The sequence below is a fragment of the Lathyrus oleraceus genome, chromosome 4, assembly GCF_024323335.1.
Source record: "Lathyrus oleraceus cultivar Zhongwan6 chromosome 4, CAAS_Psat_ZW6_1.0, whole genome shotgun sequence".
Classification (NCBI taxonomy): domain Eukaryota; kingdom Viridiplantae; phylum Streptophyta; class Magnoliopsida; order Fabales; family Fabaceae; genus Lathyrus; species Lathyrus oleraceus.
The window spans coordinates 278,499,436-278,571,524 of NC_066582.1; the positions used below are offsets into that span (position 1 = coordinate 278,499,436).

Below are 72,089 nucleotides of genomic sequence, written 5' to 3' on the forward strand. Positions count from 1 at the left end.
TCATATGCCGATATGTTGTGCCAAGTAAGATCGTTATTGATAATAGATCGAACTTGAATAACAACATGATGGAAGACTTCAAAATAGCACATCATAATTCTTCTCCCTACAGACTCAAGATGAATAGGGTTGTTGAAGCTGCGAATAAGAATACTAAGATTATCCAAAAGATGGTTGTGACGTACAAAGATTGGAATGAGATGCTCCTGTTTGCTTTTCTTGGGTATCGTACATCCGTCCACACTTCGACAGGAGAAACCCCTTTCTCTCTTGTTTATGGCATGGAAGTTATGCTCCCCGTGGAGGTTGAGATCCCATCAAGGCGTGTATTGATGGAAGCCAAGTTGATCGAAGCTGAATGGTGTTAGACCAGGTTTGATCAACTCAATTTAATTGAAGAAAAGAGATTGACTACCATGTGTCATGGTCAGTTATATCAGCAGCTAATGAAGAAAGTTTTTGATAAGAAAGTCAAACCTCATGTGTTCCGAGAAGGTGACCTCATGCTCAAGAAGATCTTATCTTTCAAACCTGATTCTAGGGGCAAGTGGACTCCTAATTATGAAGGTCCATATTTTATCAAGAGAGCCTTCTTAGGCGGTGCATTGATTCTTACAAATATGCATGGTGAAGAGTTCACTCGTCCTATGAATGCTGATGCAGTCAAGAAATACTTCGCCTAAAAAATATTTAAAAAAAGAATAGCTCGCTAAGTTGAAAACCCGAAAGGGCGGCTTAGGAAAAAATGAGCGTCTCGGTGGATTGAAAACCCAAAATGGAGGTCTAGGAAAAAATTAGAGACAAAAACCGAAGAATCATCCAGGTAGATTGAGTACCCTACCTTGGGGCAATCTAGGCTAAAATTAGGGATAATGGCAAATAACTGCATCCAGCTAGACCTGATCGTTGAAGCAACATTGCCAGTCATTTGGTTATGATTCATCATTCTCAACCAAGGACAAAGTCAGTAAGGAGAGTGGTGGGCATTGTATTCATTATAGCTTTTTCCATGTATATTACCATTTTCAAAGTTTGTAAAGATCCATGGAGTCCTGCCCTTTGCGGACTACCATTCTATTAAATAAAGTTGAGCCTTTATCCAATTTGTTGGTATTCTTATTTGTTTCTAGTTATTAAAATTCAATTTTATGATGATAATTTTTTAAATTAACAAATCAATGAATAACCATTTTTTCTGAAATGATATGGCATTTACTTTAAGAACATTGAATTTGAAAAGGGAATGTCAGCAGTAATCTGAGAACGGTAAGTCTTGAGGTGTGAAGCATTGTTGCCTTCCCCAAGCAGTGTTTGGAGGTGTTTTCTCCCCAAACAGTTTATTGTTTATCCCTAGTAGAGTTGATCTATTGTTCTCCTTATAGTTCATCATCTTTTTCCAGTTGAGAGCCTTTGTGGATTTTCATCCTCGATTTGCATATTTTGTTATTTAACCATGGATCTCCGATAAAACCTTTATTTGGGTTTCAGATCACCCTCACACCTTTATTTGGTTGTTACATAGCCTTTGCATTGTTTATCCCTTAGTGAGTTCCTTCCAGTACTGGTTGATATTTATTACCTTGGAATTGGTTTATTTCTCAATCCCCAAGAAGAGTCTTATGACTGATTGTTTTCCTTTTTAAGGAATCTGTTTGCATCCTCGTGAGGCATATAATTTGTTCTAACGGATTTTAATCCCCAGTGAAATCCCCACATAGTTGATCTTGATTGATGAAACATTCAGTTGGAGTTTGTCTTCTCACCAGTTCCCCACTCAGAGTTTTACCTTTTGTTGTGACGTGGATTCCCCGCAGAGTTTCCTCTTTGATGAAAGATCTCCCCATTTAGACAATATTTGATTCTGAGCAGTATTGATGAGGTCATCCCCTGTAGGGTTGTCTCCCATTTGATATGGTATTGACCTAAAATCCCCCGCAACATTGACTTGTTGCTATGAAGTATATATATATCCCTCGGCTTGAGATGTGGATTCTAAACAAATCTCTCTTATCCTCAGCATGTTAGTTGATATCCTCAGTAATGCTTTCATCTCATGCTAATTCCCAAGCTGTATTTTCTCCTCTCCTAGAGAGTTTGAGCTTTAAGCAAGATCTTTGTCAATCATTGCTTATCCCCTATAAGTTATCCCTTCTCTTCTGAGAGTCGAGTATTAAAGTCGGATTTATTTTAATCCCCGTGACTACTACTGATATATATATATATATATATATATATATATATATATATATATATATATATATATATATATATATATATATATTAATCTCAACAAGATGGGTACACCAACTGGAGAACCTGCTAGGGATGAAAATGAATCCTCGGAGATATAAATCCTATCTTCCAATATTCAATTCCCTGGGGATAGTACACAACCATGTACTCAAGGAAGGATGGGGATATCACAATCCAAATCAATGCATAAGTCTGGTTGGGGAAAGACATGAAGACATGGGGATATTCTTCATTTCCTCTAAGTGATGAGTCTTCAGCAGTTTTTGGTCGGATGCATGTTCTTCATGTCTTTCCCCATCCAGAGTTGAACATTGATTTGGATTGTGATATCCCCATCATTCCTTGAGTACATGGTTGTGTACTATCCCCGTGGAATTGAATATTTATATATAGGATTTATATCCCCGAGGATTCATTTTCATCTCTAGCAGGTTCTCTAATTGGTGTTCCCATCTTGATGAGATTAGCCGAGTATCTAGTTGTGAGGATTAGATCTTCATGTTTGTATCCTTTGTGCTCATTTGTCAGCATTATCATATACATACTCATGCATATACATGCATAAGCATAGCATCAAATATTTCATTGTTCATTTTTATGTATTGACCTGATTTTTATGATCCCCTACTTTGGTGATATCATTTCCTCATGTAGATGTGGTGTGTTTGTTCTCCTTCAATGTAGAGTGTCATCCCCTTAAGCCGAAAGAGTTTATCCTTTCTTCTTCCCCACTGAGTTATTTCCTCGAGGATGATTATCATTTATGTTTCCTCCCCAGTTAATTATCTGGATCGAACCATTCCCCTTGAGTTATATCTTCATCGGGTTGAGTCTTGTTTGACCGTTTCCTACATAGATCTTTTGGTCCTCCGAGAGTTTATTACCTAGTAACTAGTAATATTATTCTTGATGTTGAGTACTTTACCTATGTTAATTTACCTAGTAACCCGTAAAAGGTCATTTACTTCTTTGATTTCCCCAGCGAATTTACTTTCGTTTCCCCGACGGGTTATCTTTTATTTTTGCCAGCAGATTATCATTGCTCAATTACCCACTAACTGGTAATTGTTTATCCTTTTTTCCAGTTGGTCATTTTTCTGTTATCTACCCAGTAAATGGTAGTTAACAAAACTTCTCATTGAATTTTCCCCCGACAGTTTATCTTTGATATGTTACTTAGTCACTAGTAACGGATATTCTCCCTTTGGTCTTCTACCCAGTAACTGGTAGTCGTAAATCCTACTTTTTTTCGCTTTGGTCTTCTACCCAATAACTGGTAGTTGTAAATCCTTCCTTTTGGTCTTCTACCCAGTAACTGGTAGTTGTAAATCCTGATTTTGTTCTCTTTGGTCTTCTACCCAGTAACTGGTAGTTGTAAATCCTACATTTTAGTCTTCTACCCAGTAACTGGTAGTTGAAAGTCCTACTTTTGTTCTCTTTGGTCTTCTACCCAGTAACTGGTAGTTGTAAATCCCGCTTTTTGGTCTTCTACCCATTAACTGGTAGTTGTAAATACTACTTTTTGGTCTTCTACCCAGTAACTAGTAGTTGTAAATCCTACTTTTTCATTTCATCAGTAGGCTATCCTTACCCAGTAACCGGTAATGGATATTCCTCCCTTTTGAGTATATTGCCTAGTAACTAGTAATATAACTCTTTCATGTGGTTGATTACCTTTGATAAGCTGCCTAATAACTAGTAGTTGGTGATTCTTCCTCATTTTCCTTAGCGAGTCATCTTTGATATGTTGCCCAATAACTGGTAACAGATGTTCCTCTTCCCGAGTGTATTATCTTCCATTTTAAGCTACCCAGTAATAGGTAGTAGATAATATATCTCTTTTACTCTTGTGTTGAAGTTTTACTTCCCCAATTGAGTCCATATTCGTATCTCCTTATGAGATCGAACTTCCTTTCCCTAGTGGATAGTTTCCTGCTGTGTTGGTGGTATCCCAATACATGCATATTTTTCTCCAGTTCGAGTCTTTCCATTGATTTATTTTCATGGAAATCCCCTCATGTCTCCATTAGTTTTTAAGTCTTAGCCTGGCCTACCCATAGCTTATTATCCCCATAGTCTCTGTCCCCTTAGTGAGTTTTCCTTATGGAATGCATTATGCTCATGTGGACTTTCAGTTTCTTTCGTATTCTTTTCATTTGTGACAATATATTCCCCATGAAGATTATATTTTGCATTCATATCATATGCATCATGAGGTCTCTTAGGGACCAATTTTTTTTCTTGTTGTTAATATTTAAGTCCATTCTACCGCGTTGATACAAAGATATTAACCTTCACATCTTCAGATAGAATGACCTTAAATAGGGGCAGCTGTAAGACCCATATTTTGACCCCTAAGATCCCTCATGCCATCTCATAGCTTTGCATTGGCATTGAGATCACACCTTGGTATTCTCCTCACCTATCATTCATTGGGTTTGCATTGGGAGAGATCACCAAGCATATATTATTATATCATACTTTATTTTCTTTGTTTACTAACCAAACTACAAAAATATGTCTAGTATATCTTTGTTTCTTCTGTAGGTAGTGTGTATGTCCATTTGTGCCCCACCAAGCCCACAACTAGGGTTTGAGACCCTCAATATAAGAGATCAAGCAAGCAAAGGTCCACATTGGTTATAAACATAATATATGGATCCCCATGTTCGTTATTTTTCATTTTGATCAAGAGTTCATCAAGATTTTGAAGCTTGTTTGTCAAGGAAGCCCTAATTCATCTAGGTATCTTGTGTGCCTTCCTTAGTAAGTTTCTTCAACAGTTGGTCAAAGATATCAAGGGATACTTAGTTTTACATTATCATAAGCATATACGATCATCTATGAGCCCCTAAGAGGAAAGTAACTTCAAGTATTCTAGTTGATTCAAGGAAGTTGACCAAAAAAGTCAACTGGTAAAATCTAGGGTTTCCTAGACCCTATCTCCTACAATTTTTGTCATATGAAAATGATTTCAAGATCAAAGTTACACTTTATCACATTACAAAAATATTTCTTGTTGTCCTCAAGAGATAATTTTTCTTGGAAAATCATTTTTTATGGTGAAATATTATAGTTCATTTTGTATGTGCCCTAGATAGAAGGTAAACTTCCAAGAACCATAACTTCCTCATTTATTGTAATACGAATATGATCCAAGTTTCATGATTAATTTAAAGATGTCTTATTAAACTTTTCTTCTTGATAAATATAAAATTATATTTTAAAGGTCATGTACCATGAGGAAACATTATAGGTCCATTTTGATCCTCATCATTGAACAAGCAAATTTTCTCAACTTCTAAAATCCATAATTCCATCATCTAAACTCCAAATGGTGCCAAATTTGTGGTCAAATTGAAAGGAATTGAAAGAGATACAACCTTGTAGAATGAGTCAAGTTCATTTTAATCTCACATAAAAAGTTATTCAAGATGGAAAGAGAGGTCATTTTGCTTATAACTTAGAAACATTTCTAAGTATGTTTGATACCTCCACCTTCAAGGCCAACTTTCTCCATTTTCCAAGCTTCAAATTGAAATAGTCACAACATCAAAGTTGTTCATCATCATTAGAGATTTTCAAAAAGTCTAAGATCACATCATTTGGATGAGGAATAAGGGAGTTGCGCATGAGGTCTTTCCATGACTTGTTTTGGCAAGTTTTGAACTCCACACATACACAACTTTGCATGGCCTTATGTGACAACTTCAACAACTTTCTTGTACAAATTATAGTGGATTTCAATCATCAATTGGTACTGAACATGCACCCATTCACCCATGCTCCAATAATTTATCAATGTCATTCAAATTTGGAAAGGTGCATTTCTCATTTCCCTGGCCTATAAATCAAAGCACATTTGCTCAGAAGAGGAGGAGAACACTGCCCAAGCTTCGTTAGCCATTGCCATATCATCACTCCATAAAATTCTTTGAAGATTTCTTTTGAAATAGAGTTTTTGTTCAACTCAAGTTTGTGAACAGAAACTCCAAAGATTCATTCCCATTTTCATTCCATTGAGTTCCTACAAGCAAGACGAGGAGAAAGCAAGAAGAATTGCATCAAGAACCAAGCTCAGAAGCTTCTCATAGAAGGTGAATTTATCAAAACTTTCTATCTTCGAATCTCCCTCCATACTCTAGATCTGAATTGAATTTTTTGTTGGATGAAGTCCTACCAATGTAGGCAAAATGACTGAGTTATTTTGAGCTTGATTTGAAGCAACCCAGGTTGGACACCTCGGTTTTCATCTTCACTTTTCTGATTATAGAGTGAGAGATGGAAAAATGGAGGTCATATTCGTGATCCTTGTAATTTTTCCTTTAAAATGATGTATGATCCATGAATATCTGGTCAAGTTTGATCTTGACAGTCCGGTAACCCTCACCAGAGAAGATGACAGGAGCTAGGGCTCTGATGGTGGCATGGAATTATTCCCACCCTTTGATTACTCTTCAATCTTCTAATCCTTGCCCTTGCTTGTGATTACCACGTGTGTGGCACGTTGACTGAAGGCATATATGGAACACGTGTTTCTGACCATCAGATCTACCACCTAAATTTTGAGGGAGATCTGATGGCTCTGGTTTTTCCTTTTTATTTTATTTTTCTAAACTGATTTTTAAAATATCTTTTTCTTTTAAAATTCACTATAAATTCATTTTTGATCCAAAACTTATGGGACCAACACCAAAAATTCACAAATATTTTCTTCTTCCCATTTGAAATTTTGGTATCAGATATGAGATGTCGAAGGTAATGTCACGACACTAATATCTGAGTGAAACAAAGAGGATAAAGATAAAGAATAGTAATGCAAGAGACACAAGCAATTGTTAACCCAGTTCGGTTCAACTCACCTGCATCTGGGGGCTACCAAGTCAGGAAGGAAATTCACTAAAATAGAATCAGTTCAAAGACTCTCCGTACACTTCAACAAGTTACAGTCTTTCTCACCTAATCTCTACCCGTGCAATTTCTACCTAAGCACTCTTAGATATGAGAACCCATTCACTTCCCTTCAATCACACCTGTGATTTTAAACAACAATTCCTTGTGAAAAGAAAACACTTTTCAATAACACACACTTGATTTTACTTCATAGTTTCAATAAAGTAGACACACACTTGATCTTGCTTAACAACTTTGATCAAGTAGACACACACTTGATCTTGCTTAACAGCTTTATTCAAGTAGACACACACTCTTGCTTAAAAGCTTTGAGTGATAAATTACAACCCATAAATCAGACCAATTCAATCATCTATGGATGACTTGAATGGCTTACAAGTCTCACGACTAAACAAGACACAAACCCTTATATTCTCTCAACATTTCGCTCAGTATTGGTTGTGTATCAAATCAGGTTTTCCAAGTCCCTTTTTATAGAAGCTTTCAGCTGGGCTTGGACATCTTGAAAACCCTAAACTATTTTCCAATTAAATCTTCTCATGACAGCTGGTTAGATCTCCTTGGAAAATAAGTAAATCAGGTTGTAATCAATGATTGAATGCGCCTGCAAATCAGATCTTCAATCATACATAGATTGCCATTAAATGCGCAATCACAAAACACATAACAATCACCTTGAATGTTCTGTGTATAGGATGTCATCGAGTCTGACATCCTGGAACAATCCTGCATAATTCCATTTATAATTTCCAGTAGGTACATACATATCAGATGCCATGACATTGTGTATGACATCCTGATACAATCCTGCATAATTATATTTCTTAAACTCCAGCAGGTACACAATATCAGATGCCATGACAAGGTGTATGGCATTCTGAAACAATCTTGCATAATTATGTTTTTAAACTCCAGCAGGTACATAGATATCTTATGTTAAGACATCACAAACAACATCTTGTGAACACTCTTTGTTTTACCAAAAATTTTGCCAACACTTAGAACCAACAAACTCCCCCTTTGGCAAATTTTGGCTAAAACATATATTTGTCCATTTTGTTCACAAGGAAAACATATCAGTAGTTAAACAGCATAACAAAAATTTAAATAGCAGCAGAAGCAAACACAATATAACTAGCTATAGCTACTAGTAAAACACACAAATGCACAAGGGTACTTCTTCTCCCTATAACATCTCTTTGAATAATAACAGCACCTGTAACCACAACACCTGTAACAGTCAGAATATCATTTTGACATCTGCTTCAACATCACCTGTGTACCACATCAGACATCCCCTTTGACATCTGTAAACAAAACAACATTCTGTCTTACACCAAACACATCTCCTTCAATAATAGCTATTCATCTGTTCAGCTACATCAGCACATACATCTCCATATTAGCTCCACATATTTAACTGCTTCCACATCAACACTTCTCCCCCTTTTTAGTCAAAATTGACCAAAGGTGACCAATTAGACAAAATAAATGTCAATTAGCCTAGTAGAGAATGTCACAACAGATGTTATAACATTAAAAATGTTAAAACATAATTGTTAGGAGATACAAACCATCATCATACACAGTTGTGACAGCTGAGATAATGAGAAATCCATGGAACTCATTAAGAGCCCAAATATTACATAAAGGCATCAGTAAGGACTGCCACAAAATACACACATTCAACACACAAGAAAAACAGTAAAACAGCAAAATCTTCAGCATCCAAAGTAGCCAAAACAGCAGAGGGACAACACACACAATAGTCAAACCAACCCAGTCTTCATCACCACACACACAGTCTTCAAAGCAGGGAGAACCATTACCACTTACCCTGAGAAAGAGGCATCATCTTCACCTTCAGAATAAGAGCTGCCACTAGATTGAGCATTGGACCTATCACTTGAGGTATTGGCATCTAAATCCTTGGTCTCACCAGCCTTCTCCATCTCTTCCTTCCCTAAGCTAGTGATAAGAACCTCCAAAGCCTCTTTTCTTGCCTTGGAAACCCTAATACCATTATCCAGTTCTTTACAAGTTTCCTTTAGTTGATCAATTAAGCTACCTTGAGATGCAGGCTCCTTTCTTCCAGATATCATGACAACATCATTGACATGGCTTCCTTCAAACAGCTTGTAGTGAATGGATAGTGGAGGCTTTCTTCTGCTTGGAATGTCACTTGTGTTGAGAATGCCTGGTTGCTGGCTCAACATGATTCCACAGATGATAGATGGGAAGGCAATGGGAAGCTTCACTGCATTAGTGGAGGCATGTTTGACAATTTGATCAAACATAAACCTTCCAAAGTCAAAGTTTATCCTGGTTCCAATAGCATAGATGATTCTTCCAAGACCAATAGAGATGGTAGACATATGATTAGTAGGCACCCAGTTCGCTGAACCAATCTTATGTAAGATGGCATATTTGACAGTTAGCTTGCCAGCTGATAGGTGATTCCTACTAGGCCATTTCTTAACTTGGCCAGCAGTAATAGTCCTACAGACTTCATTGTCTGTAGCCTCTAAATCCACTCCTCCATCAGTTCCTCTCCCTAGGAACTTGTTGATTATGGTTGGGGAGAATCTCACACATCTACCTCTTACAAAAACTTTACAAAATTCCCTGCTACTCTTTTCAGAAATATCCTCAGGGATATTCACAACAAACTCTTTTACTAATCCCTCATAACATTAGGGCAAACCAACAACAATTTTCAACAGACCAGCATTCTTGATTAAACCCATCACTTCCTTCACCTCTACAGCCTCCTTTCCCAGCTCTCTTTCAACAGTAACCCTCCTTTGAATGACAAACTTCCATTTGGCAGCACCATCTTCTAAATGAAAGGAGATATTATCTAAGTGCACAACTGCCACTTTGCCTAGAGACTTCATAACAGCCTGCCTTTTAGCAGGGGAGATGTCTGGGACATCGTCTTCGACATCTTCATCAGAGTCAAAACTCTCTCTTTCTTACCTCTTCCTAACCTCAACTTTACTCCATGATTTGGAGGGTCCTACACCAGCAGTCTTCTTCCTAGTCCTGGCTATCATCATTTCAACCACAGTTTTCCCTTTTCTGGTCTTCAATTTCCTAGCAGCACTTGGTTTTACATGATGAACCAAGGTGTCATCCTCTTCCTCTGAACTCTCTTCCTCCAGATTAATAACATTCTCAACAGGCTCATGAGAACCATCTCCTGGTTTCTTACTAGGCAAGGTTTTACCTAGAGAGCATAATCCTTCAGCAACCCCTTCTTTCTTTGATCTAGATGAGTCATCATCTTTCTCAGCTTGGGGTTCCACCTCAGGTGAGGGGTCCTTTCTAGACAGAGGGGTAGAAACACCCTTGACTGCATGCCCTTCATTCAGAATCCTAGTAACTAGGTTCCTAATGGTACGATCAGTAAAGTGCATGTCATCTTTATGAGGAGATTTTTCCAGGGATGTTACCTTGCTTACTTCCAGCCATGGAAGAAGGGCCTGGGGCGTCACCTGGTATCACACAAAGAGGAGTAACGTCCAGCACGTCTTCATCTAGAAACTCCATGGAGGGAGTCCTTGCATGATGAGTGGGTTTCGAACCAGAGGATGAGGGATGTTGAGACATTTTGTTGAACTTTTGAGAAAACTTTCTTTGCCCTAGCAGAGGTTTTCTGAGAAGTTGGATGAAGATGGGAATGGCTGTGTTTAGGTAACGTGTGGAAATAACATAGATACTAGTTCCAATACTAGGTAAGGATTCATCATTAATGTGGTTCTTTCTTTTAAATGGGCAGACAATATTTTTATTACCTTTTCCACTCCACATTAATTGCCATAACTTCACAATAATCCAAATCCCCAATTTCCTTCTTACATATTCAAGCTGATTATCATCCAAACCCCTTGAAAATTTGTCAGCTAATTGTATTTCATGCTTTAGAGCTATGAATTTGTCTTCCACAAATTCTCTAATGGAGTGGTGACAGAAATTAATGTGCCTGATCCAACTGTGTTGAATAGGATTTTTGGACATAGTTGTAGCATTCAGGCTGTCATAGTACAATGTCATGACATCGTATGTGACATTGTATGCAATCATCAGTAGTTTCAACCAACCCTGTTGAGAACAGCTACTTCCATCTGATATATATTCAGCATAACCACCATTTTCATCTGTCAAATGTGTAGGAGCAGGTGTCCTTTCACTCTCCATCCCAATCTTCTCAACATTGTTCTTGGCACTTTTGCTTTGAGATAGACACATAGGCCCTTCTATTTGTTTGACTGGTAGCCCAAGTCCAACAAAGCTCTTTCCAACTTCAGACTGTATATGACTATCAACATGTTCAACCATCTGATCCAACTTCCTATATATTTGAGCCATCATGAGCTTTTCTCCTTTGGAAGTGATGTTAAGTTTGAGTTTCTGGTGTGACATCCTTGTCTGACATTTCCCACAGACTTTCAATTTGGGAGTTTCTCTAGCAGATATAATCATCTTCATCCCTTTCTCCTTGACTGAGGTACATTTTGAGGAGTAATTAATTTGAGAGTTCCACATATAACAGTTGTCTTTGGTTCTGACTCCTACCATGATTACTTCACTTTCTTTGTTGGTAATCAGACATTCAGTTTTAGTGAAGTTAACATTTAGACCTTGGTCACATAGTTGATTGATGCTTATTAGATTTGCAGTCAAGCCCTTGACAAGTAGGACCTTGTCAAGTTTAGGAACTCCAGGGCATTCAAGCTTTCCTATCCCCTTGATTTCACCCTTTGCTCCATCACCAAAGGTTACATAGCTTATGGCATGAGGATGAAGGCCAGTTAGCAGGTCTTTGTTTCCTGTCATGTGTCTGGAGCATCCACTATCAAAATACCAATCTTCTTTGGCTGAGACTCTGAGAGGAATGTGAGCTATTAGACTTGTAACATTAGTCTTAGAAACCCATTGCTTCTTGTTGACAGGCCTGTGCTGTTTGGGTCTGGGTTGATAGTGAGTCTGATGATGAACAGGGCTAGGATAACCATACAGCTTATAGCAAAAGGGCTTTAGGTGACCAAATTTCCCACAGTAATGGTATCTCCATCTTTGGTGTTTCCCTTTCTGCTGTTTTATCTTCTGATGTTGTGACATATGATGTGACATCACAAGTTTGCTTTTACTATGGCTGCACTTAGGTTTGGCTTTAGGTTTGCAACCAGTGTAACAGCACTCAGGCTTAGATCCATTATACCCAATGCCAGATTTGTCTCCTGTCATTTGTCCAGTTTGGAGAATCTTGTCTAGGGAGCCAGATCCATTGTTTAACATTCTTACATGCTTGGTCATCTCTTCTAGTTTAGAACTTAAGAACATAGCTTCAGTTTTTAACTTGGAGATGGTTTCCACATGGTCTGCCTTCTCATTCTCCAGTTGTACTATCTTCTAGATTTCAACTTGTTGAATTTCATCTATCTTGGCATTCAGAACCACTGCTTCTGTTTTTAATTTGGAGATGGTTTCCAAGTGTTCTACCTTCTCATTCTCAAGTTGAGTTATTACCTTCTTCTGGCTTTCAACCTGTTTACACACCTCTACACTTTTGTGACACAGTTTTCTGTAGGTAGTGGCCAACTCTTCAAAGGTTACTTCATCATCACTTGAGTCTTCATCAGAACCCCATCTTCCAGTCAAAGCAGTTACCAGATTTGCAGATTCTTCTGTTTCACTCTCATCAGACCAAGTGGCAGCAAGATTCATCTTCTGCTTCTTGAGGTAGGTTCCACATTCAGTTCTAATGTGTCCATACCCATCACATTCATAGCACTGTACTTCTTTTCCTTCTTTGGGCTTATCATCTGACCTTGCTCTTCTTCCAGCATTGTTGGATTTACTGATGTCTGATGAGATGTTCTTGACATTAGCCTTAGATCTTACATCCATCTTTTTCAACGGTCTGTTGAACTGTTTTCCCAGCATTGCTACTTCATTGGCCAAATCTTCATCAACATCCTAACTATTTTCTTCTTCTGTGTTTGACATGAAGGTCATGCTCTTGGTTTTCTTTTCAGAACCATTATTTAATCCCATCTCAAATGTTTGGAGGGAACCAATTAGCTCATCAACTCTCATGTTGGAGATGTCTTGAGACTCTTCTATGGCAGTCACCTTCATAGCAAATCTCTTAGGGAGTGACCTGAGTATTTTCCTTACCAATTTTTCATCTGACATCTTCTCTCCCAGGGCTCCTGAGGCATTAGCAATTTCAAGGATACTCATATGAAATTCATGAATATTTTCATCTTCTTTCATCCTTAAATTTTCAAACTTGGAGGTGAGCAGCTGTAGTCTAGACATCTTTACTCTAGAGGTGCCTTCATGAGTGGTCTTGAGAATGTCTCAAGCATCTTTAGCCACTTCACAGTTGTTTACAAAGCTTAAAATATTCTTGTCCACTCCATTGAATATTGCATTCAATGCTTTAGAATTTCCAAGGGCTAGATCATCCTCCTCCTTGGACCATTGTTCTTCAGGTTTCTTATCAGTTGTGGCTTCTCCTTCTTTAGTAATTACAGGATGTACCCAGCCTATTAACACAACTTTCCAAGCCTTCTTATCAAGAGATTTTAGGAAAGCTACCATTCGAGGTTTCCAATAGTCATAGTTAGATCCATCCAAAATTGGTGGCCTGTGAACAGATCCTCCATCTCTCTCCATTGTACCAGAAAGTATTGCCCCTAGATCTCACCCAGAACCAGAGAAGGATGCCTGCACTGATACCAATTGAAATTCTGGTATCATATATGAGATGTCGAAGGTAATGTCACGACACTAATATCTAAGTGAAACAAACAGGATAAAGATAAAGAATAGTAATGCAAGAGACACAAGCAATTGTTAACCCAGTTCGGTCCAACTCACCTACATCTGGGGGCTACCAAGCCAGGAAGGAAATTCACTAAAATAGAATCAGTTCAAAGACTCTCCGTACACTTCAACAAGTTACAGTCTTTCTCACCTAATCTCTACCCGTGCAATTTCTACCTAAGCACTCTTAGATATGAGAACCCACTCACTTCCCTTCAATCACACCTGTGATTTTAAACAACAATTCCTTGTGAAAAGAAAACACTTTTTAATAACACACACTTGATTTTACTTCACAGTTTCAATCAAGTAGACACACATTTGATCTTGCTTAACGACTTTGATCAAGTAGACACACACTCTTGCTTAAAAGCTTTTAGTGACAAATTACAACCCACAAATTAGACCAATTCAATCATCTATGGATGAATTGAATGGCTTACAAGTCTCACGACTAAACAAGACACAAACCCTTATATTCTCTCAATATTTCGCTCAGTATTGGTTGTGTATCAAATCAGGTTTTCCAAGTCCCTTTTTATAGAAGCTTTCAGCTGGGCTTGGACATCTTGAAAACCCTAAACTATTTTCCAATTAAATCTTCTCATGACAGCTGGTTAGATCTCCTTGGAAAATAAGTAAATCAGGTTGTAATCAATTATTGAATGCGTCTGCAAATCAGATCTTCAATCATACATAGATTGCCATTAAATGTGCAATCACAAAACACATAACAATCACCCTGAATGTTCTGTGTACAGGATGTCATGACATCGGATCTGACATCCTGGAACAATCCTGCATAATTCCATTTATAATTTCCAGCAGGTACATACATATCAGATGCCATGATATTGTGTATGACATCCTGATACAATCCTGCATAATTATATTTCTTAAACTCCAGCAGGTACATAATATCATATGCCATGACATGGTGTATGACATTCTGAAACAATCCTGCATAATTATGTTTTTAAACTCCAGCAGGTACATAGATATCTTATGTTAAGACATCACAAACAACATCTTGTGAACACTCTTTGTTTTACCAAAATTGCTGCCAACACTTAGAACGAACACCATTTATGATTTAAAATTAACTTTTGGATTAAGTTTGATAGTTTTGGTGAATTTTGTGATTTTCAACTTGTTTTAATTAGTTTTTAATTACTTTTGAATTTTGAAAAATGCCAAAAAAAACTAGTCAATGGTCCTTTGACCTTGCTTGACCTATGATAAATACCTTGGCCATTTCTTTGGTGTTTTGAAGGGGTTTTAGGTTTTTGATCTTTGATCTTTGAAAATTTATTTTCTTCCTTTTTAAAATTGTTTTAAAATAGTTTAATTGATTTAATGCTTTGATGAGCTTTTGTATTGACTTTATGTTGACCTTACTTCTGTTTGACCTTGGTCTTTGTTTAATTGGACCTTGACTTGGTCAATACCATTGGATATAGGAGGTTGATGAAGTTTAAAACTTCATCTCTCAAGATGAATGAATGGTATTGATCAATTAAGGTTCATCCCTTGACCAATTCGGGATCCACTTCATTTCATATCTCCCTTTTCATCTCATTTATTTCCCAATCATCTCTTGGCCAATGACTTCCATGGATCATTAGTTAGTTGATTCATCAATGACCTTGTGTTAGATGAATCAACATAAGATTGATTGAGATGGGCCCATCCCCTCTTGTTTTTATGTGTGGTATGCTTTAGGAGCTTGGTCTTGAATACCTTGTCTCTCACATGCATTAACACAAACATTATTATTGACCTATCTCGGATAGGTATGGCTCCTACATAAGCCTACTTACGATTGCTTAACATAGTGTTAAATTTGCCTAAAGGTACAAACTAACATACTAACTTGACAACTAACATTTAATTTTCTTGTCATTTACTTTAATGAAATTTAAATTCTTGCACTTTATCATTCCTTGTCATTTACATTCATGCAAATTGTTTATGCTCCAGTCATTTTATCTTTGCCCACTTGGGCTTATGTTTATTCTTCAGTCATTTTCATCTTTTCTCACTTGAGCCATTATATTTTGTGCCTGTGTTATATTTGTTCTTGTGATCATATTTTGTTTGTGGTCTTAGGACCTTAAAACACTTACTAAAAACAAAAACACTAAAAAACACATTGGTGGACTGTTGGATCTTTGTATGTCACTTGATTTGGACCTATGGACTTAGAGTAGGCAACATTCCTGAGATAAGGAAGAAAACTTGGCCAATGCCATTAATTTGAGACCAAAAACATGGCCAATGCCATTCATCTGACACAAGATTAAGAGACTCCCTTGGGTTTATCTGATACACTCTTTCTCTTTGCCTAAGTTGTTATTTTGATCTTATTGTTATTATTTGATGTTTTCTCTTTGAGTATGTTTCAAGGGGTTTTTCATTTGATACACATAAAGGACATTGAATATTTCTTGCTTTAGTGTGCTAGCTTGGATGTTTGGTTATCTTTATTTGATACCATTGGTTTTCTTATCAATTCCTTGTGTGATTATGGATTTTTTGTTTACTTGACAATCCAAAGGAAATGGGTTTCTATCTGACACTTTTGTCTTGTGGATGCTTCCCATGGATTAGATCTTTTCAACTCAGAACTCTTAATCTTGTTTAGGATAGCCTCTTCATCTCCACCTCCTTCTTCTTTAATTTCAAAATCTCCTTCTCATTTTTAAAAACTTCTTTGCTTATTGTTTTTTTTAACTTAAACTTGTTTTAATGAGTAGAAACCTTGGTCTTATGCCATTGATTTTCAAACTATTTTCTTAATCAAACTTGTAAAAAGACTTAATCATATTGACTTTATTTTCAACAAAAAAAAAGAGCTAATACCCTTATCTAACCATTTTGGGATTTTGGTTCCTTTCTTCCTTTTAAACTTTTCAAAAAGAAAGCATTTAGATTTGAGTTATCCTTGGTTGAGATGTAATTCTCCCATTCCATGATATGTTGAGTATGAGACTTTCCATTAACTAAGGGCTAGAGGCATACTTGTTGATTTAATCCAAGTTAGAGCCCTCCCTCTTAAATTATGTAAATCCCTCATTATCGGTGGATGTTTGGTTGAGTATTCTCTCATTGATAACAAAAGATCTTTAAGCTTTTGTTAAAATCAATCCATTCATCTTTGAAATTTTTACCATGAACTATGAGGTTTTGATCCCTCATTTATGTTGGTACGTAGGCATAAGACCAAAAGTCTTATCAAACACAAAATGTAAATAGTGAATTCTTTTCTCATCCCCTCATTCTATTTTTAAAACAATAATCTTTTTCAACCAAAACAAGTTCACATAAAAAGGGCTCCCTAGGAGTACCTAGGACACTTTGGGTGCTAATACCTTCCCTCTGTGTAATCAACCCCCTTACCTATAATCTATGACATTTTATTAGTTTTTATTTGAAAACTTCTTATATTTGGGTTTTGTTCGTACTTTCTCCCTTTTTCTTTGGAAATCATATAAGTGTGGTGGCGACTCTGGTTTTATTGGTCATGAATTTACCGCTACAATAATTCCAAAACTCCCACAGGTTATGGATTTCCACTTTGTTCACAGAGAGGTCCACTTATAATGTCATTCTGCTGGTTGTTGTCTTTATCTAACTTTCCCAAATCTTTCTCTAAGACATTGTTGCTTTTGAGCAGGTTCTTTTGGATGATACTTTCCCAACTTGAGATCATTGAACAACCAACTACCTCTTCATTTGGATATTACAAAGAATGTAGGATATTCAAGATAACTTGATTTCCATTCACCCTCATCGTGATTTCTCCTTTTTCCACATCAATCAAAGTTCTTCTCGTGGCAAGGAAGGGTCTTCCCAACAGAATGGGAGACTCTTCATCATCATTGAAATCCATGATAATAAAGCCAACAGGGAATACAAACTTGTCCACCCTGACTAGCACAACTTCAATTTTCCCTTGAGTATAACATATATAATCCTATCTGGAAGTTGAAGTGTGATTGTTATGGGCATGGCATCTCCAATTCACTGTTTCTTGAATACGGATAATGGCACGAGACTATACTTGCTCCAAGGACACAAATTCCATGCCACATAATGTCTCTCCAATTTTACATGGAATAGTTAAACTGATAGGATCCTTCAATTTGGGAGGAAGTGTTCTTAGCACAAGCATGTTGCTCTCTTGAGCTCGAGAAACAATTGCAAACTCTCCTACACTCTTTCCTTTTGTGAGGACATCTTTCATGAATTTGGAGTAATTAGGAATTTGTTGAATATAATCAATCAATGGAATATTGATATGAAGTTGTTTTAGAATATCCATGAACTTGCTAAACTTTGGTTCCTCCTTGGGTTTTCTAATTCTCCGAGGAAAGGGAGGTGGTGGTCTTTCTTGAGTAAATTTGGGAAACTTATCGACCTCTGGCATGACTGCAGGTTTCACTATAGGATTTAAAGTAGTGCCAATGGTCTTCAACATAGCTCTTTCTAGTACTAGTCTTTCTTCACTGCCTTCTTCTAAAGTCAGTTCATCATTGAAATCGACTTTCTTCTTTTTTGAATCATCATGAACTGACAATTCTTCAGTTGGCACCTCATTTCTTATAAAAGTTGATCCTTCACATTCTTTTCCACTTTTAAGCATAACGACCTTACATGTTTCAACATTCTTGACTCCAGGTGTTGTGGCTGGAGTTTCATTAGAGCTTGGGAGAGCACCCATATTTTCTTGAGCTAAAGGCGGTAACAATTTACCCCATTCGATTCTCTAGGTTCTTGATGGTAAGTCCTCGAGATTGAAATTGATTTTTGGTCTCTTGAATGAAGGATTTAAGTATGTTCTCCAACTGGTTATTCCCTTGATTAGCCATAATATAGTTTGGTGTGGAAAAACCATGTGGGACTTGTAAAGTTTGAGATGCTTGAGGTTTGGGTTGATTCTTATTTTTACTCCATGAAAAATTTGGATGGTTGCACCAACCAGGGTTGTAGGTGTTGCTGTAAGGGTTGTTATACTTGTTGTTATCAACATAGTTAATTGAAAATGGCTTAGCAGAACAATCCTCAAATAGGTGGGCACCTCGGTGGTAAACATAAGCAACTTTTGATGTGTCAGTTACCACCTTAACAAGTTCAACATCTGGCATGACATGACTAGTCATCATATTCTTCATCATATGATTAATTCGGGATATTTGAGTAGCAAACGCAGTAGTTTCAGTAACTTCATGCACTCCAACTGGCTTCTTCTAACTAGGAGTAGGGTTAACTCTTGAAATCGTCCATTGATAAGTGTTGGTAGTAATGCTTTCATTCAACTTATAACCTTCTCCATAAGTTTTTGACAATAATGTGCCACCACTTGAAGCATCAAGCATTTTCCTTGATGAAGGAACTAATCCATTATAAAAAGCCTCAAGTTGAATACAAATTGGGATTCCATGATGGGGACACTTCCTTAATAGATCTTTAAACTGTTCTGAAGCATCAAATAAAGATTCATCCTCCCTTTGCCTAAAAGAAGTGATTTCATTCCTCATTTTGGCATTCTTGACAGGGGGAAAGTATTTGGGTATAAAATTTTTCAGCCAAAGCATTCCAAGTGGCTATGGAATTAGGCTCAAGAGAGTTCAACCAACTCTTTGCTCGATCTCTCAATGAGTAAGGAAACAGCCTCAACCTGAAGGCAACATATGATATGCAAGGAATCTTAAAGTTACTAGCCACTTCCAAGAACTATCTCAAGTGCAGATGGGGATCATCATTTGTAGAACCTGAATATTGCTTAATGGGTTGCAGCATTTGAAACATCCATGGGTCTTTTAATGTCTATAATCAATTATGCATAGGGATGGCAATTTGACCTATCCCCAATGAGCGCCCGCAAAATTCACCCATAATGAGTAGGATAAAAATATGCAAAATGGGTATGAGCATGGATACATGAAATTTCCTACAAATGTTTGTTTATTTCTTAACTCAACACTGTCATCCTTGAATTTTTTTTAATGTTGTTAGAAACTTAAAAAAATGATAAATTATAATTGATATATTATTTTTTATTTGAAAGTCGGGTAAACAGGTATAGCTATGGGTGATCAGTCACCATTTATGTTATGTATTTTATCACTTATTCGACGAGAATCCAGATAATTTGTATTACTTTGTTTTAATTAATGTTTTGTTGAGTCTATTTCTTTCATTGATAGCTTATTTTACTGTTTCATCATTATTTAGTGTCATTTCTATTTTTTGTCGCAATTTAAGCTTTGGGTGTGTGCATTTTCTGCGTTTCAGGTTCAGTAGGTAATCAAGCATGATCCAATGTAAAAACCAAGGAGAAGCAAACAAAATAAAAAAAAAAGATTTCACGGTCCAGTAGGCCCACTACGGGCCGTAGCAGGAAGTCCTGATTACACAAAAGAAACCCATCAAAACAGTGGCCTACTACAACCACCCGTAGCCCCTGCTACAGGCCGTAGCAGGGGACCTGACACCAGACTTCTAAAACAATTGTCTGCTACGGCCACCCGTAGCACAAGCTACGGGCCATAGCAGACATGCGTGAAAAAAGTCCAATTTTGACTTTTCTGCATCATTTCTATGTGAGGGGCAGTTTTCTCAATTGTAAGGCAGATGTGATGGACTTTTGTGGGATCTGTTTGAAGAAAGAAGAAAATTTTCTATAAGAGGGAAAATTTTCAGAGAAGAAAGGAGCTTTTGGAAAAACAAGAATTAAAATGATTGAGCACCAGAGAGAAATCAAGGGTTTGGGAGAAACGCGATCTTTCATGAGCGAAAGGAATTGAATATGAAAGTTCATCGGAATACTTGTAATGTCCTTATTTTATATTTTTCTTTGCTTGAATATTAAGAGTAGCTAAACCCCCTAATGCTAGGGGGTGTCCCTAATTTGAATCTGTAATAACTTTGAATATACTTTGCAATGACAATATTGATTTTCAGAATGACCGTAATCTTTTGATGTGTTTAATGCTTTCTCTTTCAAAATAATTGAGATTGTTGTATGATTATTAATTAGGATGGATCGACATTGATAATGCTTTCATAATATTATTTTGTAGTAGATATCACCTAGGACTAGGGATACCCTATATGAACCAGATTATTCTCGATATATTAAGGCTTAATTTCACTGGTAATTTTTTTATTGACATAGTGATTAGGGTTGAATGATTAAAGGTTTTCTCACCAAGGCCTTGGGAGAAAATACCCTTGAGAACTGGTAGTAATTAATTGACATTTGTTGATGCAATAGTGACTCAGAGTTGTTACACGGACAAATTATACACCATCCCTAGCATGGTCCTTTACTTTGAAAACCCTTTTTACAGCATTATTTATTTTAGTTGTAATTAGTTTTATAAATTTTAATCATAAAACTCCAACATAAGTTTTTGTTTAATTGAACAACAATTCTAACTCAATATTTGTGAGTAGTCCTTGAGATCGACATTCGGGGAACTTTCCCCATAATAACTATACAGGAAAAATAGTACATTTGCTATTTTTTTGATCAAGTTCTTGGCACCGTTGTCGGGGACTGCCAAAATATAGAGTTTAAATTTAGTTCAATTGAAATTTTGTTGCTCTGCAACTAAAATTTTATTTTTGTCATTTAATTTATTTCGAATTTTACCAACTAATTTGTCTATGATATTGTATGTGAGGCAAGACCTCAGTTGAGTTTCCTTTTAATGAAGAAATCGAAATAACTTTGCGTGCAAGACTCAGACAAGCTAGATTAGCAAAGGTGGAATCAGATAAAGAACAACTAAATATTCATTCAAAGCCAGATTCAGAGCAGGAAAAGGACCCAGAAATAGAGGTTGAAACAATGGTTGAATATCCACTACCACCAGAAATACTACTAGGTGATTATGGGATGACAAATGCATCGGGTGGTGGAATAAGTATTGTAAATTAACCGGTGAATATGCCAAACATTCAGCTGCATCCCAGCACTATTAATCAACTTTAGAGGAAACCTTTTTCGGGAAAGATCAACAAAGATGCCAACAAGCATTTACAAAGGTTTCTAACTATGAGCACCACTCTCAAAATAAAGGGGCACACGGAAGAGGAAAAGAAGCTATGAATGTTCCCGTTCACCCTATTCAAAGATGCAGAAGAATGGTTCTATTCATTACCTGCTGAGAGTATTACCACCTGGGAACAAATGGAAACTGCTTTTCTAAATGAGTACTTTCCAGCTTCAGTTTTCCTCAGGAGAATATACGACACCATGAACTTCAAACAAAAAGAAGGTGAATCGCTTGGTGATTCATATAAATGATCCAAGAGGATACTTGTTACTTGTCCGACCCATAACCTAGATCAGACAGAGCAAATGCAGATGTTTGTCAGTGGTCTCCGACTGAAAAACTAAACAACTGATTGATACAACAATCGGTGGCTCATCAAACTTTTCAACAGCCACAGGTATTAAAAAGATCATTACAGCAATAGCTGCAAATGAGCACTTGGAGTTATATGATAGGTGTTCAAGCAAATCCTAAGGAACTATTGATCTGAAGCTTGAAACCAATAAAACAATAATCGAAGACATAATTATTGTAGAAGTGGAGAAGAAACTAAAGGCTACGAATATTGGTACCCAAAATGTATCTCAAATTCAGCCAGTCCAGAATGTAAATTGTGAAATTTGTGCAGGACCTCAGTTGATTGTATATTGTGTTGCAACTGCGCGACAAATTGAAGAGATCAAATTTTTGAAGAAGAACAACTCTTACTCTAACACTTATAATCCAGGGTGGAAGGACCATCCAAAATTTTCCTGGAGAGACCAACAAGGGAATGTTTCAAAGCAGGATCCCATTCAATATCAGAACTAACCACAATAGTACCGACAGCAAGAACCGTACCCGCAACAACATCAACAATATCAACAACAAGCACCTAAAAAGGGTGAATGGGAACTTTCCATTGAAAAGATGGCTGCTCAAAATTCCCAATTCCAAGAGGAAACAAGAAATGATCACAGGAACATGACCGCTTCCATCAAAAATCTTGAAGTTCAGATGGGTCAGATAGCATAACAAATATCAAGTTCTCGAACACTAGGTTCCTTACCAAGTGAAACAGTACAAAATCCAAGAAATCATGAGAATACTAATGTTGTCACGACGAGAATTAAGAAGGATGCTAAAGATGAAAAAGTTATACCACCTGGAAAGCCAACTGAAGAGAAAAATAAAAAGGAGACTAAACATGTGATTAGGTTACCATATCCTTTGAGAGCAACAAAGAAGGAACCTAGAGAAACATACTTTGAGAAATTCATGACAATGTTCAAGAAGATAGAGAGTCATATGCCTTTTTTTGAAGCACTCGAGCGAATTCCCATGTACAAAAAATTCATGGAAGAGGTAATCGCCGAAAAGAGACCAACAAGAGAGGGATCGGTAGCCTGGAAGGAGAAGTGTAGTGCAATATCACTAGGTAAGAGAATTCCAAACAAACAGAAGGATCCTGGAGCGATAACAGTCACACGCATTATAAAAGAGAGAACTTTCAAAAAGGTATTAATTGATTATGGAGCTAGCGTGAGTCTCATGCCATTATCAATCTACCACAGGTTGGGTATTAAAAATATCAGTGATACAAGGACAAATTTGACATTTGCAGGTCACTCGATAAAGAATGCATATGGGATAACAGAAGATGTGTTGGTGGGAATAGGGGAATTGAGTTTTCCTGTTGATCTTGTGATCATTGACATACCTAAAGATGAAGAGACACCTATCATTCTTGGTCGAACATTCATGCAAACAAGTTGATGCAATCTCGACATGGACCAGGGCACATTAATGTTAAAAGCTTATGATGATGAAATAACCTTGAACGTTATTGAAAACAGGAAGCTAAAGGTAGAAAAAGAACATCACTATCAAGTAGGCATGATTAGGATAGATGTGAAAAGGCAGAGTAACATACCAACATCAGAAAAAGACACAAGAATGCCTTCTCAACTACCACCACCTCCATTAGCAACTCCGAATGAAAAAATTCTTGGTTCCAGTCCAAAAGCAAAAAGAAAGAAGGAGAGGCCTTATCCTCAAGGACGAGGAATTGGCCTGGTAAAGAATGTTTATATACACGAACAGTGTGGTAAGCCGTCGAGCCATGTGACGTCAAACGAAGTGCTTCATGGGAGGAAACCCAGGCTTTTACTTACTGATGAATTTTCGTTTTCATTATTTGTTTTATTTTGTAGTTAGGTGATATACAGTCCCTCAATACAGGGAGGCAAAAGGAGATACAGGAAATTAAAAAATAATCGATACATGGAAAGGTACCCGGAATAGAAAAACCAAGCAGTGAAAAAATGAGTTCTGGAGGAAGTATCAGAGACCTACTACGAGCGCCCGTAGCAGTGGCTACGACCCGTACAAGGCAGAACAACTCCTTTGGAAATTAATTAAGAAAATAGGAACATAAACCTACTACGGGCGACCGTAGCAACGACTACGGCCCGTAGCACACAGGACCTCCAAACAACTTGGTAGAAATAAGGTCCTACTACGGGCACCCGTAGCAGAGGCTACGACCCATAGCAGGCAGCATACTGGTACTGGTGTAAAGTCAAAAAATCACTACGGGCACTCGTAGAAGCTGTTACGACCTATAGCGAGTTTGTGGTTAAAAATTCAGAATTTTTGAAACCCTCAACCTTCTCTCACCTTGGGCATACCCACCACTCATTACCCAATCCAATCCCATCATATCTTGTTATATCCCTTTAACCACCAATCATATATCATCATTACCCAAAATCATTACCTTAATCTTTTCTTTCTCATTTAAAACCTTCCATCTTCATCACTTCTCTTTCAAACTTCTCACAAAAACCCCCCTTGTTGCCATCACCAAAAGCTCTCAACTCTCTCCACAAATCAACTCAAAACCATAAACTCTCTTCATTAAACATTCATAAAATCCCATCCTAAATATTATTCCGGGTACAAACTTCTCTGCAACTCAATTTTTCAATCGATAATTTTTCAAAGATGCCTCCAAAAAGAACCAATGTTGCAAAATCATCCAGAACGAGAAAGCGCAGTGCCCACAACTTAAACCCTCACAACATTATTTTCAAGGATAAGGAACAAGCCAAACGGTACTCGATTCTCGCACAGCATAACATTATGCCCTCCATGTACATGTGTGAACGAACTCTTACTGATTTAGGGTTAAAAGTTGAGGTAGATAGAATGTTTCATGTTATTGATTTATTGGAGTTCATGTATTTTGATGCGCCGACTTTTGAGCATATAACTCTTGAATTTCTAAGTACACTGGATTTTCCAGCTGTAGAGAAAATGGCTTGAAAATGTGAGGTACTACTTTGGTACCCTCAAATTTCGCCGGATGTGCTAGATGATTTTCCTGTGAAGCATTTTTGGGTTGATATTACAGGTAATCTTGAGCACGATTTCGCAACAGCCAATGCATCAGTGATTCAGAACCCCTGTTTTCGGTACGCCTAAAAGGGCATGTCCTAGACTCTTTTTGGTCGGGGTGGTCACCCAGAGGGAGTTGTTTTTTCTGCATGCTATGGCTAATAATGAAATTCTTAATGTTCCTGCTTTGCAGCTAATTATTTGGGCAGAGTTGTTTGTGCACCCACCGGGGGAATTTTCGTGGGGGTATGATTATACAAATTGCAGAGCATCTTGGATATGCCCTCAATCTATCCTTTAACACCCCTGTTGCAGGTAAAGCGAGGATTGACATGGAATCCCTCATTCACCAAGGGATGATTGTTGTTACTCATAACAATTACTCACTGATGAGTAGAGGCCAGTTTGTCTTGGAATTACCTGCACCTAACATGGTAAGTATTGTTGATCGTTCCAACTGGTTATATGCGAGTGTCGCCCCCAATACCGAGGACGACCACAATTTGGATGATTTTGTTGTAAGTGACACAATGGAGGAAGAGGCCACCTACCAGCAACAATTTGTACCTCCAACTCAAGAGCCAACCCAATAAGGTCCTGCATCATTCTCTATGAATCCAAACTATTGGATGTGGATGCAAGCGGAGCTCGGAGATTTAAGAGTCGAGCAAACCCGACAAGGAATTGAGGAGGTTCAACAAGGAGCCATGCTGGAGGAAATGAAATCTATGATGCAAAAGTTGATGTTTCATTTTCCTCCACCTCCCCAATGAGGGCATTGTAAGTCAACCCTCTCTCTTTCTTGTACTAAAACATTGAGGTCAATGTTTAGTTCAAGTTTGGGGAAGGTTTACTAGTTTCTTTTTGTTATTGTTTTTGTTATTATTTTGATTATTTTGATTAAGTGTTGTCAGGTAATACACAGTTGCTGGAATTCAGTGCTTGAATAAGTGACGAAGGTTAGTGAAAACAGATGATTGATTACAACCAAGGAAATACCCCCAAAAATGTTGATACTATTGAAGATGATCGAACACAACTTTCTTGAGCTCGAACAATAGAGGAACCCTATACATCCCAACTTAAGAGGGAAGCTGCATCACACTAGAGGTATTAAGGAATTCGTTAGCTTTAGCAAACATGGTGAGAATTAAAAGCCAAATACAAGATTCATCATGAGAGATAATTCAGGTATGTCTCTATCACTCATAGTTTGTGTAAGTTCTCTTCGTATTTCACTGCATTAGTATACACGCTGAGGCAAGTTTTTTTCTTATAACCCTGAGCCTTTCAAGCCAACCTTATTAAGTATTACCCTTCATTCATCCAATTTGAGCATGTATCCCTTTGTTTGTATATATCACCAAATGAATGTAATTCGCGACCCAAACACTTCCTTACCCTGTTCAAAGAAAGTGTTATGTTCTTTAAGCTGTGTTTAATTTTAAGTTTGGGGTAGCCCCATAAGAAACTGAAAGTAAGGTGAGTGTGAAAGAAATAAGAAAAAAACCATCGAAAAAAAACAAAACAAAAGAAAGAGAGAAGAAAAGAAAAATTTGATGGAATGAAGAAAAGCACTCATCGAATTAGAAACACTCAGTTGGGTATAAAATCAAAAACAAAAAGAACTGAGTTACGGAGCTGAAAAAGAAAAATAAAGGTAAGTGGTATGTTAGAATAAACACAGTGAAAAGAATAATTACATTGACTCTGAACCCAAAAACCATTTCTACCCCTTTCATAGTGTAGCACCTCAAATTTGCACCTCCCATTTGTACATTCATTTCATTTTTAGGTCATTAGCATTGCATTTAACATTGCATAGTACCTTGCATTTCATCAGTCAAGACTGGTATCAAGGAGTTTCATCTGTGCAAGAGAACAAGGGTTTTTCCATGAGATAAAGGCCCTATGGTTGTTCTAGAGGGTTTGTATGAATCAAGGTTCATTTTGATGCAATTTGGCCAAATGTTGAAGGCTCAAAGTCATCAGAGCCCTTAAAAAGTCAACTGCAGGTCAACTGAGGGCTAGGAGGTGGAGAAATGGATTGAGACACTTCATTCATGTCCCAAAGAAGGTTATTCAACATGTCAAACATCTACCTTGAAGGATTTGAAGCCAGATCAAAAGTTTCCAAAAATGGAAAATGACCTGTAATTTGAAAGTTTCCAAAAATGGCAAGTTTTGGACCAACTTCAACTCAACTTTCCAACATCAAAGAAGCTTCAAATGAAATTTCGTCCAACATAAAAGTTGAATATCTTTCTCTCCCATTTCCAAAAACTCCAAGATCATGAATTAATGATGAATGGTTAAGGAGTTATGATCAAATCATGGCAAAGTGTGCTTGGAATTTCAAATGGCCATATCTTTTGAACCAAGACTCCAAATTTGGTGGTTCTTTTTGCACAATTCTCCTCATGACATGAAGTTTCCAAATCAACAATCACATTGCATAAAATTTGGACATATGATCACTTGCTTATTCATGAAGTTTTTGAAGGGAAAGTTATCAAAATCAATTTGGGTGATCATATGCATGAAATACCAATTCCAAAGTGTGCATGGGCCCTTTTTGAGTGGATTTGGGCCAGCATGGAGCACTGTTCACGCATGCATCTCATGCATGAGGTGGAAACACAAATTTGTGCACACACCTTGTAACTTGCTAATCTCATTTAGTTTTGGCTTAAGCATGATTTCAGATTCATTAACAAGGCATATATAAGGATAATCATAACTGCATTTGCCATTAACATACATTTTCAGATCTGAATCTTGAATTGATCGAATTTTTCTCTCAAAAATATTTTCCAAATTCTTCACATAAACTTCCATTTCCTTGCATAATTCTGGTTTCTGGTAAGGTTTTGAGTGAATTTGAACGTGAATTTGGAGGAGTTCGTGCCATACTCAACCATACATGAAGCTTGGAGCATTAATGGATTTTTCAAATTCAACTGGATTCACACGTGTTTGAGCTTCAATCTCTCCATCAATCATTTCAACAAGCATTGTAGAGGAGCTTTGGACCATTGCTGAGCCTTGTAGCACGCGTTTCCAACTTACTGCTCTTCAAGAGGTCAAGTTTCGATCTCACTAATTCTTAAATTCATTGTTATATTTGTGTAGATCTTGTGTTGGTGATGATTCTGAGCAAAAAATCAAGTGAAATGGTGCATTATTCATGAAGTTATGTGTATTTGAAATTTGGATGTCCAATCTTATTCTCTTCGATTTGAACGATGCATGATGTTTTAGCATGATTTGTGTTTTGATCTTTAATGTACATGAGACAAGGATTCGTTTGGTATGAATTTTTTTGATTTCTGGAATTTTTCTGGATTTTCTGAAATTTGCTCATGAAGTTCATGCAATCTTCATCTTCAACCTCATGAAGAGGATGAAGATCATCATCGTTTCCAGAATAGCCACGAATTTGCTACGAAACCTTCATCATTTGCTACGAATTCTGGATTGCTTTGACAGGCTTAGGGTTTTAACCAAAACGATGTCGTTTTGGTGAGGCGCTCATATTTGAATCTGGACCAGGTTCGATCCTGGCCGAGCGCTGTTTTCAAATTTTAATCCATTTTCACATGTTCCCTCCATTATTCCATGCTTTGTTCATTTTTAAATTCCAAATTTTCTCCCAACTTCATAAAATCATATAAAATTGAAAAATCATCCAATTCAATCCCAATTTTTTGCAAAATGCTCCTTGTTTTGTCTAGTTTTTTATGATCATAAATTGGAAAATTGTGCATGGCTGGAAATTGATTGGCTCTAGGTTGATTGAACACATGTACATTTAGGACCTTGCCTTGTTCAAATTATCATGAAATGCTTGTTCCTAATCCAGTGGACTTGAATTTTTGCATGCTGATTCTAGACACATTGATGGACATTTTGGCTTTGGTTTGAAATTTTTCCCATGCTCCATTTCTGTTGTGTACATGCTAACATGGTGTGACAATTTGTGTCACACATTTGGTTGTTCAATTTGTACAATTTGATTTCCATGCCAAATGACCTCTAATGTTTCTGATTTTTTGTATGATGGATGTTTTGAATGTGTTGAATGCTCGTGATTTTTTCCAGATTTATTTGAATCATTTCTGATTTGATTTGGAATTTTGAATCTCAATGTCCATTTGTATACCTTGAATTGGTCTTTGACTTCTCTTGTACATGAAATGAACTTTCCTATTGACTTTGCTTTGGTTCTTTTTAGGATTTACTCTTGATTGATTAAATATGATCCATGTTGAGTTTGAAGTTCTGTTTTGGATTTTTGATCCTCTTTTGACCCTAGGCTTTGACCTAGTGGTTTGGACTTACCATTTGGGTTGTGAATTTCAGGTTCAAGTCTACATTTCCATGATTGGAGTGGCTCCTTCATTTAAGCTTGGTCATTTGTTGTTATTTGCTAACCTTTGTGTGTTTTGTAGGTTGAGGATAATTCATTTGTGTTTGCCTTGTGGATTACTCATTGTTGTCTGATGATGACTTGTTGTCTGTTTGATATTGACTGTTGACCGTTGGTCTGAACTGTGTACTGATTGGTTTAGTTGTTTCCGCAGGTACCTAAGTTGCTTTAAGTTCATTTGAACTTGCTTGGCATTGCTTGTGGTTTGCATACCACTGAGGTATAATTCCTTGATCTTCATGTAGTCTGGAAGACCTACTGTTATTGGTAGGCACCTGTCTAAAGCCCTCCTTAAGAGGCAATGCTTGCGGATGTCTAATTTTGTGCCAAGCAGGTAAAGTCCTCTTATGAGGCAATTGGCAGAGAAAAGGGATGTGCAATCCATCCCCTGCTATTCAGTTGTGTCATTCACTTTGCTCACACCATGTGTTGATGCATTGTGAGTAAGAACCCAAAATCTTGTCCATAGAGTCAGTCACTTGTGGAGAAGAGTTCCTACATTCTGAACTCCCACACTTTCTATTTGAGTCAAGCTCTCCCAGGCCAGGGATAAGAGTTGTGAGGTCTTACCCTCACTTCCCATTTCATCTGCTTCACCCTAACTCTCAATGTTAGGGTTAAGAGCTAAAAACACCCCATTCCAGTTGGCTTGTTTCTACAGCTTAACCTTGTATGAGCCAATTGTTTGCATATAGTGTGTGTGCTTGCTTTATTGTGCTTATTTGCTTGATTGTGCTGTTTAGGCTAGCTTGCTTCCTGTGCAAGTTAGGATAGAAACCTCAACATAGGGATCTTATGCATGACAACTTCTAGGCTCGAGTCGTAGTCTCCCTAGTAGCTTGTTATCTTCCCTGTGTCTCTGGTTAGGTTAGAAGTTCTTTCCCTGTTAAGGGGAACTACGTCGCCCTGGTCCTCATACCAGATGAGGTACGTAGGCAGGAGATGAGCAGATCTCTCCGGGCGCCCTTTTTCTTTTGCAACCCCTTTGTGTGTGTTTGGAGTCTGACGTAAGTCCAGCGATTGGCAGTTGGTTTCCTGTGTCTTGTTTGCTTGTTGGAGTCTGACGTAAGTCCAGCGATTGGCAGTTGGTTTCCTGTGTGTGTTTGTTGGTTCGGAGTCTGATGTAAGTCCAGCGATTGGCATTCGGTTTCCATGTTTGCCTGTTTGTGTGGAGTCTGACGTAAGTCCAGCGATTGGCAGTCAGTTTCCTGTGTGGGTTTTGTTTGGCGTGCGTTAGCCGAGATACGAGTGCTCTGATTCTTCTCCGGTCAGAGAAGATACGTATGCATAAGATGCGACATCCTAGCGAGCACGTTTCCCCTGTTCCCGAACTACGTCGACTCTGATGTCTGTGTCTGACAGACTACGTAGGCCCAGGATGCGATATCCTGTCGAGTTCCGTTTCTTCCGTCTTTCTATGTTTCCTTTCAGCCTTGTGCAGTGTTTGAGCAGTCTTTTAGCAACCTTTCTTCTATTCTTTCTGAGTGTGGATCCCGTCGAGTACGACGGATGCGTAGGGGTGCTAATACCTTCCCTTCGCATAACCGACTCCCGTACCCATCCATCTCTGGTCGCGAGACCATGTCTTTTCCAGGTTTACTTCGAGCGTTTCCTTTCCCTCCTTTGGGATAAATAACGCACGGTGGCGGCTCTGTTGTTTCGTTTTCCCGCCGGTTTTTCGCGTAATGCGACACATAGCCCGCCTTAACCCAAGCCCCACTATAAACTAAAAGACCTCGAAAGTGTGTGTATTGTGCAAGTGAGATAAAAGGAAAATTTATTCAAGCTTACGAGTCGGTATTGCATACTATGAAATCATGAGTGAAAACACTATAGCCCTGAGAGTCTAGGTGAGATCAAAGTTCATCGAAATACTTATAATGTCTCTATTTTATATTTTGCTTTTCTTGAATATTATGAGTAGCTAAATCCCTCAATGCTAGGGGGTATCCATGATTTGAATCTATAATGACTTTGAGTTTACATTTGCAATGACAATATTGTTTTTCAGAATTACCGTAATTTTTTGATGTGTTTAATGTTTCTCTTTCGGAACAATTGAGATTGTTGTATGATTATCAATTAGGTTGGACCTACATTGATAATGCTTTCATATGATTAATCTGCAGTAGATATCACCTAGGACTAGGGATACCTTGTATGAACCAGATTATTCTCGATATATTAAGGCTTAATTTCACCGGTAATTTATTATGGACATAGAGATTAGGGTTGACTGATTAAAGGTTTTCTCACCAAGGCCTTGGGAGAAAATACCCTTGAGAGCTGGTAGTAAGTAATGGATATTTGTTGATGCAATAATGACTCAGAGTTGTTACAGGGACAAATTACACACCTTCCCTAGCATGTTCCTTTACCTTGAAAACCCTTTTTATAGCATTATTTATTTTAGTTGCACTTATTTTTATAAATTTTAGTCATAAATCCCCAACATAAGTTTTTGTTTAATTTAACAACAATTCTAACTCAATATTTGCGAGCAGTCCTTGAGATCGACATTCGGGAAACTTTCCCCATTGTTACTATACAAGTAAAATAGTACACTTGTTATTTTTCTGATCAATGGGTACTTAGGTACCCATAGGGTACATGTACGAGTACAAATCTTGTTTCCCACATGGGTATGGACTCGAGTACGGGGATTTTTTTAAACCGCGAATATGAAGACAAGTATTATAGTACCCTGTCCAAACTCTGCTCATTTTCATCCCTAATTATGCATATCACATAATCGATTATGTAATACAAAAAGAAAGGTTTTTAAAGGCGCTGTCCCTAATCGATTAGGAGAACTAATATTCAATTTTTAGGGTTACATAAGTGACAATTGAATTACCCTAATCGGCTAGTTGATTATGCCATGTAAAAAGCTCTTCTAACTGATTAAAACGAGTCTATAATCCATTATCTAGGCACACAAAGGTTTTTCTATTTTTTTATAAATAAAATCAAAGAGGCTTTCCAATCATTCGTAAGCGCGTGCGCGAGTGTGAGTGTGTGTGTGTGTGTGTGTGTGTGTGTGTGTGTGTGTGTGTGTGTATGTATGTTTGTGTATGTGTGTGTATGTGTGTGCGTGTACATGTGTGTGCGTGTGTGTGCATGTGTGTCTGTGTGTGTATATATATATGTGTGTGTGTATGATTGTGTATGTGTATGTATGTGTGTACGTGTACATGTGTGTGCGTGTGTGTGCATGTGTGTGTGCGTGTACGAGTTCACGCCCGCGTGTATGTGTGATTTGTCATTGTAAATTCAAGAGCCAATCTTAAATCTTTTCAGACACAGATCACTCAAAACATATACAACAAGCTTTCACACTTTTTTTCCACAACTCTAAAGATTCAGGATCCCTTGCTTAATTCAACATTGATTCATCGCTTCATATGGGACTTTAGTTCTTATATCCGATGATGCTTGATTAGTTTTCTTGAGAGGAACCATTATAAGAGAGATTGTTTGATCAAAGATGTTTACTGACTCCACCCAACACCACTTGAAATTAGGTGTTATCTTCCTGAGACGGGGTTTCACAATTTGATATTCAAGCACCACAACTTTATCATCACGTCATATGACATATTGATAAACACTTGATCATCACAATTGACAACAACTTCACCTTACAGTGTTGTCATCATAAAAATTAAACAGGTCAATAATGTTTTTCTAGTCATCATACCTGTAAACTCATAGATCCAAACATTAGTATTACAAGTCAACCATTAACTTGATTTTCTTATTTTGTAGCATTTTTTCCTTTTTTTCTTATCCACATTTGCGCAACTCCCTCGTAACATGATTCTTTTCTCGTAGCCTTCACTACTTAGTGCTACTATAAATATGTAACATGAGTAATGTGCTTAATCGTTATTTTCATCCGATTCTAACACTTCCACGATATTTTTTTGATAAATACATTTTTTTGACAATGATTAAATACATTTAACTGATAAGGGTTATATTAGTGTACTGGTTGTGGCTATTGATAAAGATTCAAAAGTCATGTGTAAAAATTCGGTTTTGATATTTTTTTAGAAATTAATTGTTACTTTGTAAAATAAATGGAAAGAATAAAAATCAAAAGTTGCATCTGCTCGTATTCAAACTAGGGATGTGTTGGCCCAAAGAGAATGGGGAAATTTAGAGAGATATTTTGTAGTTGATACAAATATTTTGCAAATTGAAAAGTACACGAAAACTAATATGTTTCAAGAGGCAAAAATTATATCTAGGTGATTTATTTAATTTTCCAGTGCACAAGAAAAAATGAAATAAGTTTATTCTGTAAATTATTGTTGATTGATATGCTTGATGTGAATGTGCGATTGATGTTAAGGTTTCCAACATATCTTGAAGGGGATTCGCCGAATTATCCATTTCATCCAATTTTCCTAAATTGACGAGGGCGATTTGAATCTAAAACTTAATATAAATACATACTTTAAAATCTATTTTCTGCAACTATCACCATGTTATTGTCGTCCTTTTCTTGTTCATATTTTGCAAGAGTCCCAAAATATAAGGGTTAACATTCTTTAGCCTCAATTGATGTATACTTTATTTATGATTAATTAAATACTCCATCTTTATAGGAGACAATAACAACTCTTTATGATCGTGAAAGATACATAACTAATTCATATATTTTTTAGAATTTATCTCATTTCAATTTAAGATTTTTTGGAATTAATTCGTAGCTGCAACTTTGATATAGAAATGAACCCTCATACTTATTTATTTCATAACCATGATGTGTACACACACATTATAAATCCATATAGAATATGTTTAAATTAATATTTATTTATTTAAAGTTTAACACGTGACATTAAATTTTTATATGTATGATTTATAAACTTATCAAGTATTTAAATTTGAGTATATATATATATTATTTATAATATATCTACCTTAATCTATGTTACATGTTAAATATTATTATTTTATGCAAATAATTTATTTTGATTAATAATTATTTTTTTGTGTAAGTTGATATTGATATTAAATATAATGAAATTTTAATGATGTGTTTAGTGAATTAAAAAATTAAAGACAAGTGGATGATAAATGTAAACTACAATATTGAAAATGCTACAAGAAAAATGCATTCATTTCTAGAGAAATAATTTAGTTTATGATGCATGCTATTTATTGGTAAACTAATTTATTAGTTACCTTAAAATAGTTTAAATAAAATTTTAAAAATATCAAATGCATGTTTTTAATGTATTGTTGTTTAAATACAACTTTATAATTACAAATTAATTATCTTATATTATACATGTTTGATAATATAAAAATATTATTTCTTGCTTATTTTGATATAAAAATAAATTGGGTATATTTAATATTATTATATGTTGACAAATGTTTATGAAGAAAAATTATAAAAATATTAATAATTTTGTTAAACAATGTTAAACATGAAGCCGACCCATATAATATGTGATGCATATGTTAGTTATGAAATGAAAATGTCTATTTTAATAGAACATAAATAAATTATATTGAAAATGTATGTGGTGTATATGACTTACACGTTTAAACTCCTTATAAAATAAAAGTTAGGCATGACAAAATTTTATTATCATGATTGTCAATTGCTATAAATATTTAATGCATCAAATATATTTTAAATATATTCAAGTGAAAGTGCAACTTCAAAGTAAAATGATTATAAATATTTAATTGACACCGGAAGAATCAATAAAATTTATGTATGTGACACAATATAATTAAATGACAATAGTGGTATGATGATAGTTTTTCAAAACTATCTAGTATATATAAAATATTCTGAATATGATACAATGTATTAAAATGACAAAAGTATCAAAGTATTGAAAGTTCTTGCAATTTTTTGACGAAATGATTGATGGAGATATGATGTCTTTTAATATAATTGAATCTAATTAATCATCGATAGTGGAAACTCAACTCACATTTGATTAACATCAAATATTTAGTTCAATGATGATACATTATTAAAGTGATTAAAGTATTTGACAACTGATACATTTCAATGTTTAAAGTACTTGCACCAAAAGAGTAAATGTAGTAGAACAAATTTTTTCTCTTAATAGATATATATCATATATTTTCTAAAATGCATAATTGTGAGTGTATTTTTAATATAGTCTATCTATATGTGAATGAAGTGGTGCCACGTTATAGAGTTAAGAGTTTGACTTTTAAATTCTCATGAAAAGGATATGAGACACAAAACCTTATTTAGTGTGTCATATTGATAATTAAATCAAAGTTTAATACATGTTTTAGTCCTTTAATTTAATTTAGTGTTTCACATTTGTCCTTTAACTAAAAAACAATATAAGTTAGTCACGTAACTTCACTTCTGTTATCCTATTTGGTCATTTCCATTAATTTATGACAAAAAAAGTTAAGTTATCGTGTCGTGGCGTGAGAGCAAGACTATTGATTTAAATCTGAGTCAGCATGTGTATCTAAAAATTTATACACGGTTTAAATTACGACGGTTTTGTTTTTGGAGGTTGAAAATAAAATTCTCATAGTTTAAACAGTTTATCGATTTTTAACTACATATATCAACTCAGATTTGTATCAATGACCTTGCAGTCACGTCACATCACTAGAATTTAACTTTTTTTGTCAGAAATTGACAGAAGGGACTAAATAGGATAACATAAGTGAAGTGAAGGGACTAACTTGTAAAGTTTTTTAGCTAAGAGACTAAAGTGAAATATTAAATTAAGTTAATGTATTTTATGATTAATTATGCCTTAAATCAATGATACCGAGATTCTATGTGTGAGTTTAAAACTTGTCTACCAATATATATTAGAAGATAAATGAAAACTTAACTTACTAAGTAATCATTCAAATCATAATATATCTTTATTTGAAACCATTACATTTATTGAATAAAGAATTTATATATATTTTAAAAAAATTGGGCGATTCTTAAGAAAGTTTTCAAAATATTTAATTCATTTAATAAAAAAATTTAATCACAAAAGGGCCGAGGTTATATTGGTGTAATGGTGGTGGCTTTGATAAATATTCCAAAGTCATAGGATTGAAACTTTGGTTTTAATAATTTTTGAAATTTATTTATTACTTTATCAAATAAATGGCAAAAAAAATCAATAGTTGTACCAACGTGAATTCATATTAGGGAGGTGTGAGTCCAAAGAGCATAATAAATGGAAAAAAAAAATTTGTTTGAACTATTCGGGGGGTTAACATGAGGGAATAACTTTATATTTTATGGGGTTTTTCTCTATGAACAACACACATTGACAGTGAGACGCCATAACTCAACAAAAATCTTAAGTTGGTAGGTGTTTGGATTCTTTCACTTATAAATACTCAAGTATCAACTTTTCTAATTAATGTGAGACTTCTCCACACTTTGTTTCTCAAAGTTCTTAACTCACACTTGTTTTTCTGAACACTCCCCCTCAAGTGTGAGTCTATCCACAATATTTTTCCTCAAGCGGAAGCTCTTTTATCCACATACACTTGTACATATGTTGACACTTTTCAACAGGACACTTCGTATGCACCACCTATGGGAGTACTTTCGATACAAGGAAGCTAGTCTCTCACTCGAACGAAAGGCTTCTGATATCATTGTTTACTCCATCAGATCTAATTTTTACCATCAAGAATTGAAAGAGAATTGAGAATATTATTGCTATCATTCATCTTGGCAGCAGACACGATTCACGAGCCCTAGAAACACGACCATCGACGTGCAGTTCTTGGATTCACGACCAATAAAAATGAATCTGAAACTCTAGATACCAATTTATTAGTGCCAATGCACTTAGGTGAGGACGTAATGAGAAAGTTAATGAAAAGTAATTGTATTAAATTTTTATGATACGAGTTATCTTCACATGTTTTTATATACAATAGATTACTTGTAACCTAAGTAGCTAGCATAACAAACAAACATGGATTATATCACAGCAAAAATCAATAGTTGCACTTGCCCGAATTCAAACTAGGGACGTGTGGACCCAAAGAGCGTGTGGACAGAAGAGCGTGTCACCCAACCAATGTAATGATTTGATGAAAATCGGAATAGAGGGGTCAACCACAAATTTCTTTATAGAGATATTTTGCAAATTGAAAATCATACAAAAGTTAACATGTTTCAAGAGACAAAAGATATATATAAGTCATTCTTATATTTTTTTAATGCACGAGAATAAATAAGAAAATTTTATTTTATACACCAGTCGATCTATATGCTTGATACGAATATACCATTTATAGTTTTTAAAATATTCTTAAAAGGATTTGCTGGATTTCTCATTTGGTTCCAATTTATCTAAATTGACGGAGTAACAAATCAATCTTAAAATTTAGTGTAACCACACACTTTAAAATTTATTTTATGCGACAATCATAATATCATTTTAATTTTTTTCTAATTCATATTTTGCCGTAGACCATCAAAATCTAACAAAATGATGAATTTGTTTGCCACAGCAATGTAAAACGTTGCAAAACAAAATGTAAGAAAAAAGCAGTGAGGACCGGGGAGGCGTGTCCAGGTGCTAGAATTGATTTTGATTAACTAAGAAAAGAATGCATGTACGTGACTTTAATGATGTACATGGACCTCCACGTGAAGAGTTCTCCTCATTCATTATTATTATTATCGAAACAATTGTGCAGCTTTTATTTACTTTAGTTTGAATTAGACATCACGAATCCTCCCACACACAAACACTTTAAACATGTTGTGATAAACTTGACCATAAGATTGAAAATACAATCTGTATAGAGAATACATAATTATTTAACCAACGTGTTGTGACATGGCTGACATAGAAAAGTGTAAGTTAGTGTTATATAATGTCAACCAATTTGAAATGGAGCATAATTTAAGGATTGCTTCATGTGATCTTCCAAATCGAAAGATTCATATTTAATCTATAAATGTATCTATTGTATAGATTTTTATCTACTCAAAATATTAATAATAGAGTTTCTATTTTTTATAAAATGAAATGAAGATGATCTAATAGTTAAGAAAGAATGGCCAAGCAATTATCATTATTGACCGTGATCTATTGCATGATTCTGCCAACAAAATGATTTTCTATTTCACCACTATGCAATCAATTATGACATGTGGGTTCATAAACACAATGGTTTTCAATCAGTAACGAGGTTGGAGAGAGGTGTGGGAATCAAATAAGTGATTTTGCCTTGTACATTATAGATATTTTGGACTAAAATAGATCAATATTAAATGAAAATATTGATAGAATAAAGAAAAAATGTCACAAATTCATCATTGTTCCAACCGACCAAATGAATACGTGACAAATCAACAAAAACTACAACAAAAACTACAACAAAAATTACAATAAGAATTTAATTGATATGTATATACAATACAATTTTTTAAAAATTAATAATGTATAGTATTTAATTTATTAAATTAATGTTGAGTAAAATCTTAATCACAAAACAATAAGTGAATAATGGAGAGACGGAGAAAATGAGAGAAATAGAGAGAATTAGGGTGAAAAATATAACATTCTAATATTAATGATCCAACATGGATATTTAATGTTAGATAATGCTTCTAGATTGAATGAATCGGGGTTGAAATCCTGAACATAATATTTTTCATATAGTATTTCAAGAGTGCTTGTTGTACAAACATCCAAATCAACGACTTGTTGTTACCCATTGAATCTAGGTTAAGGTTTGTTAACTTCATATTGGATTGCTACCATTGTCGGAACCCTTATTCAATGAGTTTCAATCTCATACCTCTCGAGGTAGTCTTTACTAAGTCTTTGGTCAGTGGCTTAGTAAATTGATCGGCTAAATTATAGCTTGTTTGTATATATGTCATTGAAATGATTTCATCCTTAATTAATTTTCTCACGAAAGAATGTCTAAGACCTATGTGCCTAGACTTTCCATTGCATACTTTACTAGATGTTTTTGCTAGGGTGGCTTGATTATCACAATGTAGCAACACTTTCTAAACATTTTCTTTAGCCAATGGAACTTCAAATAAATGCCCCTTAACCATTATGCTTCTTGACCAACAGAAGAAAGAGCCACAAACTCTGATTCCATGGTCGAAGGAGTAATGTATGTTTGTTCCTTTCTCATCCAAGAAATAGCACCTCCAACCAATGTAAATATCCACCATGTTGTAGATTTATGATCTCCAACACTCGATATCCAACTCGCATCGGTATATCCTTCTAGTATGGCAGGGGACCTACCATAATGAAGGCCAATATTTTTAGTCTTTAAGAGGTAACTGAAAATCCTAGTTATGGTCTTCCAATGTTCACCATTTGAATTGCTAGTACTCATCTTACTAACTGCAAATTCTATGTAAGGTCTGGTACATCGCATTAAATATATTAGACATCCAATTGCACTTGCATATTCCAATTGGGCCACAATTCTTCCATTGTTCTTTTGAAGTTTGACACTAGGATCAAATGGAGTGTTTACTTTCTTAAAGTGCAGGTGTTTGAACTTATCCAATATTTTCTCAATATAATGTGTTTGGATAAGTTTATAAACCCCACTATTTTGTTTTACTTTGATCCCTAAAATAGTGTCAACTAGCCCAAGATCTTTCATCTTGAATGTGGAAGTTAAAAATCTCTTTGTTTCTAAAATTTCATCCATCTCATTGCTAATGATCAACGTATCATCAACATATAGACACAAAAATATTATAATCTTTCCATGTACCTTTCTGTACAAACATTTTTCGCAAGAATTTGGAGTAAATCTATTTGAAAGTATGACAAAGTCAAACTTTTGATGTCATTGTTTTGGTGTCTGCTTTAAACCATGTAAGGGTTTGACAAGTTTGCATACATTTTGTTCATTTCCAAGAAGCACATAACCTTCTGGTTGTTTCATGTAGATTTCCTCATCGAGATCTCCATTTAAGAATATTGCTTTAACATCCATTTGATGAACAATAAGGTCATTCAGAGAAGCTAATGCAAACAATACTCTTATTATCGTCGTCCTTGCTACTGGTGCATGTGTATCAAAATAACCAACACCTTCTTTTTGTATAGACCCTTTTGATACTAATATATCATTGTAGGTGTTTAATGTACCATCACTATGATACTTCTTTCCAAACACCCCTTCACATCCAAATGAGCTTTGAACCCTTTGGAAGATCGACAAGTTCCCAAGTGTGGTTTGAGATAATTGAATCCATTTCGTCTTGGATAGAATATTTCAAAAAATAAGAGTATCTTGAAGCCACTGCTTCTTTATAGTTTTTAGGATCATCTTCTAATTAAATAATAAAAGGGATCTTATGAATATCATTCTTACAATTTCCTTCAACTAGATAAAAGGAAATAAGTTGAGAATCAATATCATTTGGTCCTAGAACTTTACCTTTTCTGGCTCTTTTGCTTATCCTAGGATCAGGTTGTGTTTCAACAATTCGTGAAATACTTTCGGGTTGCATTTCATCGATTCGTGGAGATTCTTCATTACGAGATTCTTCATTTGTGGGAATCTTAGATTCCTTATCCTTCGTGATAAGGTTTTCAAAGAACTCCACATACCGAGATTCAACAATTACATTAGACTCTAGATTTAAAAGTGTATATGCTAACTTGATCGCGACTAACGTGTTTGTCGGATAATAACTGCAAGTATACAGTTTATTGCGTAATTTTAAAAGATTTTCGAACCCACAAAGACTAATAATCAAACTAATGTTATCTATCATTGCAATGCAAAGCTAAGGCTAAAGGTTAAAAGGATACGAACGGAAATATAAACGCTAATTGCTAGAGGTTTGAAAATGATGATAAAACGAGTTCAGAATATGGATTCCGTGTTCCTAAGGGATTAGGTAGAATTTGGGTACTAATTACAATTTTATTACGTTCTGTAGAAAATATTAATTTGAAGTCCCCATCTCACACTCTCGCGCTATTGACTAAAACCACACCTCCTAACCACAGGATTTTGCTCTCGCTCGCCCGTTTTAATTAGAAAGCATACTTTGAAAACCAAAGAGATCCTAAATAATACCTAAAGCGCTCTCGCTGTTTTTAGGATCGATGCCTAGTTTCCATTATTCGGTTCCTTCCTCACACTCTCGCGCTATCGGCTAGAACCTTAGTTTGTTCTTCACTCTCGTGTCAAAACAATGAAACATACAATTGGAAACTAAAACCAAAACAGAATTTAATCATAATTTTGCGCCTATTGTTTCTATCGAGTCTCGTCGGTAACGACGATCCTCATACGCCGGACTCAGGGATATTCAACATGACATTATTTTAATTAAAAACAACACGATCAAGGCAACTAAACTTAAAAATAGTATGACATGTAATGTAGTAAAGGCAATAACAAGTATAAACAATAAAGCGGTAAAAACCTGAAATTAAAGAAACGAAGACTTTGAATTGAAATGAAAATGTCTGCATGCTTATTCTTGATCCAAGAATACAATGAAAACATAAATTAAACTAGTGTGACAATCCCTCGAGGTGAGTTATTGTCACTTTTACAGGTAAATATATGCCTAAGACTATGAAGAAAATTCGACAGAGCTTCCGCACAACTGGGATATCATTGAAACACCCAGAGGAGTCCTATTTATAGAACTCTGCACCCTTGTAACTTCCCTTGGTCGTGAAAACATAGTGGAGGGAAAAGAAGTTAGTGAAAACTGCTAGAAACTGCCCACTATTGCAGAACTGTTGTCTGCCTGAGAATGGCGAATGCCATTAGGGCAATGGCGAACGCCATTTCCTTGATCATTAAATGATGTGGCAGGCTAGGATAATGGCGAACACCATAAGCACGAGGCAAATGCCATATCAGCAGAATGGCCATAAACTTGCTCTTTTGCTCCTTTTCCAATTTGCTTTTGAATCCACACTGAAACTAGCTGACAACTGCAAAACAAATAAAAATGAACTAAAAGGTGATAAAACATATTGAAATAAAGAGTAATAACATGTGCAATAAGCCTAAAAAACACAATATGATTTCTCATTATCAAACTCCCCCACACCTAGACTGTTGCTTGTCCTCAAGCAATCAACCAACGCAAATGAAAAACAATTAAGTACAACGTCTAAGACATAGGCACGACAAAAATCTAAAAAGTAAGAGGATGCTAGGCTAGTGTTAAATAGATAGGTACTAGATATCTATAATAAGGATACCGTAATGACACATATTCGCATTACATGGACAAAAACTCCTCCTATGCAAAACCAATCTGAATAATGCCATTATAACTCAACCTACACTCTTTGTTCTTTTTCACCTCTTTTTTATTCTAGTGCAATCACATTAAGCCCATTATTTGTACACATTCATGGCAGGCGAACCTGTTAGTTACTATGGTCTCGTTTTCAAAAAAAATCGCACTTACTTAGCAAATTTGCTTAAGCATCAACTAAATTTTGAAGATTTTGTACCGTTGGGCTAAATGATCGGGTGAGGATAACCTAACTTAGAAGGGACATATCTTATCACAGATTTTTCTTTTTGTTTTAAGCCTGAGATCATACACTTATTTGCATCAGCTTCTTACTCAATATGTGTTTAAGATGGTGTTGACTGCTTAAACAAACTACTTAAGAGGATACTTCAAAAACATAGAATTTAAGGTCTTGGAATAATGGTTATTCAAATCAATGTCGCATACTTAGGGAGTTTAAGGTGTTAGGACGGTACCAATATAATTGAAACTTTCCCAAGTCTATTTAACAAAGCCTAAGAATGAGAAACAAACTATACTCTCGATGTGTCATGCCATTGAATCAGAACAATTTTTTTATTGGGGGTCAAATCTAAGGGAATTTTCCAACAAGAGAAAAGAATATCATGCAATATGACTCAACAACACATGTATGACTCGATCAAACACACAAACAGCAAATAAAAACAACTTAAGCTAAAATAAACTAACTAGAAAAATAGTAAAAAATGAAAAATAAAGCGGAAGCTCCTCCCCCACACTTGAACCAAACATTGTCCCCAATGTTTTAGTGCAAGGTGGAAAAAGGGGTAGATAAAACCGGGTAGGTGGCTCAGTGATGTTATCCAGAACCTCTGTCACGTCCAATACCGCCTCTACCGTACACAGAGTGTGGTACATGCTACATATACTCCCTCATATCTGATACTTCCATGCGCACTCCCTCCGTTCATATGCTCGGTGAGGTCACCCATGTTAAGCTCGGTCCTTTCAACAAAGTCAAGCTGATTCTCTCTGATCTGATCAATTGTGACCCTTATCTCCTCTTGCTTCCTTTGTATACTTCTAAGTAGCACGTCACACTCTATATCAATATCATTCCATGTCTAAGCTCACTAAGGATATCATCAACAAATGTCCTCATAACAGTGTAGTCGTACTCCTCGCGGGGTTGATATCCGGATAAGGTACTTGTAAAAGAGTCAGGAAAAGTATGTGTGGTGTGTGCATGGGTGCCAGTATGAGGAGCATCCTACTCCATGCGATCAGGCCTAACATTATCATCAGGGTCAGGGGCATTAGCATCAAAAATCCAGTTAGCACTCAATCACACATTAATACATGTGGCGCAAGGCAAAGTAACTCCCATCACCTCTCTGTTACTAATCATCAAATAATACTTGTCGTTGGGTTTATTCTTAATAAGGCACATGCATTGGCACTAATCAAGATCTGCAAAAGGAGTCTCTAATGGATTAAGTGTAGCCAACTTTGTGCTTAAGTCTAACGCAAGGGCTATAGATGTAATCATCCCTCCAACACAAATAGGACCTCCCATCGTAACACAAGTAGACTAAAGGTGTGTGATCGGTCACCAGTTTCACTATGTTTTTGTTGCTTACCCGACAAGAAACTAAGGATTTTGAGACACTGTGCATGCATTATGGTACATTTAAAGTCAATTTTCATTTCCATAAGATATTTGAGTATTTTTATTTATTTTTTATTTTATATTATGATTTCGCAATTTTATGCGTTGGTTGTCTGTGTTTATGTCCTCCAGGTTCAGGTAGAAGGTCTGAATGATTCTATGCGGGATAGTGAGAAGTTTTGGTGTTCAAGAAAAGATGAGTTTCCAGTTCAGGACGCCAGACACGGCCACCCGTGTCACCTAACACGGGCCGTGTCAGAAGGAAGGTCAAGAAAGTACAAGGAATTCCCAAGATAGTGGCCTGACACGCCCGCTCGTGTCAGCTGACACGACCCGTGTCAGGTCACCTGGGGTGTGTCAACAAGGCAGAGCGCTGACACGGCCGCCCGTGTCAGCCCAAAATGCTAATTTTCCAGTTTTAGGGCTTTTTCACTAGGCCTGAGCTGCAGGGACATTTTGGAGATTTCCACCTTCTGCCAAGGGATTTTCACTATATTAGGAGAGTTTCTACAAGAGAAAAAATTATCTTGAAATGAGGAGAACACAAAATTTTTAGACGAGCAAGGATTACAGAGATCAAGAAATTCGAAGACGGAATGTTTTCATGAGCGGAAGCGATTGAAGATCCAAGTCATCCAATTACTTGTAATGTGTATTTTTTATCCTGAATTTGTTTTGAACAATATGAGTAGCTAAACCCCCCAATGCTATGGGGTGTCCTTGATTTAGAATTGTAATGACTATGAGTTTACGATTACATTTATAATATTGTTTTTATGGTCGTCTTTTGATGTGTTTAATGCTTTCTCTTTAGGACCAATCGAGATTGTTGTATGGTTATCAATAAGGCTAGACCGCCATTGATAAGGTTTTCATAAGATTACTCTGCAGTAGATATCACCTAGGACTAGGGATACCCTGTATGAATCAGAGCATTCTTGATATAATAAAGCTTAACTTCACCCTAATTGCCTATGGACATAAAAATTAGGGTAGAATGATTAAAGGTTTTCTCACCAAGGACTTGGGAGAAAATACCCTTGAGAACTGGTAGTAATTGATATTTGTTGATGCAATAGTGACTCAGAGTTGTTACAGGGATAAATCATACACCTTCCCTGGTATTGTTCCTCTTACCTTGCAAACCCTTATTTTTCATTATTATTTTCCTTTGCCTTTATTTTTATAATTTTGAATTTAAAAATCCCAATTATAAATTTTGTTTACTTGAACGATGTATTGAACTCAATACTAACTTGCAGTCCTTGAGACCGACATTCGGGGAATTTCCCCTTTATTACTATAACGGGTAAAATAGTACACTTGCTATTTTTTAGATCAAGTTTTTGGCGCCTTTGCTGGGGACTGCCAAAATATAGAGTATAATTTTAAGTTCAACTAAAATTTTGTTGCTCTGTAGTAAAATTATTTTTCTATCATTTATATAATTTCATTCACTAATCTGTGTATGCGAGGAGATCCCTCATCAGAATTTCTTTTTGACGCAGAAATTGAGAGAACACTTCACCGGAGACGTAGAGACGTAAGACTGAATTCCAAAGAAGAAGTCCCCTTTGCTCACTCAGGTTCAGAAAAAGAAACTATGGCTGGAAATCCTCCGATTCCACCTCTGGAAAGACTCTTAGGTGACTATGGAGGTGCAAACGTGTCGGGTGGTAGATTGGCCATTGTCAGCCAACCGGTAAATGTGACAAATTTTCTACTGCATCCTAGCAAATCAATCAACTTGAAAGAAAACCTTTCACCAGAAAGGTTAATGAAGGTGCCAACAAGCACTTACAAAGATTTTTGACCATGAGTACTACTTTGAAAATTTATGGTCATACCGATGAAGCAAAAAAATTAAGAATGTACTCGTTCACTTTAGCTGAAGATGCGGAAGAGTGGTTCTACTTTCTCCCAGCCGGAAGTATCACATCATGGGAAGAGATGGAAACTGCATTCTTAAATGAGTATTTTCCAGCATCAGTATTCTTGAGAAAAAGGTATGAAATCCTGAACTTCAAATAGAAGGATGGTGAGTCTTTGGGAGATGCCAACAAAAGATTCAAAAGGGTCTTAGTAGCTTGTCCAACGCATAATATGGATCAAACTGAACAGATACAAATGTTTATTAACGGGTTGAAAATAAAGACAAAACAGTTGATTGATACAGCAGCTGGTGGCTCAACCAATTTCTCAACAGTCACCAGTATTAAAAGGATCATTGAAGCGATAGCCGCGAATGAGCATCTGGAACTATATGATAGGTGTACAAGCAAACCTGAAGGAGTCATTGATTTGAAACTGGAAGCTAATAAAATCTATTTGGAAGATACAATCGCTTATGAAGTAGAAAAGAAATTGAAAGCAATGAATATAGGTACTCAATAGGTAGCTCAAATTCAACCTGCTCAGACCATCACGTGTGAAATCTGTAATGGACCTCACCACATTGTGTATTACTTTGTAACTCCTCAACAAATTGAAGAGATAAAATTATTAAAGCAGAATAATCCCTACTCCAACACTTACAGTCCAGGTTGGAAAAATCATCCAAACTTCTCATGGAATGATCAGAGAGGGAATGTTCCACAACAGGGTCAAGGTCAATATCAGACTCAATATCAACAACAACAAGCTCCAAAGAAAGCATACCGGGAGATTGCCATTGAAAACATGATCTCTCAATGTCTGCAATTCCAATAAGACACTAGAAACAATTATAAAAACACCACTGCCTCTATAAAGAATCTTGAAGCTCAACTGGGTCAGATAGCACAACAACTAGCAAGTTCTCGAACACTAGGTTCCTTACCAAGTGAAACAGTTCAAAATCCAAGAAATCAGGAGAATATTAGTATTTTCACGATGAAAAAGAAAAAGGCCGCTAAAAAGGAAAAAAGCTATACCACCTGGCAGGCCAACTGAAGAGGAAACTAAAAAGGAGACTAAACCGGTGATTAAGTTGCCCTATCCTCAAAGAGTAACAAAGAAGGAACAAGGTGAGTCAGACTTTGAGAAAGTCATGACATTGTTTAAAAAGGTAGAGGGTCATATGTATTTGTTTAAAGCACTCGAGAGAATGCCCATGTACAATAAATTCATGGTAGAGGTAATGGCCGAAAAGAAACCAACAGTAGAAGAACCGATAGCCTAGAAGGAAAAGTATAGTGCAAATTCACTGGAGCAGAAAATTCCAAACAAACAGAAGGATCCTGGAACACTAACAGTGCCATGCACAATTAAAGGAAGAACCTTCAAAAGGGTACTGATAGATTCTAGAGCTAGTGTCAGTTTGACGCCATTATCAATCTATCATAGGTTCGGTATTAAAAATGTCAGTGATACAAAGACAAATCTGAAGTTTGCGGATCACTCGAGAAAGGATGCATATGGTATAGCAGAAGACGTACTGGTAACAATAGAGGATTTGAGTTTTCCTGTTGATTTTGTAATCTTAGACATACCTGAAGATAATGAGGCACCCATCATTCTGGGTCGACCTTTCATGTAGACAAGTCGATGCAATCTCGACATGGACCAGAACACGTTAACCGTGAAAATCCACGACAAAGAAATAACATTGAATTCTATTGAAGACCAGGAGCTAGAGGAAGATACAGAATCTCATTATCAAGTAGGATTGATTAGGACAGAAGCGAGAAGGCTAAGTAACATACCAACATCAGAGAAAGATACAGGGAGACCCTCTCGACTCTCACCACTTTCATTAGCAACCCTGAATGGAAAGACTCGTATCTCCATTCCAAAAGCCAAGAGAAAGAAAATGAAAAACACGGTAAGGAGATGGAGGTGGGAAAGGACTTATGGCACGAAGGAATCCAAACTTATGAAAAATATGGCTTCCTAGTTTTGGACAAGAGGTGCAACAAGGTTTGGAGGCTAAAGTACCCCCCCATAACAAGGGAAAATGAACAATCGAGCCATGCGACATAAAACGAAGTGCTTTGTGGGAGGCAACCCACGCGTTGTTATTTCTAATTATAGTTTGTGTTTGTTTGTTATTTTAGGTTTACACAGTGCCTTGCATAAAAGGGTGAAGGTACTCACATGGAAAAAGTTGGAAAAATGAGCAGAGAAGCAACCTGACATGGACCGTGTCAGGCCTGCGGATTTGAATTTTTTTTGGAAAATTTGAATTTCGTGTGGGAATGTTACACTTTCCACCCTAACCCCCTCAGTAGGACACTATGAGTCACCCTCCTTCTATCTTGTTCTAAAACATTGAGGCCAATGTTTAGTTCAAGTGTGGGGGAGGTTTTTTTTATGTTTTATGTGATTATTTTCCAATATGTACCATTTCACATTTGTTTTCTTTTGTTCGGGTATCATGTGCTGCATGTATTTCAGGTTTTTGGTGTACTGTTGGATTAGGTGACGACCATTAGTGGTAGTGGATGAAATGATCGCTCCACTTCCTATTTCTTGTTGTGAAGGATCTTCCTAGAAAGTCGATACTGCTTAAGAAAAGATCAGACGCAACTTCCAAATCTCAACTAACGTAGGTTCCTTGTGCATTCCGAGTTGAGTAAGAAGTCACACCATACTCGAAGTATTGTAGATGTCGTCAAGCTTTACCTAACATGGTGAGTGCATAAAAATCCAAACACATTTGTCATCATGAGTGATATTCAGGTATGTCTTTATCACTCTGATTTTGCGTATGTTCTTTGGGAATTTCACTGCATGTATACACACACTGAGGAACGTTGTTTGATTATAGCCCTGAGCCTTTCTAGCCATCCCGTTAATGTTATCCTTTGTTAACCCCATTTGAGCATGTATCATTTGTTTGTCTAACCACATAACACTTCCTTACCCTGTTCGGGGTCAATGTGATGTCATTAAGCTATGTTAAAATCTAAGTTTGGGGTAAACCCCATAAGTATCAAAAACCCAAGGTGAGTTCGGAAAAAAAAATAAGAAGAAGAAAAACGACCATAAAAAAATGAGAAAATGAAATGTAGTCGATGGTTCAAAAGAAGCACTCACCGAAGGAAGAGCACTCATTTGAAAAAAAAGATAGAATATCAAAGAAAAATTGGGCAAATGAGAAAGAAAAGAATAAAACACAGTGAAAAGAATATTAACATTGGCTCTGAATCCAAAGTCACTAATTTTCCCTTTTGTTTGTATTTACCACACCATAACCTAAGCCCTGTTACAACCCAAAAGACCTCAAAAAGTATGTGTTGTGTGTAGTTGATACGAAAGGAGAAACTATTCAAACTTATGAGTTGATATTGCATATTCTGAATTGGGAGTGAAAACACTTTAACCCCGAGAGACTTGGTGAGAGTGTGATATAAGCTGACAGGTGAAGCGGTACCTCGATGTGGATGTGCGACAGAAAACTCATTGGGAAAAGCAGAAACTATAAAAGGGAGAGTGAAGGCGTTGGCGAAAGATTTCAGGAGTATCATGGTAAGAATACAAATTTTGGGAAGTGACACACTGTGTCGTATAGGACATTACTTGAGGACAAGCAATGAGCTAAGTTTGGGGTTATGATCGGTCACCTTTTTCACTATGTTTTTGTTGCTTACCCGACAAGAAACAAAAGATTTTGAGACACTGTGCATGCATTATGGTACCTTTAAAGTCAATTTTCATTTCTGTAAGAAATTTGAGCATTTTTATTAATTTTAAATTTTATATTATGTTTTCTTGATTTTATGCGTTGGTTGTCTATGTTTATGTCCTCCAGGTTCAGGTAGAAGGTCTGAGGGATTCGATGCGGGACAATGAGAAGTTCTGATGTTTGAGAAAAGATGAGTTTCCAGTTCATGAGGCATGACACGGACCGTGTCAGGAGGAAGGCCAAAAAAGTACAAGGAATGCCCAAGACAGGGGCCTGACACGGTCGCCCGTGTGAGGTCACCTGGGCGTGTGAACAAGCCAGAGAGCTGACACGATCGTGTCAGCCCAAAATGCTAATTTTCTAGTTTTTGGGCTTTTTCACTAGGCTTGAGCTGTAGGGACATTTTGGATATTTCCACCTTCTACCAAGGGATTTCACTATATTATGAGAGTTTCTACAAGAGAAAAAATCATCTTGGAACGAGGCGAACACAGAATTTTCAGACGAACAAGGACTACAGAGATCAAGGAATTCTGAGATTGGAAGGTTTTCATGAGCGGAAGCAATTGAAGATCCAATTCATCCAATTACTTGTAATGTGTATTTTTATCTTGAATTTGTTTTGAACAATATGAGTAGATAAACTCCCCAATGCTAGGGGGTGTCCCTGATTTAAAATTGTAATGACTATGAGTTTATGATTGCATTTATAATATTGTTTTTACTCTAATCTTTTGATGTGTTTAATGCTTTCTCTTTCGGACCAATCGAGATTATTGTATGGTTATCAATAAGGCTGGACCGCCATTGATAAGATTTTCATAAGATTATTTTGTAGTAGATATCACCTTGAACTAGGGATACCCTATATGAATCAGAGCATTCTTGATATAATAAAGCTTAACTTCACCCTAATTGCCTATGGACATAGAAATTAGGATAAAATGATTAAAGGTTTTCTCACCAAGGACTTGGGAGAAAATACCCTTGAGAACTGGTAGTAATTAATATTTGTTGATGCAATAGTGACTCAGAGTTGTTACAGGGATAAATTATACACCTTCCCTGGCATTGTTCCTCTTACCATACAAGCCCTTATTTTTCATTATTATTTTCCTTTTCCTTTATTTTTGAAATTCTGGTATCATATATGAGATGTCGAAGGTAATGTCACGACACTAATATCTGAACTACAACTAAAATATAAACAGGAATTACAAACAAAGAAACAATTGAACAAGTGACACAAGCAATTGTTAACCCAGTTCGGTGCAAACTCACCTACGTCTGGGGGCTACCAAACCAGGAAGGAAATCCACTAAACAAAATTAGTTCAAAGACTCTCAGTAAACAACTTCAAGTTACAGTCTTTTCACCTAATCTCTACCCGTGTGACTTCTAACTAAGAACTCTTAGATATGAGAGCCTACTCACTCCCCGTCAATCACAGCAGTGATATAAAAACAAATATTACAAAGAAAGAAGACACTCTTCAAGAACACATACTTGATCTTGCTTAAAATCTTCAACCAAGTAAACACACACTCATGCTTCAAAGCTTAGAGTGGATAAATTACAACACAAAAGTCAGTCCAATTCAAACATCAATAAGATGAATGAATGGCTCACAATACACAAGCTCACACAAGACTAAAACCCTAAAACTCTCTCACTATTTCGTTCGTTTCTTGTGTGTCAAAACCAGGTTTTACATGGCCTTTAAATAGAAGCTTTTGAATGGGCCTGGGCATCATAAAACCCTAAATCTATTTTCCTTGCGTATCTTCTTATTAACGACAGCTAATCATCCCTTATTGAAAAATAGATCATTCTGGTTTTAAATCAAATTACTCCTTGAATAGCGCATTCAATCTCCACATAATCACACACAGATTTGCATGAAAAGCGCAATCTTAAGATACATAACATTCAAACTGAATATTCTGTATACACATGTCTTAACATCGGGTCTGGCATCTTAGCTAAATCCTGCACAACCATATTTAAACATCCTGCGGGAAACTGATATCACATGTCAAGATAACACGCGTGACAACTTGTGATAGCTCTAGGTTTTTCCAAAATTGATGCCAACACATAGAACCAACAAACTCCCCCTTTGGCAAATTTTGGCTAAAACATACATCAGATCATATGTTTCACAAAAATCAATCACAATATCAGTTCAGCAGCAGAAGTAAACATACACACATTACTAGCAAAAATAGCAACTAGTAAACACACATGCTCTTGTGCTCAGAACACACCACCTCCCCCTTCAGCTAGCACCAATCTGCTTTACACAGACAAAACACTTCCCCCTTTTCTCCCTCTTTGTATCAAACATCCAACATCATCTATAGCTATAGCTACTTCTCCCCCTTTTTATCCAAAAGAGACCAAAGAGACAAAATAAATGTCTATTCAGTCAAAAACCAGAATGTCAAAATTTAAGGGTTACAGAACCAAGTACATAAACAACTTTAAACAAGCTGAGATACAAACCAACAAAGTAAACATCAAAGCAACAGAACATAACTGCCAAAATCCAAAAAATCCATCAACACAGCAACAAAAATCATCACATCAATGGGGGCCAAATTCAAAGGAGCTAATCAGAGGAGCTTGAGCTTGCAGCTTCATCAGCATCAGAAACAGAATTGCCACTTGTCTCATCATTAGTTGCAGACTTCTCACTAGAGGTGTGGGCTTCAGCTTCATTAGCATGTTCAATATTCTCACCTTCAGCTTGCTCCAAGCTTGCAATCAAGGCTTCCAACGATTTCTTCCTAGCTGTTGCTACCCTTATCCCTTCACCCAGCTCTTTACACGTCTCCTTCAGCTCAACAATAAGTCCAACTTTTTAGGCTGGCTTTTTCATAGCAGATGTCATGATAATGTCTTCGACATGACTACCTTCGAACAGTTTATAGTGCACTGACAGAGCAAGTTTTCTTCTACTTGGTGGGTTATTAGTACTCAAAATCCCAGGGTGTTGACTCAGGATAATCCCACAAATCATAGAGGGAAAGGCTATAGGCAGCTTCACTGCATTAGTAGATGCATGTTTGACAATTTGTTCAAACATAAATCTACCATAGTCAAATTTTAGTTTGGTTCCAACAGCAAAGATAAATCTTCCAAGGGTATTAGAAATTGTGGAAATATGGTTGGTAGGCACCTAATTTGCATATCCTATTTTATGCAATATAGCATACTTTACAGTCAGCTTCCCAGCAGGAAAATGCTTTTTAATAGGCCACCCTTTCACCTGCCTTGCTGTAATTTCTCTACGGACCTCATTGTCTGTAGCTTCCAATTCACCTGCACCCTCTACTCTTCTTCCTAGAAAATTGTTAATGACAGTGGGAGAGAATGTGATACAATTACCTATCACAAATACTTTGCAAAATTCCTTGTTGTTCTTATCAGCAATATCTTTAGGAATGTTAACAATGAATTCCTTGACCAATCCCTCATAGCATTGAGGTAACCCAACCACAATCTTCATTAACCCAACATTCTTTATTAGGTCCATGACCTCTTTGACTTCAACAACCTCCTTTCCTAACTCCCTCTCTACAGCCACCCTTCTTTGAATCACAAATTTCCATTTGGCAGCTCCATCTTCAAGATGGAAAGAGATATTATCCAAATGCATAACAACAACTTTCACAGGGGACTTCCTCACAGTGGTCCTCTTTACAGGGGAGATGTCAGGGACATCTTCCACAACATCTTCTTCAGACTCAGAAACTTCTCTAACCTTCCTCTTCTTCACATCAACCTTTCTCCAATATTTGGAAGGACCAACACCAGCAATCTTCTTAGCTGTTTTAGCTGACATCATTTCAGCCATAGATCTTCCTTTTCTAGTCTTCATATGCTTAGCCACATTAGGCTTTAAGTGATAAAGTAAGCTATCCTCTGGATCATCATACCTATCACCCTCTAGGTCAATCATAATGTTTGCAGCATCATGCTTCTCAGAGTGGGAAGCATTGGCAGTTGTAGATGCCACAAATTTTCCTTTACCAGCCACAGTTTGCCCTAGAGAGCACAAACCTTTAGCAGCCATGTCCTTCTCAGATCTAAAGGAATCATCATCCTTCTCACTATGATATTCAACCTCAGGAGAGAGGTACATTTTAGACAGGGGAGTAGAGACTCCCTTCACAGAATGTCCTTCATTAAGGATTCTAGTGACTAGGTTTCTTATGGCACAATCAGTGTGGTGTATATCTTCCTTAGAACTAGTGGCATGAGTTGAGCTAGAAGGGATACTAGAGTTGTTACCTTGATTGGGGCATGCAGAAGCTGATGCATCCATGGGATGGTTTAAATCAAGGGCTTTGCCTGGAATAACAGGCAGAGGGACCACATCCAAAATCTCATCATCGTGAGTGTCCATGGAAGGAGTGCTATCCTTGTGAGTAAGCTTAGTAGTTTTGAACCAGATGAAGTTTGATGTTGTGACATCTTGACGTTTCTGTGGAAAAATTTCAGTTGCCCTAGCAGAGGAGTTTGAGGAAGAAGCAGGGAGTTGGAAAAGTTGGAGTAGGTAGTGAGGTTGCGTGTGAAAAGGTAATAGATGGTATTTCCAAGACTAGGTGAAAATTTACCATAAAGGGGGCACTTTATTTTAAGAAAGTAGACAATAATTTGATTACCTTTTCCACTCCATATTAATTGCTACAAATTTTCATAAATGAAAATCCCTAATTTCCCTCTTAGGAATTCAAATTGATTTTCATCCAAGGCCTTTGTAAAAATATCAGCTAACTGCATCTCAGTAGAAACATGCTCTAGGGCTACAATTTTATCCTCCACGAGTTCTCTAATAAAATGGTGACGGATATCAATATGTTTTTTCTTGCTGTGCTGAATAGGATTCTTAGAAATGTTTATAGCATTCAGGTTGTCACAGTACAATGTCATGACATCTTGCGTGACATTGTATTTAGTCAACATTTGTTTCATCCACACCAGTTGAGAACAACTACTTCCAGCTGCTATGTATTCAGCTTCAGCAGTAGACAGAGACACACAATTTTGTTTCTTACTAAACCATGATATTAAATTTTTCCCCAAGAAGAAGCATCCTCCTGATGTGCTTTTCCTATCATCAGCACTTCCAGCCCAATCAACATCACAATATCCAGACAACACATATTCAGATCCATGATTGTATAGCATCCCATAGTCACTAGTGCCATTGACATATTTCAGGATCCTTTTCACTTGGTTTATGTGACTCACCTTTGATCCAGCTTGATATCTAGCACATACACCTACAGCAAAAGTAATGTCAGGTCTGCTTGCTGTGAGATATAGCAGACTCCCTATCATGCTTCTGTAGAGACTTTGATCCACACTGACACCACTTTCATCTTTAGACACTTTCAGATGAGTAGGGGCGGGTGTCTTTTTGTGGCTTGCATTCTCCATGCCAAACTTCTTGACAATATTTTTGGCATGTTTACTTTGAGATAGAAAGATAGAATCTTCCATCTGCTTGACTTGTAGCCCAAGAAAATAGGTTAGTTCTCCAACAAGGCTTATGTCAAATTTAGACTGCATTTGTTCAACAAAATGTTGAACCATCTTACTTGACATCCCACCAAACACAATATCATCCACATATATCTGAGCCACCATGAGCTTTCCTCCTTCAGTTTTGACAAATAAATTCTTATCAATGCCTCCTTTCCTGTATCCATTGTCAATGAGAAACACTGTGAGTCTCTCATACCAACCTATAGGAGCTTGTTTCAACCCATAGAGGGCTTTCCTCAACTTATACACATGCTTTGGAAAATTTGGGTCTGTGAACCCTTTAGGTTGTTCAACATACACTTCCTCATTTAAGTAGCCATTTAAGAAGGCACTTTTCACATGCATTTGGAACAGTTTAAACTTCAGAATACATGCCACTCCGAGTAGTAATCTAATGGACTCCAGGCGAGCTACAGGAGCAAATGTTTCATCAAAGTCAACTCCTTCAACTTGAGTGTATCCTTGTGCTACCAATCTTGCTTTATTTTTAGTAACCACACCTTTTTCATCAAATTTATTCTTGTAAACCTACTTTGTTCCAATAACATTTATTCCTTCAGGTCTTGGAATCAATTCCCACTCTTGATTTCTCTTGGATTGGCCTAACTCTTCCTGCATGGCATTGATCCAAAATTCATCAATTAAGGCTTCTTTGACATTCTTGGGCTCAATCTTGGACACAAAACAGGCATGTGAGATCACTTCCCTTGATCTAGTGGTGACCCCTTCATTTGGGTCTCCTATAATAAGATCTTCCGTATGATCCTTCTGAATTCTGATAGAGGGTCCCTTGTTAATTTTATCAGCTTCGGGTTCAGCTTGAGTGGACTCACTCTCATTTATTTTGTCTAGGAGATCAGCTAGGGCATCATTCAGAGATGTTTCAACATCGTCTGTGACATCAGTCTCTTGATCATCAACAACAACATTGATAGATTCCATCATAACTTTTGTTCTGGAATTAAAAACTCTAAACGCTATGATGTTTGTTGAGTAGCCCAGAAATATTCCTTCATCACTCTTGGGGTCCATTTTCCTTCTTTGTTCACGATCAGCCAGGATATAACATTTACTACCAAACACATGGAAGTATTTGACAGTAGGTCTTCTTCCCTTCCAGACTTCATATAAAGTGGTTGGGGTCCCTTTCTTCAAGGTTAATCTGTTGTGAACATATCAGGCCGTGTTCATAGCTTTATCCTAGAAGTGGTAAGGCAACTTCTTAGCATGAATCATAGCTCTAGCAGATTCTTGGAGAGTTCTATTTTTCCTTTCTACCACACCATTTTGCTGAGGGGTAATGGGAGAGGAGAACTCATGACCAATTCCTTCAGATGAACAGAATTCAGCAAATTTACTGTTCTCAAATTCTTTCCCATGGTCACTTCTGATTCTGATAACATGACTCTCTTTTTCTCTTTGAAGTCTTAGGCAAAGATCTTTGAACACATCAAACACATCAGATTTTTCCCTTATAAAATTTACCCAGGTATATCTGGAGAAGTCGTCCTCCACAACATAAGCATACCTTTTCCCACCAAGACTTTCCACCTGCATAGGTCCCATCAAGTCCATGTGGAGAAGTTCCATCACTCTATATGTGGTGTCATGTTTGATCTTCTGATGTGACATCTTTGTCTGCTTTCCAATCTGACACTCACCACAAACTCTTCCTTCATCAATCTTTAATTTTAGGATTCCTCTGACAGCTTCAACAAATATAATCCTTTTCATTCCTTTAAGATGCAGATGACCCAGTTTTTGATTCCATAGTTTCACTTATTTTCTTTAGCTAGAGTACACATTGATGAATAACTAGTTTCTTGAGAATTCCACATATAGCAGTTGTTCTTAGACCTGACTCCTTTCATGATCACCTCATTTTTTTCATTAGTAATCAAGCATTCAGTTTTTGTGAAGTTCACATTTAGACCTTGGTCGCATGGTTGACTGATACTGATCAGGTTTCTAGTCAATCCTTTAACAAACAACACATTATCAAGGTTAGGGACTCTATGACAGTTTAGCTTTCCAATCCCCTTGATTTCACCCTTTGCTCCATCACCAAAATTTACATAGCTGGTGGCATGAGGTTGGAGGTCAATTAGTAGGTTTTTTCTTCCAATCATGTGTCTGGAGCATCCACTGTCAAAGTACCAGTCTTCTTTGACTGAAACTCTGAAGGAAGTGTGAGCTATCAAGTTAGTAGCACCATCCCTAGGAACCCACTATTTTCTGTTAACAAGGATGTGTTGTTTGGGTCTAGGTTAATGCTGAGTAGTACTAGGACAACCATACAACTTAAAGCATAATGGTTTTATTTGGCCAAATTTCCCACAGTAATGACATCTCCATCTTTGGTGTTTTCCTTTATGTTGTCTTTCCTTGTGATGTTGAGACACCTAATGTGACATCTTTGGTTTGCTGCCAGTGGGACTACACTCAAGAAAGGATTCATTGAACCCAAGGCCAGTCATGTCTCCTGCCATCTTTCCAGTCTGGAGGATTTTGTGTGTCAGATCCACTATTTAGCATTCTTACATACTTGGTTATCTCATGCAGTTTGGAATTCAGGAACACTGCTTCGATCTTCAACTTAGAAATGGTTTCTAAGTGTTCTGTCTTCTCATCCTCTAGTTGGGTTATCAATTTCTTCTGATTCTCCACTTGTTGACACACTTCTTCACTTCTGAAATATAACTTCCTGTAGGTAGTAGCTAATTCATCAAAAGTTACTTCATCATCACTGGAGTCTTCATCAGAATCCCATCTTCCAGTCAAGGCAGTCACAAGATTGACAGACTCTCCTTCTGTTTCACTTTCATCAGACCAAGTAGCATCAAGACTCTTCTTCTGTTTCTTGAGATAGGTCCCACATTCAGCTCTAATGTGTCCATACCCTTCACATTCATGGCACTGAATTCCTTTGCCATGTTTGGATTTTTCCTCAAATTTTGTTCTTCTTCCAGCACCATTGGACCTACTGATGTCAAATGAATTGTTCTTGACATTAGACTTTGACCTTACATCCATCCTCTTCAGGAGTTTGTTGAATTGTCTCCCAAGTAATGCTACATCATTTGCTAGATCTTCATCAGTATCTTGACTACTGCCTTCCTCTTTCTCTTCAGTGTTTGACATAAAGGCTATGAATTCGGAATCTTTATTTAGTAAGCACGTTAGTGGTTTGGTTATTTTAGAGAAATCTTTAATGAATCGTCGGCAGAAATCGACATGTCCTAAGAAACTGCGAATTTCTCTAACGGTTTTTGGAGGTTGAAGATTTTCTATCATTTCTATTTTTTCTTTATCCACTTCAATTCCTTGGTTGGATATAACATGTCCAAGTAAGACTCCTTGTCGGACCATGAAATGGCATTTTTCCCAGTTCAGTACGAGATTGACCTTAACGCATCTCTCAAGTACCATTTCTAGGTTCAAAAGACATCCTTCAAAACTTTGCCATCAAACAGAGAAATCGTCCATAAACACTTCCATTATGTCTTCTATAAAATCAACAAATATTGACATCATACATCTCTGAAATGTTGCAGGAGTGTTACACAGTCCAAACGACATTCGTCGATAAGCAAACGTACCATAAGGACAAATGAAGCTTGTCTTTTCTTGGTCATCAGGACTAATAGGAATTTGGAAGAATCCTTAGTACCCGTCTAAATAATAGAAATGAGAATGTTTAGCCAGTCGTTTAAGAATTTGATTGATGAAAGGCAATGGAAAGTGATCTTTATGAGTGGCTTTATTCTATTTTCTATAGTCTATGCACATCTTTCATCCGGTTTGAATTCGTTTTGCTATGGATTCTCCCTTTTCATTACTAACAACTGTAACACCTCCCTTCTTTGGTACGACATGTACTGGGCTGACCCAGTTACTGTCGGATATCGGGTACATAATTCCTGCTTCTAATAGATTTTTCACCTCCTTCTTGACTACATCGCTCAAGATAGGATTTATTCTTCTCTAATGTTCTCTAAAGGTTTACAGTCCTCCTCTATCATAATTTGATGCATACATATAGAGGGACTTATTCCTTTTAGGTCTAAGATGTTATAGCCTAAAGTTTTTAGATACTTTCTTAAGACATGAAGTAATTTTTCGGTTTCTATTTGTCCTAAGTCAGCATTGACTATTACTGGTCGTTCAAGCTCGGTGTCTAGGAATGCGTACCTTAGGTCTTTGGGTAGTGTTTTAAGTTCTACCGAAGGTTTCTTTGGGCATGGCATAAGATTAGCTGTTAGTGCTAGACATTCCCTCGGTTTGTCATCTACGTATGGCTCAAGCCAATTATCGTCTACGAATATAGGAGGCGCTGGAATCTTTAGTACTTCAGTATACTTAGATGTTTCCCTCTCCATATCTTTCACACATTCGTCGATGACGTCTAAGAGACAACATGAATCTTCTATAGCTGGCGCCTTTAAGAATTGAGCTAAAATAAATTCAATTTTTTCTTCACCAACTTCAAAAGTTAATTTTCCTTTCTTGTCATCAGTGATGGTTTTAGCTGTGGCTAAAAAGGGTCTTCCTAAAATTATAGGGATATGGGAATCCTTCTTTATATCCATTATTACAAATTCGGTGGGATTATATAATTGACATATACTAACGGGAACGTTCTCTAGCATACCTATTGGAAATTTAACAGAATGGTCCGCTAGTTGTAGAGACATCTTCGTTGGTCTTAGTTCTCCTAAATTTAGTTTCTTTCATGTGGATAAAGGAATTAAACTAACATTGGATCCTAAGTTGCACAGAGCTTTATTTTGGTTCATATGAAGGCATTTTCATAATGGCTTATGTGAATGATATAGTGGTATTAAGCTGCTTCAGAAGTTCTACGAATTTCTTAAATTGTCCTTCATTTTTAGAGTTAGCAAGTCTTTGAGGATAAGATACATGTGATTTGTATGGTGGCGGAGGCACATAAGGCGGTTCTTTATCTTATACATCTTCACTTTTGTCTTCCTTCCGATTCTCGTTTACCTTTTTAGTTACTTTACCATAGTTTTGATACATGGCTGGATTTTGGAGTCTTGGGTCGACTGGTCCATCTAATTTTGTCCCACATCACAATGAGAAAGCATTAGCATTACCTTTTGGGTTTGGTTGTGCTTGACCAGGAAATGCTCCAGTTGGGGCTGCTATTGTTGCTTGTTGTTAGACTACCTGGGAAATTTGGGTTTCTAACATTTTATTATGGGTAGCCATAGCATCAAGTTTACTTGACAAATGTTTCATCAGTTCACTCGTATGAGCATTTTGATTTGCGAAATCTTTGTTTTGTTCAGCTTGAGCATTCATAAAGTTTTCCATCATGATATCTATATTTGACTTTCTAGGTGCTTGTGGAGAAACAGACGCTCCTTTCTGATATTCCCGGTGGAACAACAGGTGTTCGGTTTGGAGGAAACAGAGCATTGTTGTTTTTATAAGAATAGTTCGGATGATTTCTCCAGCCAGGATTGTAAGTATTGGAATATGGGTTTCCTTGAGCGTAATTTACTTGGTCGGTAGGAATACCAGCCAATAACTGACAATCAACATTAGTGTGCTTGGGGGTTCCACACAATTCATAGTTTTGTGTTACTGCAACTACGGTAGTTGCTGGTGTTATGGCTAAGCTTTCGATCTTTTGAGTAAGTGCATCCATTTTAGCATTGACGCGGTTTATGCCATTAACTTCGTTAATTCCTCCTTTCGGAGTTGGTTTTTCGATAGCAGCGCGCTCACCTCCCCATTGGAAATGATTTTGAGCCATGTTCTCGATGAGTTCATAGGCTTCATCATCTGGTTTGTTCATTAAAGCACCGCCAGCTACAACGCTCAAGTTCATTTTAATGTTATACAAAAGGCCATTGTAAAAATTATAGATAATCAACCATTGCTCAATTCCATGGTGTGGACAAAGTCTCATCATGTCCTTGTATCTTTCCCAAGCGTCGAAAAGAGATTTGTTGTCTTTTTGCTTAAATATGTTGATTTACGCTCTTAGCATAGACGTCTTGCTTGGTGGGAAATATCGGGCTAAGAAGACTTTCTTCAACTCATCCCATGTGGTTATAAAGTTCGAAGGTAGAGACTGGAGCCAAGCTCTAGCACTATCTCTTTAGGAAAATGGGAAAAAAATAGTCTAATTGCTTCGGGACTGACACCATTTTCTTTCACTATGTCTGCGTACTGCACAAACACTGACAAATGTAATTTTGGATCGTCTGTAGGACTACCTGAAAATTGGTTTTGTTGAACGGATGATAACAGTGAAGGTTTCAACTCGAAATCGTTTTGTTCGATGGCAGGGGCAACAATGTTGTTATGTGGTTCCTCCTGTGAATGAACATCATAATAATTAAGAGGACAATTTTGTGGTCCTTCATCCATAACTGGTTTAGATTCTAATTTTTGTTTTGGAAAAGGAAGATTGTACTTAATTCAGAAATTATAAACTCGGCATCTTAGATTAATACAACGCTCGATATCATCAATTTGTTTCTCCAAATCTTTGCTCTAAGAGTGAGGGCTTGGCATACAATTGACGGTTTAGAAGGGTAAATAAAATAAAAGTTTCCTTAGTCTATACTGCACAACAACGGAATCACAATATTGACTAATCTAGTCCTTGACAACGGAGCCAAAAACTATCGCGACTAACGTGTCTGTCGGGTAATAACTGCAAGTATACAGTTTATCACGTAGTTTTAAAAGATTGTCGAACCCACAGAGACTAATAATCAAAATAATGTTATTTATCGTTGCAATGCAAAGCTAAGATTAAAGGTTAAAAGGATACAATGGAAGTATAAACGCTAATTGCTAGAGGTTTGAAAATGATGATAAAATGAGCCTGGAATATGGATTTCGTGTTCCTAAGGGATTAGGTAGAATTCAGGTACTAATTACGATTTTATTACATTTTGTAGAAAATATTGATATAAAGGCCTCGTCTTACACTCTCGCACTATCAGCTAGAACCTTAGTTTGTTCTTCACTCTCGTGTCAAAACAATGAAACATACAATTGGAAACTAAAACCAAAACAAAATTTAATCACAGTTTCGCGCCTATTGTTTCTACCGAGTCCCGTCGGTAACAACGGTCCTCATACTCCGGACTCAGGGATATTTAGCAAGATGTTATTTTAATTAAAAACAGCATGATCAAAGCAACTAAACTTAAAAACAGCATGGCATGTAATGTAGTAAAGGCAATAACAAGTATAAATAATAAAGTGGTAAAAACTTGAAATTAAAGAAAATAAGACTTTGAATTGAAATGAAAATGTCGGCAGGCTTGTTCTTGATCTAAGAGTACAATGAAGACATAAATTTTGTTTAGGTTTCTCAGGGATTCGATAAGAGAAACTAGAACTGGAACTTCTTACAAAAAGGGGAAGTTTATTTCCAACGGAAGATTAATCTCAGACATTCTAGTAGAGAGTGGTCTTGTTGAAGACCTTCTGGTAAATGGATTAACTGATGAGTTAGTTAAGGATGCTGGGAAAGTATTTTGGGGGAATAATTTGAAAAGCATGGGTCTTATTTCAAAAGTTGTTAAGCCAAATCACATTTTTTCAAAGGAAGATATTTATGGAACAAGGATTCTTGTTGCTAATTTCCCAATCTTCACCAAGGTTGATCCTCCAGATGTTCTGGCATACTAACTTACTAGTTGTATTGAAGAAGGAATTGATCCATTGGTTGATCCATTCAACCTTCCATACACTTACCCAGATGCTCATGGAGAGAGAAAGAAAAGCAGTACGAAGAAAGATGCTCAAGGAGAAGGAACTTCTGAACCGCAGAAGAAGAAGAAGAAGAAGGTGGAAATATTTCTGGATGAGGATGGTGTGCCTCTCGATGAGCGCCAAAAAGCTATGATTCTGAAGGATACTTATGGTGTTGCCCAACAGTCATCCAAGGCATCTGATGCACCCATTTTTGGTAAGTCTCCTATGGCCAAAACTCTTTTCATTTATGATACTAATATTTCTGATAGTGTCTTACCAACACCACCTCCATCTCCATCTCATAACATTTTTACCATTCCAAATTCAATAATTTTATCTCAACAAAAAAAAACCACAAACACCACCTCATCCACCAATTCTATCATCACCCATTCCACCACCATTTCAAGATGTGTTTGTTCCCCAACCACAAAATCCAAATGAAACACCCAAAAAATCTCCTTCGAGAGATTCTGGTGACCAAGAGTCTAAGGGCACTCCCAAAGGATTGTTCAAATTTAAACCAGATCATGTTGTGTCTGATTCTGATGATGAACAATATACAAACCTTCACTCTCTTGTTATTCCAAGTGTTTATGGCCCTTACTTTCACTTTACAATCACTGATGTTTCTGTCAGATATCCTAGCCAACCAAAACCTAAAGAACCTAATGTTGGTAAGATTCTGAAGAAATTTGAATCAAATTCAAAAAAATTCTTCACATTGTTATATGGACTAATGTTCTATCCACTAATCCAGCAGGAAGTGATGCGGAATAGGAAGCATATCGAAGATGGGTTAACTCCAAAATTTATAAGTTGGAGAACTTTGGATATAAATTTTCTGAAAGAATTTTCCGTTCAAGGTTTGAACCTACAATGTAAGCCTTACAGTTAAAACATGCTCCATTATGTCCTCCTGCTCCTGAAGAAGCTTCTAGACATCCAAATGTTGTCATGGAAGATGCTTCTGCTCTGATGGACCGAGGGAAGAAAGTTATTTCTGAAGATCAACAACAAGCTCAAGATAGTGATCTAGAACAACAAATTATTGTTTCTGAGAATCAACATGTTGCTAGAACTTCTTCTGATAGAATTCGTGAAGCTATTATGAAGACTCTCGCTGAGATGAAGGAATAAAGTGCCATGGTCAGACAACGCTTGGATAAGTAGGATCTTCTGTTCGAAATTATTCTTTCTAGACTTCCGCCTCCTCCTCTGCCACAGGACCCTAACCCTTAGTTTTTCTTTTCAAAAGCATTTATGCATTTTTGTGTTTTTATTTTGTCTAAGTGTTTTTGTTTATGTTTTACATGTTTTGTACTATTGTGCCTTTTGGAATTTTGGTATTAATAAACTCTTGTTGTTTCCTTACTTTATTTTGTCCATGTCTTTTTGATTGATGACAAATGGGGAGAAATGTAATTGGTTTTGATATACATATGTTCATGAATCAGAACTCAAACATTTTCAAATGTTTACTTCAAAGAATATTTTGTTAGTTGTTTTTTAGGGAAAGTCGGGAAGATTAGAAGCTCTTGAAGTTTTTCAGATCAAAACTTAAGTTACCAGTTTCTGAAGAAATAGTTTACCCTCTGATTCTGAAGTATTAACTTCACCGTTTGAGAAAGACTTCCAACCAAACATGATTAGGCATCAAGTTCTAAGGAATTGTGAATTCCATGTTGACTAGAATTGATTCGATCAGGTTTTAAGATTTTAACTAGGTTCTGAAGCTCTTTACAAAGGGCTTGTTACCTGGCTTTAAAGCTCTTTCAAAAAGAACCATGCTATGAAGCTCTTTCAAAAAGATTTCAACCAAGCTTCTGAAGTGAAGTTCATTAGAGTGTTGACTTTGACAACTAGTAATCTGGATAAGTTCAAGCAACATATGAAGAAAAGCCAAATTCTGATAGAAGATCATTTTGGTTCTGCAAAAAGGTTAATTAGGAAAGTGTTCTTTCATTATGACTTTACCTTTTTGGGATTATACATCTCAGAGGGAGCTTTGTTCTTCTGTGTGATGTATCTTTCTGTGATTACCCTGTACAAATCTATTCATCAAAATACATGGTTTTGTCATCATCAAAAATGGGGAGATTGTTAGAACAAGATTTGGTTCTACATCTATACAATTGAGTTTTGATGATAAAAATGTAGTGTTGTGTAAGAACAATTTTAGTACTTTAACGGTTTGTTATTGTGTAGCTTTAACAACAAGTTCTGATTCTGAATTTATAACATGCAACGTCATCAGTTTCTGAACATTTGTTCTGAGCGTTTATGCTAATTTACTCATGAGAAGTTCTGAAAGATGCTATGTTGCTACTCCAATGTTTTTTCTGCTTATATGCTGATTTACTCATGAGAAGTCCTGAAAGACGTTATGTTTTTGTTGTAATGTTCTTTTTACTTCTGCGCTGATTCACTATTGAGAAGTTCTAGAAAGTTGCTATGTTATTGCTGCAATGATCTCTCCGCTACTGCTTCTGGATGTGACTTTGATTATCAAGCTTCTAAAGAATGGAAAGCTTCTAAAGCTTTGTTACTTAGTTGTGACTCTGACTATCAAGATTCTAAAGAATGATAAACTTATGAAGTTTTGCTACTTATATGAAGACTCTGAAGATCTCAAGCCAGGCGCTTACGTGGTCAAGGTTTTGACTGAAGATTCTGAAGATTCTGATTTCAACGTTTTGTTTCTTCTCTTCATGCTTCATTAACTTTTCATCAAAAACCAATGAATTTGAAGATAAGATCAAAGTGGATATGTGATAAAATAGTACATAGTACAAATCAGAAATATTCCTTCCACTCCTAAAAACGTGGGCGAAGGAAAATACTATACTTCACACCTGTCACTAATCCGTTAATGGATAGCTGCTTTTTGGTATCTCGGATTTTCCCTCCAACGGTCCATTTATTATCGTCAACAACAAGTTACAAGATTGTTTTCTACGTGAAAAAAGCTCTCATCTTTGTGCTTACTTTTCTTTAAGTAATTGTATTTCATTTGTGTTTAATCTGCTTGTTGTTGAAAAGTATATTTTCGGCAAATATTTTAATATCGTATCCACAGAGATTGGTTGTTATTACCGCCGTTCTATAATCCAAATTGTTATAAGTTTAGAATGTAACCAAGTTATTTTGTTTGAAAAGTTATCTTTTGAGTAAAATGTCACAAAAATAATAAAATAGTTTTAATCAAATGTAAAAAGCTTGGCAAGATTGGAGTTCACTATTCAAATTGCTTATGATTCGTTATGACAACTATATAGATTTAAGATTATTGATGATGTTCAAGTATCCTCTCAATATCATTTATGTCTAAATGATATTGTGATAATCACTATATTAATTTTTAGACGATTTCTCCACCTAACTATCAATATAGCAATCTTTAATGGTTGATACAAAAGAGGAGTAGTGAATAAATCTATTTCTACAACTTATTCACTACTTGAAAATATATTTTATGTCAAGACTTAAATAATCTTTTTCAACAACTACTCAAATCTAATATTCAACTTAGGGCAAAAATATCATTCAATACATCAACAATCTTTTATCATATATAAGAGTCAAATGAAATACATAAACAAATAGGAATAGCTACTACCTCCAATCTTGAAAAAATGGGGTTTAGCTCCTCATCATCATTTTGGAAAGCAAAAGGCAATGGTAAGAACTCTGTTTTTCTCTTACAAAATATCAAACTATGAATGAATGAATGACTACTTTCTATTCAGTTTTCTTAAAGGGTTGACCTTTCCTAAAATGCTCATTTTCATCTAAAACTGAAAAGCCCCCTAAAACAGATACCAAACTGTCATACACAGTTGGCATTGAAAACAGAACACTTGGCCAAAACAGCTTGCTGGATTCGCAAGGTTTGCGGCGCGAAGGGAGATCGCGGCGCGAACTGAAGCTACTTCAGCTTCCTTGCCTTGCAAGCTTCATGCAATGATTCTTCCAAGTGTTAATCTTCAAAAATAGGCCTCCAAATTGCATTCAACACTTCTTGCAAATTATGATTATGCATTCCGAAGCTCTCTTGTCCAAAAATTCTACAAAACGAACAAATACGTGAAATAACCACTCAAAACAACATCAATTAAACCTAATTGCATTTATACAAAATTGTGAGAATAAAAGTGTGTAATTATATCAAAAATTGGTAAAAGGGACCAATAAAATTATATAAAAAGTAGTACTAATTGGTCCTTAACACTTGTGTAGAAGCAACTTGTAACACAAAAATCTGTATTCAGACTTGTTTGTTTGATTTCCTTAAGGAGACTAGGTTATATTCGAATCCTTGAGAAGACAAAGAAAGTTGTTCTTTGTGATTTCCTTAAGGATACTAAGTTGTATTCGAATCCTTGAGAACACAAAGAAAGTTGTTCTTTGTGATTTCTGTAATATGTTTGATTATAGTGTATTAAGACTTTGTGTATAAGGAGAAATCACCTTAGCGGATGGACTGGAGTAGCTTTGATATCAAGCGAATCAGGATAAAACTCTTTGTGTCTTTCTCTCTTTGTTATTTTTATTGTGTGGAGTTTTTGGGTTGGTAAAACGCTTTTGTTTTTAAAACCCAATTCAACCCCCCTCATTTCTTGTGTTCTTCATACCTTCACATAGATCCACATTCTCCCTTTTTTAAAGATGATAAGACATCTCTCAGAGGATGTGGTAAAAGAAAACTGATACAAGATTTTCTTATAGAGTGATCAAACTCCCCCTTAATTAGTTGGAGAGTACACGTTACCTCCCTGAGAGTATGAGAGTAGACTCTACTCCCCTTAAGAGTATACTTCTCCCCATTTGTCAAAATCAAAAATAATAAGCTAAGATATGTAAACATAGGCACATATATATATTTGCATATATTAGTTCATGCATGAATAACTTAAAATTCCTATTCCAGTTCTTATAAAAAGAAGATTTTCTTTAGGAAATGGTTTAGTAAAAATGTATACGAGTTGATTATATGAGTGTACAAAATCAAGTATACATTCCCTTTTTTTGACATGATCTCTAATCAAGTGGGGCCTAACATAAATGTGTATAGCTCAAGAGTGAAGTTTCGTGTTTTTAGTGAGGTTTATGGCACTCACGTTATCGCATCTTATTGGTGCAAGTCCAAGTTTGACATCGTAGTCACTGGGTTGTTGTTTCATCCAAATGATTTGAGCACAACAACTTCCCGCAAAAACATGTGTTGCCTCAACTGTGGACAACATTACACTTGCTTGTTTCTTGCTATGCCATGAGACAAGCGAGTTCCCAAGTAAGTGACACATATCACTCGTACTTTTCCTATCCAATCTGCACCCAATAAAGTCGGAATTTAAGTACCTAACTAGGTCACAATCCACTCCTTTAGGGTACAATAAACCCATTTTTTGTGTGCCAGTGAGATATCACATAATGCGCTCGATAAAGCTGAAATGTGATTCTATTGGGGATGCTTGAAAGTATGCAAACACGCATACATCAAACATTATGTCAAGATGCAATGCAGTTAGGTAAAGAAAATAACCGATCATACCTTGATATATCCTTTCTTTAATTGTTTTTTTGTACCCACCTTTGTCTAGGGAGCATAATGTTGACATTGGGGTTGCTAATATTTTAGATTCTTCCATACCAAATCTCTTAGTAACTCTTTTCAATATTTAGCTTTATTTATAAATGTTCATCCTTTTGTTTGATGTATTTGAAGTCCTAGAAAATATTTGAGCTCTCCTATTAGGGACATTTAAAATTTGTTCTATATTATTTCAGAAAATTACTTGCACAAGGATTCGTTAGTAGCACCGAACATAATGTCATCAACATAGATTTGAACTAGTAAAATAGCATGCTCAATTTTCTTCATGAAAAGGTTTTTATAAACTTATCCTCTTTGGAACCTGTTTTCAAGCAAGAATTTACTTAACCGGTCATACCATGCTCTACGAGCTTGTTTCATACCATATAGTGCCTTCATGAGCTTGAAAACATGGTCTAGAAAAGTAGGGTTGATAAAGCTAGGAGGTTGATCAATGAATACCTCCTCTTGAACATAACCATTCAAAAATGCACTTTGAACATCCATTTGAAATATTTATAAATTCAAGTTCCAGGAACATAGGTTTCATCGAAATCTAATAACATCCCTATGGCTTTTAATCTAGCTACAGGAACATAGGTTTCATCGAAATCTATTCACTCATATTGATTATACCCTTTTCCAATGAGTCTAGATTTTTTTCTTAAAACACTTCCATATTCATCTATCTTGTTGACAAATACTCATAGAGTCCCAATGATTAGATTAGCTTAAGCATTGGGAATGAGTTCCCAAATGTTATTTCATTCAAATTGATTTAACTCTTCTTGCTTATCAAGAGATCAATGTTCTTCGACTATGGCTTCATCAATTCCCTTTGGCTCAATTTGTGAAACAAAAGCCACAAAGTTACATTCCTTATTAAGTGATTGTCTAGTGGTGACTTCTTTTGACGTGTCTCAAATAACATTATATATTGGATGATATTTTGTTAGTCTCTATTATTTTGGAAGTTCTGTATTTTCATGTGGGGTGTCCGGGATTTTGATCATGAATTGGTTCTTCTTATATGATGTGATTTTCATTTTCATTTTTATTTTGGTTCGATTCTTAATCATCTTCTAGGAATGTCTTTTCTAGGATACTTGCATAATTAACAACTTCTACTTCTATAGTTTTGGGGTTAGATTCGTCATAGTTAATATGAATTGAATCTTAGGTTATTTTGGTTCTTAAATTATAGGCTCTAAAAACTTTGCTAGAAGTGGAATATCCTATGAATATGCCTTCATCATCTCTTGTGTCGAATTTTCCAAGGTTATCTTTCCAAAAACATGAAGGTGAGAGATATTTGGCTTTCTTACTTTTTATAGCTTATAGGGTGTCCGCGCTAGAATTGGCTGTATCAAGACACAGTTCATAATATAGCAAGCGATATTTACACCATCAACCCAAAGGTATTTAGGAAGATGGGTCTCATCGAGCATCGTCCTCACAAGCTCTACTAGATATCTATTTTTCCTCTCTACTACCCCATTTTGTCAGGTTATTCGTGGAGTGGAAAAGGTATGCCAAATATCATTCTTGTTGCAAAAAAATTTGAAGTCTTCATTTTGGAATTCTCCACCATGATCACTTCTTATAGATGTGATGCTTACTCCATTTTCATTCTAGATAACTTTGGTTAGTTTTCAAAGGCAGCGAACCTGTGTCTTTTCTAAGATAAGAATTTTGTCCAAGTATATCGAGATTAGTCATCGATAATGATAGGAGCATAAATATTTCTGCCCAAACTTACATTTCTAGATGGGCCTAAAAGGTCCATATGAAGCAGATGTAAGGGCCAATCAGTAGAAACTATATTTTTAGATTTAAAGCAGGTCCTTACTTGCTTCCTTTTTGATATGCATCACATAGTCTATTCTTTTCCAAATGCAAGTTTGGCAGTCCGTCTACATGATCTTTGCATACCAACTTATTTTGGTGGTCCGTGTGGATGTATGATATTCTTCTATGTTTTATCCAAGATTTATCCTCGTTAATTATGAGACATGCATCATTTGAAGGAATTTTGTTTAAATTCATTGTGTAGGTATTTCCACTTCTTGAGCTAGTAAATAGAGTTTCGTTTGATTTTCATTTTATGACCCTGCAACTCGAAGAATCAAATGTTACATTGTTATGTTTGTCACATAGTTGACTAGTGCTAGGAAAATTTTGCTTAAGTCATTTTAGCAATAAGACCTCCATAATCCTTGGATTTTGGAACTTACCAATGGTTCCAAAACCTAGTATATTTCCCTTATTTTTATTATTATCTCCATATGAGACAAATCCTTCTTCTATGGGAAAGAAGATGGAGAACAAGGTTCTGTCACCAGTCATTTGCTTTAAACAATTTTTATCAAGATATTATTTGGTGTTTGAGAATGTAAAGCATTCTTGCAGAGAAAGTGTTAGTTCTTAACTTTAGGTACCCATATCATCTTGGGTCCTTGTTTGTTAGGTTCATAAGCAGTTTCCTTTCTTGTTTTAGAGGCATATGCATTTTCAGAGTTAGAGGATATTTTTTCTTTGTGTTCACAATGTTTATTATAGAAGTATGAATGAGGATGTCCTTTTTTGATTTCATGGATTTTCCTTATAAAATAAAACATGGATATGTGACATCTTTATTTCAGTATTTTCATTTTAAGAGTGAGATGTACTTTTTTCTTTTACATATGTTCTCAAATTTCTTGTCGTTTTTCGGTTCATATCCTAATTCAGCTTTGTTGTAGGAGGCTCTTTGATTTCCTAACAAGGCTTCTATGTTATCTCTCCCTTGGGTAAATTT

General features: G+C 36.3%; 1 protein-coding gene and 1 non-coding gene across 2 annotated transcripts; both read left to right on the forward strand.

The window, feature by feature from the left end:
* The first annotated feature begins 19,440 nt into the window (after positions 1-19,440).
* Positions 19,441-19,547, forward strand: LOC127076932 (small nucleolar RNA R71). Its single transcript, XR_007786945.1, has one exon. It is a non-coding gene; the product is annotated as a small nucleolar RNA R71 (small nucleolar RNA).
* Positions 19,548-21,120: 1,573 nt separating this feature from the next.
* On the forward strand, positions 21,121-23,825 carry LOC127137101 (uncharacterized). Its single transcript, XM_051063588.1, has 3 exons — positions 21,121-21,163; positions 21,696-21,938; positions 23,110-23,825. The coding sequence occupies exons 1-3, from the start codon at positions 21,121-21,123 to the stop codon at positions 23,823-23,825; spliced, it is 1,002 nt and encodes a 333-aa protein (XP_050919545.1).
* Positions 23,826-72,089: the final 48,264 nt, after the last annotated feature.

Bases quoted from the DNA above. Each gene is read 5' to 3' on its own strand.
- LOC127137101 (XM_051063588.1), top strand. From the start codon at position 21,121: ATGAACCAGATTATTCTCGATATATTAAGGCTTAATTTCACTG. The intron at 21,164-21,695 runs GTAATTTTTTTA...ATTGTATGTGAG, and splicing joins ATTAAGGCTTAATTTCACTG to GCAAGACCTCAGTTGAGTTT. The intron at 21,939-23,109 runs GTATTGTAAATT...CTCGAACACTAG, and splicing joins TGCATCGGGTGGTGGAATAA to GTTCCTTACCAAGTGAAACA.